Raw genomic sequence first — 72089 nt, forward strand, 5'->3', positions numbered from 1 at the left:
TTTTCTGAGAAATAGCTTGCTAGTTACCCCTCCATACTGTAATACATGCTGATAACATATCAAACACATGACTATATATTTTTCTAATAAAAATGGGTGAGATCATTGTCACATAGCCAAAATGAATAGTTTTTAAATGTTAAATGTGTTTATGTCAGGAAGTAAGCTGACAGTTGCCACTGTTGTTTGAGCCTCTCATTCGGGATATTAAGTAAGAACCGCAGGTGCGTTGTTGAGCCAAGGTTATTGAAAGATTGCCTCCGCCAAATTGACGGAGCTTGGGGCTGTTCTGAGTTGTGTAGATGTAGGTATAAAAAGGGTACAATTCAGACAGTCGGGGGATGGATGGCACGAGGAAAGGAAGGCTCACCTAGCTGGTTTTACTGGGGGAATTATTTTTGTTTCGTTTGATTATTTTTCATTGTCTTTTTTGGTTGTTTTTGGTTTCAGTTTGTTTCATGGTTTTGGCTGGGTTTCTTTTTCCTTTGCAAGTATTTTTGTTAATGATGTTTTGTTTCGTTTCCTTTTTGTTTCCTTTTGGTTTAATTTGGGGGAAATCCCGGGAGGGGCGGTGTCTCCACGCAGTAAGGGACGTGACTGACGGCGATATTGTGGTATGTGTGCGTACCCTTTTTAAGGCTGTGAGGGTGATGTGTCCGTATGTGTCTTCCCCCCCCCGGTGCGGTCGAAGTTCCTGCTCCAGGGCTACACAAGGAGGATGAGCAGCAAACACCAGCGTCTGGAGGCAGCAGTCAGGACCAAGAACACCAGCGGCACCCTGTCCCTTGTTTTGTTTGGATTTTGTTTTATTTTGGGGTGCAAGCGAGGCCCAGCGTACAGGCACGGGGCCGAGTTGCGTCCCACCCTTTTTTTTCTTTTTGCGTGTGTGTGTGTGCATGAGTGGACCTCCTCCTCCCTGGTGTGGGTACCCCCCCTTGGGCGGCTGAGAGGGGTCTCGCCTCTGTCGCTGGCGCAGGAGACGAGTCGGAGAGTGGTCACCGTGTGGTGTGTGTGAGGGCGTTTTCATATTAGGTACTTGGGATATTAGGATTGCTTCGTACCCTGCCTGAGTACGATTGCCCCCTCTCTCCACTCCCCCGCTGGTCAGTTTTCACATTAGTAATGTTGTTCTGTACCCGAGTACACTTACGTATCTACACACTCCGAAACAGCACCTAGTTGGTTTGCGATCCACCAATAAACACAAAGAAGAAAAAGAGTACACTTCACATTTACATTCTAAATAGCAGTCCACTTCCGTGTTTTTTTACAGTTGGTTTTCATACTTGATGCGAACTGTACCCGAGTACACATGAACCGTACTCGAGACCACCTTTTCAAGTGGACCCGGGAAAGGTTCGTTGATCCATGCCTGGGTACGGTACACAGTGTTCACACTATTCAAACTATTCAAACAAACTGTACTTTGGGGTGAGGTGTACTCGGATCTGGGCCCAGGTCCCTGATGTGAAAGCCCGTGAGTGTGCACGGGGATACTTAATCTTAATTGCAGTGTGCCTAGGCTTGTGGTGCTGTGTGTGTGTGTGTGTGTGTGTGTGTGTGTGTGTGTGTGTGTGCGTGCGTGCGTGTGTGTGTGTGTGTGTGTGGGTGGGGGGGTAGGGGGGGTAGTGGGTGGGTGATAGTCTCACTTCTGGTAACTGGGCTCTCGTGGTGGGAGGACGAGACGAGGGAAGGGCCACTGTAGTGAAGGGGTAGAGGAAGGTTAGGAGGGGAAGTCTGCAGAGCATGAGCCATCCATTTATGAAATTGTGGCACTTTTAAAAAATAAAGTTTTTGTACCTGTACTCCCGGTGTCCTGGTTGTCTGTGGCAGGCGGATCCATTGGGGGAGGCTGTGCTGGCGTAGTAGAGGCCAACGTTTGCGGCTCCCACCATTTAAAGCCCCTTTCAGACATGCACTGAAAGCCAGAACTTAACTAGCTATTACCCGGAGGAGCTGTATGTGAGAACGCAAATGTCCGAATCAGTCGGACTGAACATGAGACGGACTTCACTCTGCCAGCCCTAGTAAAAACTCTGTCTAATGTCGGATTGAGTCCATGTGTGAATAGAACAGATCATGTACTGGAGAATCCACGGGGAGAGAGTGGGCATGTTGATGACGTTTTTATCTTTCTATCATGTGACTGGCGCGAAACCGGAAGAATACAAACATCTGCTTCGTACTCTTTCCTGCGTACCTGTATATTGCTTTCCACTCTTTCGTTGACATTGTGGATACGTCCAAATACATGCTATATTGAGTCCAATGATCGTTAAAGAGATAGGTAGCTATAGCTATACTGCCAAAACTTGTCTCTTACGATGATTAATAATGTTGATTAGTAGTTTATTATCTGGTTAGCAGCTAGTTAAGCTGTAGCTAAGTAATAGTGATAGGTATAGTGAGATAGGTGAACTGGTGACCTAACATTACATAGCGAACAACAAAAACTTACCTTCCTGTTATAATAAATGTATAATTAATAATAAATTATGTGTACCGGTAGCACCATTTGGATGGGTATGTGTGATTTTTTTTTTATAGGCTACCCAAAAGTACAATGGCTATGTTCGCCTTCTCCTCCTCCGTGCCACATTACGTGCCTGTACCACCGAAAGGTAAGATATTGAAAAGAAAAAACCTGAAAATACTGCAACTTGCAAATACTTTTCATGAACTCGTCAATACTTTTCATTCGTGAGAATGCAAGTGGCATCTAACTGGAAAATATCACGTAGAAATCTTGACATTTCTACACTTGCAATGATTTCACGAGACAATATAACATATTACAAATGTAATCATTAATGGTCGCATACTGGGTACTACACTGAAAAATAGCATGCAGTATACAGTATATACTTGTGTAGTACGCATTACACAGTATGCAGTAGGCAGTTTTCAATACAGCCACTGCGATTTCTGCAGTGTACTTTTTTGCATCATGTCCTGCCTCCTGCACACTCTCCCCAAGCGCTGCCCCTCACCTAAACCAAACGGAGTATTTCCAGTAGGTGAGAACGCGTCTGACACAGACAATCTCCTGTTCAAATGTATTTGTAATAAAATCTTGGGTTGAACAATACATTAATATATGCATATAACAGTATACTTCATTTTCATATGGAAGATGAGCTAGTAGAAACAAATGAAAGTTGAACTAGTTCAAGTGGATCTGACTAATTTTAACTGGATAATTTCCAAGTAATGCACTATATTTAATACCATTTTTGTTGTTTATTATGTTTATTTCCACTCAATATTATGGTTTAGAATGATACTTTATATATAAATTGATGTAGTATCGCAGAGGAGAGTGAGGTTGTAAAGTCATATGGCCTTTCACAGCAGTTTTTAGAAAATACCATGTATCACCAACAGTTAAAAGAACGATAATGATCACTGTATTTGAATGCCAGAGAAAATAATATTTTCATGACTATGAAAAACAGAGATCCTGTGGGATACAGAATTTCATTTTTAATCCTTGATGTGCATAGCAATATTAATGAAGTGCCTTGGCAATTCTGACACTAGTAAATGCAACTACTGTTACACAAGAAAATGGAACTCAGGTAGCATCAAGTTCCTTTAAGGGCACAAGGAAATTGGAGAACCGTGTTATATGTCACAAACTAGGCACTTCCTTTCCTGGCTTTTGTAATTTACATTTAAAACACAGAGGACAGAGTGCATATGGTGATCAGTAATTGAATTAAAAAAACATGTTGAACATGTTGGTGCCCCCCCTCCCCTCCCATACCCCTGGACGACAAATCCCCATAATTAGTGGTGGAAAAAGATGCAGGGCTGAGTCAGAAACATGCCTTTGGTTTTCTTGCTGATTTTGAGAAATGTTCCCCTGTTTTCCCATCCAGCACCAATGTTCACAGTGTTTCATCTCTCAGTGAGTCTGAACCACTGTGAAGCTTCCGGATGATTCAGACTTCTTTCATACACAGCAGGTGTTTGAACTGTTGGGAGTGAGCCACCCTCTCAAACCCAATAAAAGATCTGGCTGAGTCATTTGAATGGCTGCACTGAAGAGGCTGAGTCTAGAACAGCCTTATGTCTTTCTCTTTGCATTGCACACATGCAGACACACATACACAACCACACACACACACACACACACACACACACAAAATCTCACATCAAACATGTACACTGTCCAGTTCTCACACAATTCATGCATTCTTCCTCCTCTAGTATGTGGAACTATGGTTGGACTGTACGTGCTCTGTGACATGCAGGCACAACCTGCTGGTAAAAGCTGAAGTCTATAATTTTACGTAACTGCTATTGGCCCCCTGAGATCGGGGTGGTATTTACTAAGGAAACGATTGAAGGTTGACCCTTCATCCCTATATCCTTTTTCCTTGACAACAGTTCCCCCTTGGAAACTAGAAACAGAGCTTCAAAAATAACTTGCTTGTGGCTTGTGTGGGGCCTGACTGTACCCTTCTGAAAAAATAGAGATCCTTCTTTTTTTGCAGAAACTGACTTGACAAGTGGAACACTTTGACTTACAACTTAAGAGTGCAAAAGAGATGAAAACCAACCGTCTGCTAAGTCAATACTCACTCGGTCTGGAAATAAAGTGAGGTGCATGAGTAGTACCTGACAGAGCAGCGGGGAGACTGCTGTCCACATTTCCCTTTTAAACAGGGGGGCCAAAAGGGCTCTAAATCCTTGTATAAACCCAGTGTTAAAAGAGAACTGGACTTGACTTTATCCCCCCACCGTGTCTCTTTTATTTTCTTCCAACAGATGAAATTAATGGCATTGAATGCACATTTTGCAGAAGTGCTTTGTGAATGTTTAATATGATTAAAAATGAGGCAGCTCTATTAACAAGGGGCTCACAAAAGAGCACTGTTCGGAGGCCATGTGTAACCTTTTGCCTTGTGTCTCCTCTGTGCTCCTCGCTGCCCTGGGGCTGGCCTCCCTTTCCCCCTGTGCACACTGGAATCTGGCCCCCAGACAAATCCACTGACTTGCAGAGTGCACAACGCAGTGCTCTCTCACCGCACAGAAAAGAAAGTGACCTGACCTATGCAGAGCAACACATTGAGCAGTCCTGCGTCTTTATTGCAGCACCCTGTCAATGGTGACCTTTATGTGCTTGAAGGAATAATAAAAAAAAAAGAAAACAAACTTTTGAACTCAGGAACACGTTTGTAAAAATGTGTTTGATTTATGTGAACACGTAATTCAGTGTTTGGTTAACAAATAAACCCGATAGCATGGCAGGCTATTCATGGCTAGACACTTGTCTGCTTGATCACTGTGGTTCCTATGGAGTGAGGTGCACCTGCAATGAAAGACTGAAAACATGGAACTTTCGATTCTGACTGCGATAGCCATTCGAATCTTTTGGTTTTTTGGTTTCCTAGATTCCAAAATGGTGACCGTCATGGCATAGGAAGCCTTAATGGAAAAAAAAGGATTTATTCTGTGCTGGAATGTTAGGGGAACTTATCAAGGTTTTGTTGGTACTGAGTTGCATTTAATCACAGATACTGTCCAGGGTTACACTAATCTTTGAAAGAACATGAGGTATGTTTTACAAGCATTTGGAGGTGAAGGACGATAGATAATAAATGTTGAGTCTCTGCACTTCACACTATCTGGCAGGAATATTACAAAAAAGGGATTAGACTCAACTCTTGTGAGTGTCATTGATATAATAGCAATTGTGGGAATATGCAGAATATGCAAGGCCATTTAACCTAGATATAGATTAGTAAAGGGAAATTGTGTGTGTGTGTGTGTGTGTGTGTGAGAGAGAGAGAGAGAGAGAGAGAGTATCTAACATTTGAGAAATGTTTTTTGAAAGATGATGTTAGTTTTTCCTACATTTGTCTTGAACTATATGTAATATTGTAAGAGAAGAAAGGAGATAAATATACTTGCTTGCATATTAACATGAACTGTGTTGCAAATAATGGTATTTCACTCCTAATGCCTCAAAGCACATCCCCAGAAAATTCTGTCAGTAAAAAGCTGCCCTTGTGAATGCTCCTGCAACTCATGAGGGCTTTAAATAGTTGGCATACACAGCTATTTATGCTGTTAATGTTCTTTGCAGTACATGTTCCATGAGTTAAATCACTGCCAGTACTCCATTGAGCTCTGCCATGTTCCTGCAATGAGAAAAGTACAAATGATACACTTTGAGAAGATACTCAGAACTGGGACTTCACTGTTCCTGGAAATCCCTCCTTGTGGTCTTGGATTTATCCCACTAAAGTGAAAATGACAGATGTTTAAGAAAGTATTTTCCATCAACTGAAACACTTTGAAAGTTGAAACGTCATCAGTTTAGATTAGTTTATCCCAGAGAGGCTTCCAAATATACAACTCTAACTCTTGTTTTATTCTCGGCACTTGCTTGGACAAGCATCTGGCTGCACACTGTCTGAGGATGTATGAGGCTGTTGATTGGTGAAGTATTACTACACATTTCTGAAACACCAGTTTACAGTCTAAAGAATGCAGCACAGTGTTTAATTATGAAGAAATGCCAAACCTTGCTTATGCAAACCCATAAAGAATGAACATGCTATTTTATTCATATCCCCACATTCTACCTGCCTCATGAACTGCATTTTACTGTCTTGAGAAATTGATTTACTTCTCATCTTTTTTCTCAGGAAGGCACCCACAGTTGCATTAGATCTGGCTGCCATAGGTACTCTTGCACAAAATCTTCACTTTTTAGTTTTGTAAACAGACAATATTCATTGGCTTTTAAAATCAAGGGCACATGTACTTTTAGAATTGCTTACCTTGCATTCTGCAGATTTTTTAACATTTACACATATGTCATACCCTATGTACTGTTATAAAGGAATTTCACTCTCAGAGACTTTGTCAAAAAGGAACACCTGCACTCTGTGATGCACAGTGCAAACACGCTTTAATGCTTGCACCTAAAGCTGGTTCCTTTAAAATTAAAATTGCTTTTTAACTGATGGGCAGCCCTGGCCTGTTTTATCACTTGCTTATTGAGAAAAGCCTGATAACACACTTCTTTTTTCTCTTTCTAACCTATCCAGTGTTAGTAGTTTTAGAAACAAATTTTGACAATGAACCAATCCAAACCTATTGAAACTCTCAGCACCTTTCACCTCCAAAAACTTTTTGCATGAATCGATTGCAAATACTTTGCACATAAGGTGTGTCATACATTCTAAACTTGTTTACATAGTTTAGAATCAATTTGGTTTCACTGACCACTGATCTTAGAAATCTATCCCACCAGCACTCTGTAATAAGCTAGTGTTAATTGCTTAGTGATTTATTTTTTGAAGGTTACAGAGGTGCATGTGTATGTGTTTCTGCACAGGAGAGAGAGGCAAAATGATGGAGAGTCTGTGAGAGTGAGAAATGCTTAGGTTTATTACTGTGCTTTTAAGCTATTTGACCTCTAAGATCTTCACTGGGGTGGTCTTTGATCTCAGCACTGCATTTGTTTGTTTACTTAACATACAATTGCTCTTTGTTAGATGGAGAATTCTGTTGCCCTATGCCCTGGAAAAGGGTTTCTATTTTTTACACTTTGGTTTTGGCAAGCAGGAGATAAACATACTCCTCAGCTGAATTGTCATCAATTCAGACTCCTTCTCAGAACTGGCTGTGCAGCGCACACTGTGTTCTGTACTGTGCTCAAAAACATTTCTACATCCTAGCACTGGGGTCTGAGGCCCAGCTAAACAAGCTTGTCTCTGCTTCACACTGACCGTACGATAACTAATTGTTCAGGGGCCCGATTATGGGAGCAGGAAAAAAAAAAAAACATTAGCTGTTGCCAACTGAACCATGCAAACATTGGCGAGGTTCAGATGAGTGCCATGCTGTTGGATTTTCTGACCCATCTATAGAGGGGAAAGCAAGGGAGCCCAGGCGCTGTGTGTGTGGCAAAGTGCTGCCTTCTAAACAGCCAGGTCCCTTTGTGACAGAACTGTCACGGTTTTGCACGTGCAACTCGTTGCTGTAGTTTTCAGGGCATCAGTTCTCTGCAGATACGTGCTTCATTTCTGTTTTCACTTCTCTCTGGGCTGTGGGTTGAATAAAACACTTTGAAGCAGTTGTTAAAAGTGACAAACAAATTTGAGACAACTGAGGTTTGAGATTTATTAAGGTAAAAGGTACTGCAGAATCCTCTGGTCTGTTGGACATCATTCAAAGTTTCGTTGGAAAGGAAAACAGGGGCATACTTTATTATCAGTTTTACTGGTAAAAAAAAGATAACTGTTGAGAATCAACATAATTGTCATGCTTCAGCTCTTTTAACACAAAATATGTTCCAATATGTGGTCTTGATGAGTTTAATCTGATAATTGTCTGCACAGATCCACAAATCTAACTAGTCTTATTACAGATGTATGATTTTCAAATATATCCATTGTAGTCATGATTTTTAAATCTAGATCTTTTAAATCCCTTCCTTGTATTTGTAATGATATAGCATATAAATAAGAAATGTTTTTAAAAGTGAGTGTTTGAAACAAAATGGAAAATGGACATGATAAAAATAGTAATAACATTATTATCAAAATATACACAATGGAATGTAAGACACAAATATCTTAAATGCAGTATGTTAATACAGGATACAATTAAGAAGGAATGCACTGTATAAGAAAAATATAATCAAAATAAAAAAAAAGTTTAAATTGATGTAATAAAACAATTCATTTAAACTTGAACTTCATTGTGCCTAGAATGCATATGTTTCTGGACATAACTCTTAGTTGTAAGTCAGCAGGTCAAGCAGAGTCATAGTTTGGTAGTCAAGAGGTTTTGCTCAAAGTGCATGGAGATTACATTTTTGTTATCTGACATGAAGTTTGTTTTTAATAAAAAAAAGTGGCAGGACTTCCAAAAACAATAAATGGAATTAGAGAAGAAAACAGTCCTGATAATGAAACACCTGGCAGCACCACTCTGCTTTAGTGGCCAACGTTTCTGTTCACCAGCGTTGGGAAACCTTAGTCCCCACGGCTCACAGCGCTTCCGTCTGTGTCTCGCTTCTATGAACCAAGAGCCAGTTCCAGGAACTAAATTCTGGCCAAATCTGAGGTGATGGTCATTATCAGGGCAGGATGAAATTACATCTGCAGAGGTTTGAATGGCTGACCACCACAAAAATCCTTACACAGCTTTTATCCTTTTGTTTAACAATTTTTTTAAAAATTGGCATGATGTCTTCTTGGCTTAATTAATCCAACACAAATAAGGAATTATTGTAGCATATCTTGAGCCAAATACTAATTGAGATATTTTACGTGGGCAGTTGAGGTTGAGTACAGAGAACAGAAGAGTTCATATGGGTTGTAAACAAGTCTAATACATAATAGAAACATTCTTGATTTTTTTTTTTTTTTTACTTGTAAATATAAGAGACAGGAGCAGGGCAGAATATTTAAAAACTTGGCTTTAATACTATCAAACAATGAACTGGGTGAACAATTTACATTATTTTTTTTATATTTATTTTTATACAAAATTCACAGTTTTAGTAATTTAGGAGGAAAACTGACAAACACTCAGATTTAAAGAATAACAGTGGGGAAAAACAAATAGACATAAACAAATAATGCACTAAGAATTATATATGAATGTACTGTATGTACAAAGTTGAGAAATGAGGTCGTCTCTGAAAGAGGGTGTTGTGGTCAGGTTGTGGCACAGTATAAGTACAGTGCATTGACTGACACACAGGTATAGAATTTCTAGATTGGCCCTGCCTATTTAGAGAAGCAGACAAGTGGAAGAGAGCTGTAGGTGACCATTTTATACACAAACCATCACTTGAAATGACTCTAAAATATCAGATAGCTAATTTCTACAGTATGTGTGCATCCATGCAGGAAGCCATGGTGGACACTAATTTCAAAGCATACCAGTTACAATGCTGCAACCAATCTAGTAATTCTACTTCTACAGTTAGAGCCCATTGAGAGTAAAAAAGGGGACAAAGGGTTACAGGTCACCAAATGTGAACCTTCTTGACATGACTGTGCTGCTAAACAAACAGTAACTGTGTTTAATCATAATGATCTCAGTAGAACAGTAGGGTTTGCCACCATGTCACTTAATCTGCCATGTTCTATGAGGTGAGGCATATACCTTTTGGTGCAATTTGATGATCCCTTAAAAAACACAAAACACAAACAAAAGTATAGAGCAATGGAAAACATCACTAAGGGTATGTAAAGTAAGTGGTCCTATTAACATCTCTTTACATAGAGTTATTTTGACTGGTCTATTTTGTTAATGTTGTTGTTATTGTTGTTGTTGTTGTTGTTGAGGAGGAGGTTCTGTTTCCTTAATGCTCTCGGTATGACCTTTTTCTTCACAAAGAGTCTCTGCAGGAATTTGTCACTGATGAACATGGGAAAGTAGCTGCAGATAAAGTACATAAGCCCCACCCCTGGCCCGGCATAGTAACGGATTTTGGGCTGGTGGGACACCAGTGCATCTGTGATGGTGTTGATTACTGGACTCAGGTCTTCATTAGCTGTCTTGGCATGACCCTGGAATAGTTCCTTGGTCTCCAGCATGTACTCCTCTCCATACTCCTCCAACAGCCCCGGGGACAAATTTTGAATGAAATGTTTATACTGTTTTTCCCAGTATTCGGAATTGCTGGAGTGACCTGGGAAGATAAAAAGGGTAGCAGGCATCAACATGCTGTTGTTGGTATTCTTTTAATGCAAAAATACTTTGGAAATAAGGTGCAACTGACAAGGGAACTTCACAATCATGGGAGGAAGAGGAAGAATGCAAAGTATAACAAGTAGGGACAACCATAAATACATACATTTCTTGTGTCTACTTTTCTTGCATGCTCTTTGACCAACAGTAAATGTAACCTGTCAGATACCCATTAGATTACTAATGCCTGAATGTAGGGCAATATTGCTTTGAAGCCTTATGGACCAACAATGGCGACAGCAACAAAATGATCCAATGAAGTGATAAATTAGCTGTAGTAATATGACACCCCTCTGTTGAGCATTTAGTAATGAAAACTGAAGTTTCATAATATTTTCCTTCTATGAGTTATCTAAACACCTATGTGCTGGATCAATGTGACACCAGTAGTCAAAACACTCATCTAAATCTGCGCTGCAGCGCATCTTGGAAGCATTAACATATGGCAAAAACCCAGCGCTCAGACTCCCCTCACCTGTCTTGAATGAAGAAGGGAGGATAATGGAAACTTTAACTCCCCAGGGCTCTAGCTCATGGCGCAAGGTGTTGATGAACAGATTGAGAGCTGCCTTAGAGGCCCCATACGCTGCCAGGCAAGGAAACGGCTGCTCCCCTGCAAACACATAGCATCCAGCATCATCACAATGTGACACATCTGTTTACAAAACAAGAGCTGCTGTTTGGTGCACTTTGTGCAAGATATTCTCATTTTAACAAAGGTCTTTGATACAAGGATTTTTGTACTCTCCCTGGAATCCTGAGAACTATTCACATGTACAAGTCAGTCTGCACACACTCATAGAGGTTTTACAGATGTGTGCTTTTCTAAGAACATTTCAGGTCATTGGCACACAAAGTTTGTTGTGTTACAACTTGTATGCATGTGACTGTTTTAACTCTCATAAACACTTCTCAGATTACAGCATAAACTTTGATGTATGCATTATAAACACCTCAGGTTTCCTCCTCTCCCTCCACAAGGGTGTATTTTTCATTTTCACGCCTCAATTTTTGAGACGTTAGAAATAATCACCATCCCACATTTTATGATGACAATGATTATGGTTATTGCATATCACCTATGTTACCTACACAAGGGTTTCTTTGTTTTCCCGTATCTTTTATGTATCTATTGTGGTGGTAAAGCTGTCAGTAGACATTGGAGAACTGCAGTGTAAAGACATTTATGATTATTATTCTTTGTAGATGGTTGCGGAAATTCTAAATCTGACCACATCGCATGGTTCATCTCTTCAGAGAAACAAATCTGTTATCTACTTTTCATAAGACTGCTTGTGTTTTGTATTTACACAACATGGGCACATTTTGGAACAATATAATAACACATAAAACAGTATTATTATATCATTAAGGGTTTTACTGTACTACCACCAAGTGCTGCCAATGTTTGATGTCAGTTAAACACAATGATCTGTTGATACAGAGAAGAAAGAAGGCAGAGAGTATAATAGTCCTCTTGTTACTGAGTGGGGGTGCACACTTTCAAGTCATAAAGACAGTTGCAGTACATGATGGAGTGAAACAGAAAACCTGAATCAAGTTAAGCCTCTTCTTTTGAAAAAAAAAAAAAACACTGTATAAACTCAAGTTTTCATTGAGAGTAATCTAGCATAAACTATTGTATATTTCTTCCAAGCTAACCACAAACAGAATTTCAGAAGAGCCTTGTTATCACCCCACCTGGAAACTGCTTTTAACGAGATGACTTTCAGCTACGCTTTGACTGAGGCATCTGCCATGCAGGAACACACACTGCTTCAATAACAGTTTGGATGCCCATCAATGCTGCACTAAATTAAAGAGACCCACATAGGAGCAGGTCAAAATCAGCACATAGCGGAAACCCAACATCAAATGTGGTGAACTCTACGTACTGAGTGTCCAGGCTCTTCAAAGAAGGATTGCAACACAACAGCATAATAATTTCAAGCCCATTTGTTTCAAATCAAGATGGTGTAATTGAGACAGTATTACAATTCTGCTGGAAGCAGGCCCCTTGGATGTTGTAGTTGCTCTAACAGAATGCATTGCCAATGTCTTGTGCTTGGCCCCTGCTTGTAATACTGTGCTGATCTGGCACAGCCACAAGAAAAGTGTTAAAACAATAATCCCCCCCCCCCCCCCCCCAAAAAAAAACAAAAATAAAAAAAAAAAACAGTTGTTCTAAGCGCTAAAGAAACACTGGTCACATGTCATATCTGTCAGATCTCTATCTGGCTGCAATATCTGTTATCCCTAAGTAAGAGTACTATACAGATGTTCTCAGCAGGGAAGTAATTACAGTGTAATTGTCAGAAAACAGAAACAATAGAATTTGATTGCATTTTACTCGAGCATGTGATAGCATGGGCTAAAGCCAAACAGAGTGAAAGAAATGTGTGTAAAAACACACATTCACTAAAAAGCATTTTATCTTTATTTAAATAGAAATATGTACCTAATTTGACTTATTTCTTATTTATGTCTGTTATATTCAGGCACTTATGACACATCCATTTTTAAACCTATATTGAGACGAAATGAAATGTAAACCCTTTCATAATGATCGCTATCTTCTGTGTCCTCCATTTGCTGCTATAAATGCTTGCACTTAACAGGGTATCAGCATTAAAGGAACATCCTTATCCTCAGAAACTCTGTGCACACTTCCTCACATGTACATTGTCACCATATGGTCATGACAAAGCATATGCCAGTCTAGACCATCTCAGAGGTGTCCTTTTGGAGTCATGTTTAGTGTATAGATGGCCAGTCTGTCACACTTTCTGTGCCAGAAATGTCTGACTAATGCAGGTCACACATGTAGCTGTGCATTGGCAAATTATTTGCGTTAGCAATTGCCAATTTGTATGTTTCTGGGGAATTTTGGAGCTAAAATTGTCAGCTTCTTCAGCGTTACCAGGATACTTTGAAAGAAAAGGAAATTATATTTGTAACACAAAACCATAAAAGGAGGTACAATATAAAGAAAATTGCATTTTAGTCCCACCACACCATTACAGGATATTAACAGTACTAAGGAATACTTTCAATGACTGATTCACACTTGCATTTCAGTACCTGATGGACTTGAGACAGTCACTATTCTCCCTTGCGCTTGCCGTAAAAGGGGCAGGAACGTCTTGGTAACATTCAGTGTCCCAAAGAAATTGACCTCCATGCAGCCTCGGTAGTTGGACATGAGCGAGAGTTCAGCATCTCCAAAGTTGACACACACCCCTGCATTGTTGACAAGTCCCCACAGACCTACAAAATAATGAGAAAGAAAGACGCTAGTTATAAAGAAATGCCCTCAAAACCATCCACACCAATATGTTGAATCACTTCCAACCAAATTCACTGATGTGGCTCAGCTCGGGATTAATCTACAACTGGTGCATTTGCAAACACCCGCCACCATGTGGCACCTTTCTGCACAAATGACAACCTACTGTGGTTATGCTGCAACCCCCGTTGTGACCTCCTTCAACCGTCAAGCGAAATCATCACAGCCACCCCAGAATTCACAAGCATAAGACGTATTGCTCAACACCACAAAAGTGCATGTTTCACCACGAGCAAGTCAAGCATGTTATTAATTTCAGAGGGACGTGACTTTTTTCTTTTTTTTTTCATAATTCATTCACTATGTGTCTGCAGTGAAGAATCATTTATAGACATCTAGACAACCAGAGATATGCATTTTGGTAAAATTAAAGGATGAAGAATTCAAGGAAAAATGTAAGCTCTACATTTTATCTTTCTGTGAATAATTAGCTACTCCACACAAGGGAATACTGTGCTGTGTCTGAAGGCAGAAAGATCAGATTGTTAGGAAAGTACACGGAGACGTTTGTGTTGTGATAACGTTCTCTGCCCTCTTTTCAGGTTGTTTGTTCAGTGCCTGTTTTCCCACTGTGAATAAGCTTAATTGTTGCTTTTTATTGCAAGAATGCAGGACAGTTACATAATCTATGCTGATTTCTTAACCCCCTGCTTGGGAGGCGATTCCATCGTACTCCAGAGGAAATTCATAGAACAGAGGCAGGCAAGCCGGCCATAAATAGGAAACCAGATCAGAAACTAAGGAAAGTTTCTATACTAACATAAGCGAGAGATGAGGTGACTTGCAACTAAGACTGTGCTCACTGTTCGATGCAGTCAGAATACTGAAATGGCTTCTAGTAATGCCAAGGCAACTGGAATTTGAGAATAAGCCAAAAGAACCAAAGGAACACAGTGTGGTTACAATGATGCTCCAATGGCCTGATATGAATCAATGCATGTCATTACAACAGAAATTGTAGCAATAGCTTTCAGTGGCTGCGTGACATTACCAATACAATAAAAAGGCAGTCATACCAGAAGAGGATTAACAAAGTGAGGTACTAGCCATCAGAGGATGTATTAGATTTTTTTCCAGAAATTGTGCAGACTTGTAATGTCTGGGGCAGATAAAATGGTTCAAGATGACAGATCCATGTAATGTTACACATTCCAAGAATACTCTTCTTAATTTACTTGGACTAAAGTTAATTACCTCATGAAGGCAGATATGAAGCTACCATACAAATGTTCATCTGCAGCAGTAGTTTTAAGTCAGTGGCATGCATTGTCCTATATCTTAGCTTTGATGTATTTCATCAGATTCTGTTTTACCTTACATTAATTTATTTTATTAGTGTCTTTTGTGAGTCAAAACTGTTTATACAGCGATATGCCTTTTTGTAAAATGGCTAATTCGCCACTATTTCTTGCACTTTACCTACAAACAAACCACACCAACCACAGCCCATAAAACTGCCAGTCTGGGACCTCAAGCATTTTATTTGAACAGCTAATGAAAGGACTTCCTGTTATTCCACCCACTAACCTAAAGCAGGTGCTGCAAACAGAAAAGCCCTTATCACAGCCATTAAAAATGCAATTAAAATCTGTATAAATGTCACAATGTCTACTACAGGCCACGGAAGTTGCGGTTACAATATTTCAAATGAAAGTATATTTCATTCTGGATAATAACAGACTGACATACTAGGCATGAGATCATATATTTCACAACGTATCAATAGACAAAGGACATCTTAAACTACAATCTGGCAGCCCATAATGGGGAAATCTCAAATTATTTGGAGCTCACTCACACACTGGCCCAAAAGCAGACCAAAAATACTGCATTGATTGGCTGGTTCTGTGTGTCTGTGGCCTTCAGTACTCTTTGCCATGGCAAGCATGTTGCCCAACATGTAGAAACCTATCCTAATTTTTGGTTTACATTTTGTTGATTATTTTCAGTTTAGTGTTAAATCATTCTAATAAATTATACACAAAAGTGTGGCAGCCTATTGGTGCAATGATAATAAAAAATAATTTAGAGAAAACTGCTGAAATATTTTTTATGAATATAGTTTCTAAATACAAGCTCTCATTTCTCATAAGTCTAGAAATGCTGAAACACTCATCTTTTTCATTTTTCAAAACATGTAATTTCTTTTTGGACTGGGGAACACTGTACAGAAGACAGATGGAGGCTGGAGGTAAACCATGTTCACCAAAATTCAAAGGGTGTGCTCTGAAAACATTCCTGTTACCTCACTTGAATCCTGCAGACAAAAAAAAAATCCTCTGCTAAGGTACAGTCTGCTACCGTACAGACTTCAAATGCCTGCACCTGGCTCTGGCACTTGCAACTGTGTTTGCAGTAAGATGTGAATAACTGGTTCCCTGAATTGCAGCCAAACAGCTTCTAGCCTCAAGGGTATGATTGAGTGTGTGAGTAAGTCAGTGAGAGAGCCAGTCATGCCCCTAGTAGGCTGGGATCCATTGTACTCTGTAGACTTGCTTCAGCTTCTCAGATGGAACGCTGACCACATCATTTGTTGCCCTTACATGACTTTCATAAAGTAAATACAACCCAAGGAAATATATATACATATACAGTTCATGAGAATACAGGAAGAGGTAAGTATTAAAAGGTACCATAATAACATAGCATAAATTCATATTTGAATAATACACAAAATATGATCTTTGATCTTACTGACATATGTACTGTACATATGTGGTAAATTTTGCAATGATCTCAGAGCCTTAAAAATCATTGGATCCTCAGCATCTCCCCAGTGTCTACAAGAAAGCCCCATTAGAGCATGGATCAAATCCACAGTATAGGTCAGTGCAAACAATGCATATATAGAGTTATAGCATATTATTCAGGTTGTATGCATATATAGCCAACAGCAAGGTGCAATATCATTTGTCTTTTAGTACGCGATCATGATCTCCTTTACAATGTCTTCGAGGAAAGAAGGTCCTGGCCAGAGAGTAAATTACTGTAATGGTGTAAATTACTCCACGCAGAGTCTCACCTCTAAGGCCTAGTTTGGCCTTGGTGCTGATGAGGGCCTGCTGGACATCCTGGGGCTGTGTGATATCCATCTGGAGGAGAGTGAGCCGGGAGGAGCACACACGCTTCAGCTCAACAGCACCTGGCCCACTCAGGTCCAGCACGCTGGCGAACACCTCAAATCCCAGCGCATCCAATCGCTGGGCAGTCGCCTTTCCAAAGCCAGAGTCACACCCTGCAAGACACAGACCTCCAGCTAAATTACACATCCAAAAATTTCTGGATCATTGCTTACATTCTGTTTAAATAGCTATTCTGTTGTGCTCCCTTTCTAAGAATGTTCCATTGATTCACTGAGATTTGAAGCTGAGAAAAAATCTCCAATGCTTGGTGAAGTTGTCTTTACCCATTTAGCGTTAGTATTCTGAGGAACTTCTTACTGTCTGAAAATAACTTTCCTTTCAACACAGCTGTGTATTGTTATAAAAATGTTGCAACTTATGTACCCACATGAGGTGAGGTGAGGCACAAGGTTGTGTAATAAAATGATGGACCGAACATGATGAAATAGGACCGTAGGACTTTTATTGCTACAGGTGCGCACTGCCCACAACAACTGCACAAAACAACAAAAAGAAGAAAGTAAAAAAAGAAATCCTAACTCTGTTAGGAGCCTACCTGCACCAAGTAAGCTGGTTCCCAGTGCAGCAAACAAATCAAAATAGCAGGGAAGTGCACAGTCAAACACCAATGCAAGTTATTCGGTACATAGATTTGTTAGCTCAGTACTTCTACTAATAAGCCAGGTGAGAGTTCATTGGCAACAGGTGTATGGCTGTGGGTTGGCTGGAAGATGTGGTCTGGCTCATTCCACCAGGGAATGGAGCCACTCTGTAGGCACTTAACATGCTATCACCACCACTCCCCTGTTCCTGTCACACACTGCCATCCTCAGCTCTGACCCAGAGGGAGGAGCAGCTGATGCCCACAGGGAGTCTGTCATCTGTATTTCCATGCTCCTTGGCGAAGATAGCAATGAACCTGTGGTAGTAGCTTGAGGGCAGGGCCAAACTTTTATGGCTCTGGTCCTCTTCTCCTGTGGCTTGACATTTCCTCCCCCAATAGTGCAACTAAGATACTCTACTTCTTTGAACCATAAGTGACATTTCTTTGGATTACCCTTTAATCCTTCCTCCTGCAATGCCCCTAACACAGACCTAAGTCTTGACAGGTGAGCTGCCCAGTGGCAGAACTGTGGATTATGATATCATCAAGGCAAACAACTGGTGTGGATGAGGGACCTTGTCCACGAGGAACTAGAAGTGAGGTGGAGCTCCATGAAGTCCAAAGGAAGACCCTGATAGTGGTATAGTGTATTGCCTTCTCTGGAGGCTGGGAACAGTGGAACTTGCCAATGACCCTTGGTTAGGTCTAAGGTAGAGATATATCTGGCCTTTCCTAATCACTTGATGAGCATGTCAACTTGGGGCATAGAGTAGGCATCAAATTTGGAAATTTCCTTCAATTTTCTGATGGCATTACATAATCATTACAGACCTGTCCAATCAGGTTTTGGAATCAGAACAATTTAGGGCTTGACCATTCGCTTTGGGACTCCTCAATGATTCCCAGACGTAGCATCATCTGAACTTCATTACAGGTGTTGAGCCTCTGGAATGCAATAAGGTTTCTCCTTGACTTTTTAACTGGGTTAAATCAGGATATGATATTGGATCGCTGTTGTCCAGCTCAGCAGCCTGGAGAAAACATCCCTATTTTGTTCCTCCAGTACTCAACTCAGGAAACATGATGACCTCAACTGGGGGTTCTTGCTGTAGAGATGGAGGAGACATAGCACAACACAACACTTCTTGGGCATGTCCTTTCTTCAGAAGATTAAATCTGATAGATTAAATCTGATGCTTGCATAACTTTGTAGTTTACATCCCCCACCTTTTCCAGCACCTTAACCTCTGGTTTGAACTCATGAGACTGGGCTCCCTGATTATATACCTTCTGCTGGGGTAGCTAATCTTGTTGAATGGGTTCAGAAACCATGGGCCAGATAGCCACCAGCAATTGTCTCCTCCCTTTCCTCCCAGGCTTCTTTGGCGATGTCCAAGAGGCCCCTAGGTTGTCTCCCACAGAGCAACTCAAAGGCAAAAAACCAAGTAGAAGCCTGTGGAACTTGTCTGATGGAAAACATAACATACGGTGACAGCTGATGCCAACTTTTTCCTATCCTGCTCAATTACCTGCTGCAGCATTTGCTTTAAGGTTTTGTTGAAATGTTCCTCTAGTCTAACCCATCTGTTTGATGTTGATAAACCAAGGTTCAAAGTTGACAGATTCTCAAAGGTTTACACAGATCTTTTATGATTCTTGACATAATTGACTTGACAAAACCTTGATTGGTGAGGATCTACTTTGGGATTGCTGCTTGATTGAAAAACATAAGCATCTCTCGTGGGACACCTTTAGAGGTCATGTTGCATAGGGGAATGGCTTCTGGATACCACGTGGCATAGTCCATTATAACCAGAATGTACAGGTGCCCTCATCCCATCTTCACTAGGGGCCCAACCAGGTCCAAACCTATCTGTTTGAATGGTGCACTGGGGAGCACAGGTGACAGGCAATGTCATGTCAGTTCTCTCACTTGGTCTCTTACCTAGTCCTCTGGGCTTCAGTGACTCATTGAAGTTTGTGGTCATGACCCAGAGACTCTGGACTCAGACTCAGTCTCTCCCCAACAACAATGGCATTATGGGGTATGATTCCCACCACCATGTCACAGCTCCTCCTCCTGGTGGTGGCGATTTGACTTTCAGTGGTGGCATACTCCCTGGTATCATCATTTACACAAGAGATTGACATGGGCATCCCATTAGATATCTTCTGGTCGTTAACCCATCTTGGTTGGAGCAGAGTAATCATACTGCCAGAGCGTATTAGGGCTGCCATGTCCTTGTCATTCCCCTTGACAGATGGCAGAGGGGTAGACTGTCCTTCATGGACCTCCTTGGTGGCCATCTGTTCAAAGACCCAGAGTTGAGCTTCAATACCATCCTGTTCCATAAGTTTAGGTAGGAACTTACTCAGATGAGGCTTAGCTACCAGCTCTGCCTGGTGAGCTTTCAGGTACTGAAGTTCTGCATGGATGAGCGCAGTCTGTTTGTTCTGTTCCTCCAGCATCTCTCTGTGCATTTCTTGTTGCAAAATGCTGGTCTGCACCAGCTGTAGCAATGGTGCTTCCATATTTTTTGTGTTCTGGACGTATTTTACTGCACCAGTGCCCGAAAACCCTCTATTGCACACTATGCCTGCATTCTCCATCAACTGTAATAGGACCAGAGGAGAAGGATGGGGTTGTACAATAAAACCACAAATCAACAGCTTCAAAAATGACTGGAGAAGTGAATCTACATTTCCGTGAGTCAATCTCAACAAAAACTGTACATTGTGAGCTTCAAAAACCTAATATTTATGGTAGGACTGCCTTTGGGAAACCACTTGTAAGCAAGGCCAGTGTGCAACAATGCATAACCTGGAGTAATGAGAACAAAACCTGGATTTCTGAGCAGCAGAAATATGGTCTGATGAAGCCTTCATTTACTCCTTTTCCTACATCTGGTCAGGTTTATGTTTGGAGAAAGCCAAAGGAATTCCTTAAACCACATTGTCTGTTCTCAATTGTTAAACAGGGTCGTGGATCTGTTATGGTATGGGCAGCCATCGCTTAGGAGTCACTGGGTCTGATTATTACTTGGTATGGTAGAATTATGGCCAAGGAACATGAAGAAATTTTTACTGACCAGGTGCACCCTATGATGCAAACATTCCTCAACATGCTCCCATATTCCAAAATGGAAATGGATTCAAGAGTGGTGTCATGAACATCAGGATGAAGTGAAAAACACTCCATGGCCAGCCAAATTACCACATCTATCCACATCTATACAACCCTGAACCTTTATGGAAATTCTGGAATGCAGACTGTAGAGCAGATTTCTACCTCCATCATCTCTCAAAGAACAACAAGCTCTCCATATTGGAGAAAGTTTAAATAACAGAAATAATATATATATATGCTGTTGGTCCTCCATGTGCTGCCAAAACAGTGCCGACCCACCGAGGCATGGACTCTACAAGACCCATGAAGGTGTCCTGTGGTATCTGGCACCAAAATATTAGCAGCAGATCCTTAAAGTCCTGTAAGTTGCAAGGTGGATTGAGATCTGGAGGATTTGGGGGCCAGGGCAACACATTGAACATTTCATCATGTTCCTCAAACCATTCCCGAACAATGTGTGCAGTGTGACAGGGTGCATCATCCTGCTGAAAGAAGCCACTGCCATCAGGGAATACCATTGCCATGAAGGGGTGTACCTGGTCGGCAACGATGTTTAGGTAAGTGGCACGTGTCAAATTGACGTCCACATGAATGGCTGGACCCAGGGTTTCCCAGCAGAACATTGCCTAGAACATCACACTCCCTCCACCGGCTTGTCGTCTTCCCACAGTGCATCCTGGTGCCATCAGTTCCCCAGGTAAACAGCACACACGTACATGGCCATCCATGTGATCTACAAGAAAACGGGACTCATCGGACCAGGTAACCTTCTTCCACTGCTCCAAGGTCAAGTTCCGACGCTCACGTGCCCATTGTAGGCACTTTCAACGTTGGACAGGGGTCATCATGGGTACTCTGACCGGTCTGCGGCTACGCAGCCCCATACACAGCAGGGTGCGATGTACTGTGTGTTGTGACACATTCCTCCTGTAACCATCATTAAAATTTTCTGTGACTTGTGCCACAGTAGTCCTTCTATCGGTTCAGACCAGATAGGATAGCCTTCGTTGCCCTTGCACATCGATGAGCCTTGGGTGCCCAACACCCTGTGGCCAGTTTTTGGTTTGTCCCTCCTTGGACCACTGTCAGTAGGTACTCACCACTGCTGACCGGGAGCACCCCACAAGCCTTGCCGTTTCAGAGATGCTCTGACCCAGTCGTCTGGCCATAACAATTTGGGCCTTGACAAAGTCACTCAGGTCTTTACTCCTGCCCATTTCTCTTGCATCCAACACGTTACGACTATGAGAACTGATTGTTCGCTTACCATCTAATCTACCCAGAACTTGAACATGCGCCCTTGTTTGGAGATGATCAATGTTATTCGTTTCACCTGTGAGTGGTCATAATGTTTTGGCTCATCAGTGTGTGTATGTGTATATGTCTATATACACTATATGGACACCTGTTTTTCAGGGTTTGGGCTAGGCCCCTTATCTCCAGTGAAGGGAAATCTTAACGCTTCAGCATACCAAGACATTTTGGACAATGCTATGCTTCCAACTTTGTGGCAACAGTTTGGGGAAGGCCCTTTTCTATTCCAATATGACTGTGCCCCAGTGCACAAAGCAAGGACTATAAAGACATGGTTTGATGAGTTTGGTGTGGAAAAACTTGACTGGCCCGCACAGAGCCCTGACCTCAACCCCATCGAGCACCTTTGGGATGAACTGGAACGGAGATTGTGATCAGTGCCTGACCTCATAAATGCTCTACAGAATGAATGGGCACCAATTCCCACAGAAACACTCCAAAATCTTGTGGAAAGCCTTCCAAGAAGAGCGGAAGCTGTTATAGCTGCAAAAGGGGGACCAACTCCATATTAAAGTATATGTATTTGAATACAATGTCATTACAGTCCCTGTTGGTGTAACGGTCAGGCATCTGAATACTTTTGTCCATATAGTGTATATACACACACACACACACACACACACACACACGAGGTGGGTAATTACAAGACAGCAGACCGAAGTAAGAGGCAGTAACTTTGTGATTTTACAGGCTGTTATTGTAAGACAGAACAATGCATAAACCAATGATTTTTTTCCCAGCTGTCCAAAAATATAACACATGGCCAGTGATTCTGTTTGCTCAATTTACAGGATTTCCAAACAACTAGAACTGAGGCACAGACTTGAATAACAAAAATCAGATGTGCTAGTATTTTCAGAGCATTTTCCTTTTCATACCCCTTATATTAGTATAGTTTACAGTCCCTATTAACATACATGTTTTCACATTTTTTATCATTCAAGAAGTCTAAATATGATTATTGCATTGAAAAAAAAAACTACAATTACACAATGCAGATATACAGGTTTACAGTTTTTCACTGTATAATACAAAGTGTCACTTTAAAAATGAACACTTGGTACACATTATATCATAAACATAGCTTTCACTTTGATTAAATCCTTCACCTCTCCCCTCGCTAGCATGTGCGCCGTACACTGAGTAACTTTCTTATCATAAGTACTCCTCTATCATTCTCTCCTCTAGGCTTTATCTCAAGGTGAGGTATTCTGAGGACACACGGCAAGTTCACAAATCAGGCTGAAAACTCCGCCTGCGTCCTGTAACAGGACACATACCCGGTGCATTCCGTACTCTCCAAGTTGCTCTTCCCTGCCAAGAACTCCTGTGGGATGTCCCAAACAGAAATAACAAACAAGAGTAGACTAGACACATTCAAATGCAAGGCCGACTGCAAAAGAAACATTAATTAATGTGATTTAATGTTTGATGAAAATTAAGTCAACCATTTGTGTCAAAATCCATTTAGAACCATTGAAGCTGACAAAAAATAGAATTATTTATCTCTCTCCTACTCTCCCACTGGCACACACAAGGGATGTTCTTACATTGTAATGTCTCACATTCTCTTTGTGAAGTCTTTCAGAAAAGGCTTTAAAAATATCTCAGAGGATGGTGCAAAATGTTTTGTTTTGTTCTGTTGTGCTGTGCTGTATATTTGCTATATTTATACAGTCTTGCAGGGAAAATTATTAAAATGTGAACAAAAGAAGACATATTTTATTCATGTTTACTTCTGCATTTTTCAATTAAATGACGAAATTGAATGGGTTTTACTTTTTGAATTTAATATTACAATATTACTTTTTTATATAATTTATTTCTTGAATCCTGTCTCATCAATAATCCCATATTGCACTTCAAGACAATGTGTTCATTAATCATTAATGTACAGGATAGTACAGCATGTCGATGCTCTAAAGTTATATGAACATTTTTCAGTCTAGCAAACGGTTCAATGAAATAAATGTTAAATGTAAATAAACTGTTTCAGCTATATAAAACGATGGCAAGTAACCATTTTTCCCTTTTGTAGCTGGTTAAAGCATTTAAGCATTTAAGGACAATCAAAATAAATGGCTAGGCACACAAATGTGCATTGAAAACACTTAACTGTTTACTTCTCTTCGGGAGTGGAATTTTTAAACTTGAAGCTCTTGGAGTTAAATATGTAGTACATCTGTTTTTGTTGAGCCTGCAACATTTTTTCCACATTCACTCTCTAGGCTTGACTCTGAGACCACTGTTAGAAACATAGCCAGTGATGCAGGAAGTAGAACAACAGTAGCTTGAGCAAACTATCTAGAAAAATTAACAACAACATATCACTAGCTGGAGGCAGTTTAGACAGCTGAGCCTTCCCCAGATGTCATGACAAGATTCAAAACCAAACAAGAAAATTATTGGTTTGAACTGAGCTGTTGTGCATACATTTTCAACAGAATTAAGACAGGCTAGCTAACTGTGTAATTTTAGCTGAAGATATATGTTTGCAACACCATCCCTCCATATTTATTGGCTGTTCACAATGTTTCTATAGATAAGTATAGCATTATTGCTTAATTTCCCAATTGTATAATATATAAATGAATAACATACAACAAATGCAAGCTGAATAAGACATTTGAAAATGTAATGTACAGCCTTATGTAAGAGTACAGGTATATATATATATATATATATACACACACTGATGAGTCAAAACATGGAATGTGTCACAACACACAGTGCATTGCGCCATGCTGTGTATGGGGCTGCGTAGCCGCAGACCGGTCAGAGTGCCTGTGATGACCCCTGTCCACTGTCGAGAGCATCCACAATGGGCACGCGAGCATTGGAACTGGACCTGAACTGACCTTGGAGGAATGGAAGAAGGTCACCTGGTCCAATGAGTCCCGTTTTCTTTTAGATCACGTGGATGGCCATGTACGTGTGCGCTGTTTACCTGGGGAACTGATGGCACCCGGATGCACTGTGGGAAGACGACAAGCCGGTGGAGGGAGCGTGATGTTCTGGGCAATGTTCTGCTGGGAAACCCTGGGTCCGGCCATTCATGTGGACGTCAATTTGACACGTGCCACCATGGCAATGGTATTCCCTGATGGCAGTGGCCTCTTTCAGCAGGATGATGCGCCCTGTCACACTGCATACATTGTTCGGGAATGGTTTGAGGAACATGATGAAGTGTTCAAGGTGTTGCCCTGGCCTCCAAATCCTCCAGATCTCAATCCGATTGAGCATCTGTGGGATGTGCGGTACCGACAAGTCTAATCCCAGGCGGCTCCACCTTGCAACTTACAGGACTTGATGGATCAGCTAATATTTTGGTGCCAGATACCACAGGACACCTTCATGGGTCTTGAAGAGTCCATGCCTCGGCGGGTTGGTGCTGTTTTAGCGGCACACGGAGGACCCACAGCATATTAGGCGGGTGGTCATAATGTTTTGGCTCATCAGTGTAAATATACAGTATATATATATATATATATATATATATATATATATAATGTGTGTGTATATTTATATATATATATATCTATATATATACATTTATACTGTAATTCATGTAGTCTAGTACTGACCTATGTGAGTAATAGGATTGCTTTACACTGATTGCTTTACATGGAAAGCGATTTTGGGTTCTGGTGAAATCAGGTGCTTAGCAAGGATACAATTACTTGTTTGATCTGGCTTAAATCCCTATTGAAATGCACAGCATTTTTGTAACAGTCAATCATTCTGAATAATAATATGTTTCAGGCTTGCCTGTACATGAATATTCATAGAGAGTAATCCTGGAACTCTTTAGCCAGCAGCTGGAACTCTTTAGCTGGGATAGGTGGGAGGGCAGTGTATGGGTTCTTGTTGGTGTTTAACAGTCTTTCACTACGTTTTATTGTTGTTGTATAAAAGATCACATTCAAAGATTACTCATTTACCACATTTAAAGTTCCTGCTGAGTTAACTTTATTGATTCCTGTAAGCATAAGTACACAGAAGAGTGTAAAACAGATTTTGAGGACTTTTTTGAGGTAGCCCTAAATCAATGTAGAATTGCATCTCTGCCACTATCAAACAAGAATAACCACAATAAAGTGAAACTGAAAAGCATCCATTACATAAGATTATGCAGTGAGTGAAGATATTTTTAGAGTCAAGTTTACAGTATCTTTTTCCACTGATTTGTACTGGACAACTTCCAAGAACACTGAGTAAAACTACATGCCAGAGTCCTGTCAAGTCATTCAGACACATTGAGTTTGTCTCACTGAGTAAACAGTACACAGAGTTCTATGAGGGCATGAGGGTTTAGTGTTGCATTTATGGGCCAGAAGAATGGGGAAGCTCAGCAAAAGCTTGGACAGTGATATGATCTACCATGCTCAATTCACCCAAGCAGTAGTGTGCTGATATGCTTACTCGCAACGTATTGTTGGCATGAATGCTCAACAGATAAGGAAAGGCAGCGACTAGCACTGAACCATGTTTGCCCCTGGTCATTGTTGACATGCTACAGCTTAAAATGTCCCAAAACTATTTTCTTGCCCTTTGACTTCAAGATAATTGCAAATTATAGTTAAATGTTTTTTGCTTTGACTTAAATAATGCATTCAGCTGTCGCTGAATTTTTGGTTGCTTGCTTAGATGAAATAAAGTTAACTTTGTACCTGTTCTTCATTACTGCACTCCACTTTGTATTTCCGCAGTCATAAACAGGGCATTTTAAGTGAAACATTTTCCAAGTTCCGAGATTGAGGTCGGCCAAATTACAGTTGGCAGTGTTGCATGGTAGCGAGGGAAATGGACATCTTATCAGAGGGCTGCAGGTTTGACTTCTGGCTGGTTTGGACACTGTTCTTTAAACTTGAGCAAAATAATTAACCTGAACTGTTTAACCACTATCCATCTGTATAAATGCAGAATAGGTACTGGAATTGTATGAATTAAACAAAATAAAACATAATCCATGCAAATTGCCATAGATAAGAATAGTTGCTAACAAATTACTAGTATTAATTCAACATTATATTCACTATAATGGAAGATGTTTCATGGATCAAGTCTGTCCTCAGTACCCCACACCTCATCATAGGTCCTTTTCCAGAGGGGTCACTCTCTCTACTTATAGACCTCTGCCTCTCTCCCACTCACTGTGAACTGAAGGAGAATGTAAATTTCACAATTTGGAAGCAGAAACTTGCATTTTACCAGAGAGCTGAACTGCTATTACACCCCCATTTCTGGTGCACATGCAGAGACAATAATATGAAGCACTTCATTTAATAGTGTACTATTTACCAGGTATTTATCAGGAAAGTACTGTGATGATTTTATCGTACAATTACTCATTAGTTCTATAGGAATTGCTTGAAGTAATGGCCACTTGCTACCAGGTTGTTAGCTAGTGAATATATTAGTAACTTAGTAATTACTTGGTAATTACTTGTTAGTTTAATCAGAGTTTAAAGTACTTTCCTGGAAAATAGCACACAGTCAGCTAGTAGAGTAGACTATTGGGGTCATGGAAATGTGAAGGGGCACACAGACTGATTTCACTGACATGTTTGAGAAAACATTTTACCTCTGCAAAGCATATCAAGTTTCCAGGACCTTGTGGGATGTTATCATTGTAGACTTTCAAGGGAAATTTGTGTTTCTGCGTACCTCTGTCTGACTTACGCAACAACTGTTCAAAAGATCTGTATGGAAACTGCAGAGCTTGTCATGACAAAACAGTTCATAAATATTTAAGGAACACAGAATCAACACACAACGGCCCCTGGGTCATTAAAGGCGGCACACATAAATTTCGGTGTGGAGACGGGGTTAAATTCTGGACGCACTCTCTGAGGTCTGAGGTTCAAACGTGCAATGTTCCCCACTTTAATATGGAACACACATTAAATGACAACATCTCAGACAGCTCAGGTTTCCCTGAATGTACGGGAGGCACCTGGATTTGCTTCATATACATTGACATCTGCAAATGATAGAATTTCCCCCAGGAACTAATATCATGACTAAATAGCTCATTCGGTTGATTAAAATGCATTAGTCATATGGAAAACACATTTAAAAATTGTGAATACCGGTAATTTGGAAATTCATCCTTGATTGTATTACCATGACCTCAAGTACCCACTAGGCAGTAATTGCATCAAAGACAAAGACACACATACACACACACACACACACACACACGCACACGCACACGCACACGCACACAAACATTGTCTGCAATAAACATGATTGTAATGTTATTGACCTATTGTCAACAACAACTGTAATCCTATTCCCTTTTAATTGGCCAACTTTGTATAACGGTAATAAAATTAGAAAGAACAGAAATGGCTTGAGGTTTCATGAAGACTGAATTCATTTTTGGCAGACTAAACAAAACTTCAGTGAATGGTGAGCATGTATTGTGTCTGCAAGGCATATAGTTGATGTTGATCTTGAGAACTTTGTGTGCCTATCTAAAGATCAAAAGACACTGCAATATGCTGTTGTCAGAATGTGGGTACACACAGCTAATCCATTTAGAATGTAATTCTCTCAACAGTTTTTCTTTTCTCTGGTGTAACATGAATCCAACTGTGAATATTAGGTCATTAAAACTAAGTGTAATATATATTGTATTGCAAAAGGACCTAATGTGCTTTCGAACAGGTTGAAATAAATTATAAATCTCTATCAGACTTCAGTCACATTCCACTTTGACATGACTGTGTCTTTATGGTTGAAATGAACAATACTATCTAGCTTTGACCTGTTCTGTTGTGACTTGAAGATATTGCACTAAAATATTCCATTAACACATCAGGGTGACAGGAACATTTTGATCAATAATTGTAGTGTTTGGAAAGGTTCCAAACCCTCTAGGTGTTTTATACACCACATTTACAAATGGGAAGTATTCAGATTGTGGTGTGAAAATTACACAATATAGGTTGCAGTGCAGTGGAGGTACACCAGCATCTCCACAGAAATTAAATCAGAATGCAAGCATATCATTGAGACATTTAACTCAAACAACACTTGTTGCTTTCTGTTTTCAGCAATATGAACCACCTGGGAATGCGATTCTTGTTTGGGAGAGGAGAAAGCGGGCCTGCCTGACTGTGCAAGCTCATGCCAGTTTCCGCAGGTGGCAACGGACATGTGTGGAAACCAAATCCATGTGATAAGTCCTCTGAACACCAGGAAACTGAAGTCTGTTTACTCTCCCCTGTCAAGGCATTATTAAAATACTCATTTTCCTGCCACAGTTAAAAAAAGTCAAAGTCAATGTGTTTGCATCCAGGCCTGCCCACTTTGCCAGTAACTATGCACTGTAATAAGAATCAGCTGTGTGCTGCCTACATTATGGGAAATAAGCTAGGGGGTTTCATTTGACTCTTTAATCACTGATAGTATTATGAATCATTAAAACTAAAGTCATATTTACTGTTTGAGTGCATTTTTTTCACTTACAAATGAAATACAGGTTTTAAACCTTTTTAGTATTCAAAGCTACTTTGGAACATAAGAAAAATGTTGCATTCTCATTATCAGTGCTTCATCATATTAAAACCTTTCAGGTGTGTCTGTGTGGAGTCCAGCTGTTAACATATTTCACAGTACAGTGGTCACACAAGGTGGAGAAGTGGGCCAAGGTTATAGAAAACCAGGAATTTTGGTTTGAATTACTTGGCTAAGGAATGTGTTTCCAAATATAAGCAAACAGAAGACCAGGACGTCCATCCAAAATACACTGTTCTTTATGGACGATGCCTACGTGACACAAATGAAGTCATGCAGTTCATGCCTGAGGGCAGCCTACTCGAATGTCAGTGAGAAAGTCCCAGAAGGTTTCACAGCTCCTCTTAGGCTCCCTGAAACTGACCACCACATTTTTTGGATGGGTTCCCGTTCAATATGGAAATTTACTGAGATTCTGACTCATATAACAGCACTTGCTCTAATTTCTTTGACCCATACTAGTCCAAGTCTCACCACAGTGGCACTGTATCATATTTTAGGTACAAGTATCACTTTGACACAGAAAATGGTTATACAAGAAATTTACACAGAAATGGTTCATACAAGGAAGGAGAGGTCATTGGTTTTAACTTCCATTATTTCCTAGAAGCTCCTGCGCCAGCTTTCTAACAAAGGTTAACATAAGGGGAGAAAAAAATAATAAAATCCAACTTATGCATGTACAAATGTAAGGAAAAATTAATCTTGCTGAATAAAGTTATCTGCAAAGCTGTACTTTTACGTCAGCAAAATGAAAATCATAAATTTACCTTCTGCATTGGTGCAATACAGGTAGCTGAAGTTCATCTTTATTCCCTATCTGGTTACACATTGTTGCTTGTCAAATACAGTTATGAGCAAGAATGTTTGTCCATTCTACCTGAAATTATGTAGTTAAATATCTGTTGGGTAGTTTAATAGAAATTCATTGGTTATTTCAGAAAAACCACAAAAGGCGAGATGCCATATAAGCATTCCAGAAACAACAAGTTAGTGCCATGATACCATTATGACAGTCCTGACTGTCCTATACTTTTTAAATATGATTCCAGTGATTAAAATCAATTTTTGCCTGGCCCAGACATACTGACTAAGCACGGGACCACTCAACATGATTCTGCCTGACTTGTTGCAAGTTGCAAATTCAGCCAGTCCTGTGACTTTAACCTTCATCCTCCAAGGAATTCCAGCTATTCCATTGTCTTTTAAATGGCTTCATAAGAGGTTTAATTTTTTTCCACCTTCTTTTTTAATTTCCCGGATTGAGTTATGGAGTGATTTTATACAGCTTTGAAGAAAGCCAACTTGCAGAACTCAGTCTAGAAAAGCCCATCAGAACTTACAAGTTTTTTGTCAGCTTTCTCTCATTCTTGAAGGAAAAACTTTTCTAAACCTTCTTTGAAATCTCAGATGAGAGTCACGTGTCTTGTAGTTCACAGTGAATAAAGTAATAGCAGGGCAACTCAGAGCAGCCACTTTCAAAAACATTTTTTAGCTTTGGCCAGCAATGCGCCAAGCACTAGCAGCTTATTTTTGTCTGTAGTGTGTTTGCACATGGTGGTCTGTGCCATATTTCATTTTCTGCATGAAGTGTATGTGAAAATATAGATTCAAGCCTGGTTTCCATGCCACTAGACAGCCCCTTGGGCACTCAGCCCCAGCTCGGCCAGGTCTGAGAACATTTGTTTTTTTTTTTTAACCTTAAATTTAATCTGTCATTGAATCTCCTTGCATGCTGTAGTACTGCTACCAGCAGAGGTGGGTGCCAGGAGATTAAACCAACTGCTGTCAAAAAGTGTAAAAGTGTTTTAATTATTTGATTTTGTGGTCATCTTAGTCATGAGTCTTATTGCCTTTCTGTCCCTTAAATTCATTCTTCAGTTTATGCGGTTAGTACAATGAAGTAATACAATTATAGAATGTATTCTTGGAAACTTTGCAATTGAATTTTAGGTGAAACTGATTTTATTTTAGGGAAAACTAGGAAAATAGGAAACACTGAAAAAATGAATAATTTTTAAGCAGCGTTTTCTGATTATATATTTATATGTTTGTGCTGTATGTGCATGTGTGCATGTATGTGTCTGTGTGTGTGTGTACATGTGTGCATATGAGTATATGAACTGAATTGGACTGCATCCTTTGCGGTTTGTGATTCTGCCTTGCCCCATGTGCATATCTCTTTCACTTTCATACTCATATTTCATTTACTGCAATGGTTATGCTTTCTGTGAGTCTGTTTACACACTTTAAAAACTCTCAATGGATCAATTGCATCTATTGATTAAGGAAAACATTTTTTGAAAGTAGTTAGCAAATAATTAGGTAGATTTTTAAAATCAATGTTACATTTTCATATTGTTATTTACTGGTGTGCCATCAACTAAAATGGAAAACTTATTATCTGTTTAGACTTATTGTCAATAACGTAAAAAATAACAACAAAAACAAAATGTAAAATGCAATATTACATTCATTAAATGCTTTCCAATACTATAAGTAGGCTCTTAAAGTGAGACTCTAGAAGTGGATAGATCTTTTTAATATTTGACCTCTTGTTTGGGGACTTTGCATATCTTCAAAACACTGGATGGAATGGACAGTCAGTGGTAAGACAGAAAAAATAGTGTGAAAATGTTAAAATTAATGTATATTTGAAAAGCATGCTTTTTAACAAAATCACCAGCATTACAAGTCTGTCAACTTTTCACAAATGTCATATCCAGGCTGAAATTAGGTCAAATGCAAGTGCCACTAAGATAATGAATAGCAAAGTCAATGTTACTCTTTGTTCTCATAGATAATGGGTTTCTCTGGCCATAACAGAACAAGTATTTCTTGGACAGCATGTCTCTGTAACCCATATATTTTATCTCTACTCCTGACGAATCAAAGGGCTTCTCTTCTCAGTGTGGGAAGTTGTTAATGTAGCGTGCACCTTTGGTCAAAGGGCAACAGAGGTGTTTGTACAGTAGTTTTCTCAACAATAATGCTTGGTAATGGGTTAGATAAACAGTGGTAGCTGCAAAAGGAAATTTGATCTTTGGTAACACTTCTCTTTTGATGTTTCTTCCAGTACATGGAAATCAACATTTGGATATGAAATAGGAAAAAATAAACACAGAATCTGCTGAGAAAAAGTAGGGCTTTCATTCCACATGACTGCCTGTTATTTAATTAATTAGTATTAGAGTGATTATTTGGAGTTTCTGGAGTTCTTTCTGGCCTTTAAGAATGAAAATGGATTCATGGTTAAATTCACAAATGTTTTGACTTACTCAATTTACTCTGATGTGGCCTCAATAGGAACAGATTACTATTGTATCTCTTACAATAATAATTAGTGTCAGACTTTCTTTTTTCATGCTCAACCTTGCAATTGCATCTCAATGGTTTACAGAGGCGCAGTATGAGTCAGAAAGCAAATTTACAAATGCCAAAGACTTCAAGCCAAATCTGTAGAAGCTAGAATCCTCACAACCTTTGGGTCCAATTTTCAATTCAGTTTCAGTTCAGTTTCCGATGTAATATCAGAGGTTCTAGTAAGAGGATTTCCACTGATAAAAAGTAAATATATTCACCGTAATGTAGGGTGTAAAAATTTTAAATCTAAATATTGTGTACTCACTTATTTTTGAGTTGATTTTACAAAGCACGTCTTGTGTTTGAACAATGCAGCACTTGTAATGGAACTATGATCGAAATGTTTTCTCAAAGGATTTCATTTAGCATAAACTATACATTGCACAAGCCATCATAAGAGCCAATTAGTTGGCTACAAGAAAGACACTAAGTGGGAGATGAATATTTTCAAGAACAAAATACAAGAGTGTTTTTCTTGTGGTCAACAGTTTAGCTTAACAAGCTCATTAGTTTGTTTACATACAACCAATTAGATGTAATAATGAATTATGTAATGCGGCTCAAAATTAAAGAGAATTGCCCACACATTACACAACCAACAACCAAAGCCATTGACTACTTATGCTGAACCATTATACCAACAACAAAAGGACTGGATAACACATATGTACTCTAGCAATTTCTCCATCAAATATTACATAGTACAATGTACATAGTACATACATATTTTCCTAATTATATCCAGAATCACAAATGCAAATAATGTGTGTATACATTACACATGCAGACATAACTATTTTCATTTTTTATCCGTAATATAACATTCTTACATGAGAATGAGGTCTCCTTTCCTTTCTCCTTTCAAAATGCAACTGCAACCACTTCATATATCTAGTGTGGATATTAACATTTAACTTCATGCCATTACATTTTCACACAAATCACTTCCACAGCCATAATTATTTACATATGAAAATCTGAAATTCAAATGTGTCCAACTGTGGGCCATCAGTCACACAATAAATCACTGCAAAAAAGTCCATGCTCCTCAACTCATTCACAATATTTTGTAGTGTATTGGTGTTTGTGTATTGCATTTGCAGTTTCAGTAGGCTAACATTTTGAATTTAGTTCCTGTTGTACTTGCAGACTTATGGGATGTTTTGGTTTCAATATTTTCTTATTGCTGGAAATTGAGATACCAGCCAGCATCAATCATTTCCACTGTGATCATGAGATATATGAAAACCTAAACAGTATCACTGGTGGTAACTAGGCAGCAGGTGTCAAGTCTGCCATTAGAATAAAAGGAAACTTACTTTAGGTGAACTTCCTATTTTTATTTATGGTAATACATTTGGAATAATGTGAACTTCACGGAACAGTAGATTTGTAAATCATTCTAGCCACTTGAAAACATTATTGCACTGTCCATATCTAATGTGTACAACTATGGCTTCAGAATGCCAAAGGGGGAATGGTGTGCATATTAAAGCATGACTGAGATTTGAATTAGATCTATTACATAAGCCTATTAAAAATCTGAGAAATATAAGAAGGTATATAAAAAGTAATTCTACAAGGTTCTTTAATAAATGCACTTTAAAAACCCTGAACTAGTGATCAACATTGCAAGTTGACAGATACAGTACAGGACACATAATTTTAGTATAGTAAAATATAATACCAGTGTTTATTCAGGAACACATTGTGCAGTTTGCCCATGGATATGTAGTGAAACTACTGATTTATATCACATATGGAATGTGTTTTATATGTATACACACACACACAAACCAGACACAACACACGTACATACAGTATATTGTGTCAGCTACACATGCACAATTCAGGCACTCACGTGTTTGCTAGAGCCAAGAAGTTAAAAAGAAGAGTTGTAAAAGTACAAGAGTCAGCTGTAATTCAGAGCAGTGTGCAGGCTCTCCTACCTGTGATGAAGACCGCCTTGCCCTCTGTGGGGAGGGTGTGTGCAGGGGCGTTCTTGCCTGAGAACAGACAGCACGCGGCACACAGGATGGCCAGCACCAGGATGGCAGGGGGCCACAGGGAGCACAGCCTCTCCACCAGCACCGTCACCCCCAGCCAGGCCACCAGCGTTGGGGCCGCACTAATGTGGGACGCTAGGATCTTCTTCATGGCCCCTCCAACAAATACAGACATCACACCCATATAAATCCAGAAGGACAGAGCATAATCTTCCATGGCATTTGGGATCAGAACTGCAGCTCTCTCACTCACACACACTCTCCCTCTCTCTCTCTCTCCCTCTCTCTCTCTCTCTCTCTCTCTCTCTCGCTCTCTCGCTCTCTGCTTCTAACTCACTCTTTCTCTCTTTGACGGGGGGAATCTGAATCACAGACAAACAAGCATGTGCCTCCTGCAACAGAATGCTCCAAACACACACACATACACATGCACATGCACAGAGTGTCAGCGGATGAATGGGCTCTGCTCGCGGTGTATATATAGAGCATGCTGCCAGAGAGGGGAGGGACTACTCTAAAGGAGATCTAATCTGTGCCCAATGGCCAAAGTTTTACTGCTGTTTAAGGCGTTTTCCTTCCTTCTCCTTTCTTCTCTCCTGGAGAGCATATAGCTTTTGTGTGTTTCCCTCTTTTTTTTTCTTGGAGACTTTCATCCCTGGAAACTGGATTGTTGGAAATTGCAGGAGGTAGGTTTCTTTTGCCAACTAGGCAGTGAGAAATACATTTATCATTGCATCAACCAGCTGGTAGTTATCAGACATCAATTATCAGAATGTCTTTTAGTTGTATAAAGAAATTCACTGTTCTGCCAAAGAGTTTGACAGTCACACAAGTGTTTTCATTCATTGTTCCTGATAAGTGCCCCAATAGCAGGTTTGAAGTATAATTTAGATAATTCTGGTAACTCCCACGTGCCCCTCCTACCCAATAAACACATGCTCACACACATACACACACACACACGTACCTCCCAGTTACTCACCTATTAAATTCCATTCACTCCATATCTTGCTTGTTTAGAGACAGATAGACACATATACATGTATACATATTTAAAAATCTGTCAAATCCTCAGGATTAACCTTGAGGATGCCCAGCTGTCTTACAGGGATACTTTATATGTGCATTCATACTTTATTTTAACTTATGAAGTTTAAAATATGTGTACTACAACTTCAGCTATACAAAGGGAGATGACCTATTTTAAACAGACTTCTCTGTTGTGTTTAGCTCTGCATGTGTACCCTGTAGTGTGCTGAAACAGGATGTTCCCTGTCCTTGCATTCAAGTTAATTGAGAGGTAACCTCTGTGCTCAGTTGGTCATGAAACCTTGGCTGACATCATAACAAGTCTTTGACCCTCACACTAATTGCAAATTACAAACTCTGGCACAGATGGCTTTTCACTTGACAGAGGGCACTTGGATTTGTAATTTGTGATTAGCAGGTGATTTCATAATATTTGTTTCATGCGGACAGAGGGAAAACATGCGAGCACAAATAATAACAAATAGTTACCCAGTGGATTTGTAGCAATGTGTAATTCAGCTTCTCTGTGTTTGATGGTATTTGGATTCCCTGACCATAAGGTGGATGAAAACATCTTTCTACATTGATAATGGCATCATTTCAGCACTTGTTCCATGTTGTGATCTGAAGGGGGCGATAAAGAAACACTGTGTTCTAAAGAGCGCACCAAAAAGTAGAACCGCTCTGCCCCCAAACAGGAATTGTCGGATAGAAAGAGCATGACACAGACAAGGAGACAATGCAGCAGTATTTCTTAGGACAGGGTGATCTGTCCAAGAGGACCAAATTAGATTGCCCATCTGAACATCTTTTTTTTTTTACCTTTAGATGCAGTGTTTTATGTAAAAGACATGCAATGATATTTACTGTATGAAGACAATTTTATAGTGTATATCACCCTGCAAGAAAATTTTCAGACAATGCAAGCAAGGTAAATAGCAAATTCAATTTTAGACAGACATACACAGAAAGACGGGGCAGTCTGTGTTATTAGTTTTAGATCATTTTTGGAAAAATTAAAAATGAGTAAATTAATCAAAATCACAGCAAAGTCACAGTGTCAGGGATTTAAATGTGAAATCTTGTGGTTACAAGTGAGGTTTACTCACCACTATGACACACTTCTGCCTGTTATCCTACCTAAGGTAAAGCACATACAGTGCAGTATCCAGCTAGAATAAGGAACTCTCATCTACATTGCATTTAGTTACAATTTAGTACAATTTACAGTTCTACATTTTGAAACAAATATGTACTAATATTCCATTTGCAGTGTATTTTTTCCCCAGATTGCTGTGGGAATATAATACCTTGGTCTTCAGTCCCTCCAGAGAGAGGACAACTGTTATATTCCTGTATCCTCATTGCACCAACCTAAGCCTGCCATAAAGAAAAAGTCATTTGAAAGCAGCCCACAACGAGTCATGAAACCCAGATTGTTCCAGGCAATTTTCCACCAGGTGAAAATATTCATTGGAACACCCCTCGTCTCTCCTGCCTCCAACTCCCCATGAATGAACTTACAGCAGCACAATAGTACCATTAAGACTATATCCTGTCATTGCACCTCCAGTCTGCTTTTTATTTCACCTAGAAGTATGAACAAAGATATTGCAACAGATGCAGAACAACATTCCAAGCAAGTGAATAAAGAAAAGAACAATGGATCTCACCCACAAAATGATTGTCAAATCAAAGCACATGTTGAAACATTAACCAGCTATACTGATGTCTGTTGTTTCAAGATATTTTGAAGACTAAACAACATAGAATACAAATAACATAATTATTTTAAGAGTGTACCCCCTGTGTTGTATCATTTTAACTCTTGGGTTGCTAAAATTTATGACTAAAGGTGTGAAACAATACAATTTGTTTGAAACAGAGATTACAATGCTGCCATCCCTGTGCTAAAATATATTTTGTACACTCTCTCAACTGGGCAAACAGCAGGGGAACTGGATACATGACCTTTTTTACTTTTTAGACATCACTACCCCAGCATTTTTTTCATGCTGTATACTTCCCCACTGATATCACAGATAAGCAAGATATCAACTAGCTGGCATAGCAACCACATTGGACAAGATTAGACATTTCCCTACCCTTGAAATACTCATGTTTCATGGTCATGATTAAACAGTTAACATCTGCAGCCAAAGTCCTGACATGACCTGCTAGCATGGATGAATGCCGCTGTGTGACTTTTTCAACAGAAAAATAAAGGATATTACAGTTGGGACAGCAGGATCGCTGTAAGAATGAGCCTGATTTTCAAGAGCCAACACTGATTACAGTGTGTCTAATGTGATATGATCAGATGTGGCAAAACTTCACACTCAGCCACTTCTTCACCCAAACAATACAATATCACACATTCTAGTAAAAGGGTGACATGTTACTTCAATATATCAGTTAGATTTAAAGACCTCATTGTACAAAAATGGGATCCCTTGTTAGACAGCATTTATTTTTAACTCAAACTAGTGGTAGAGAAAGCACATGGAAATCTTTAGGAGTTGCAAAGAATATATATTGATTTGTCTAGAATCAGAATTAAGGATTGTACAAGAGAGTTACAGAACTTACATTTTCAGTTTTGCCTTCCGATGGTACAATACAGATTTCTAAACTGTTCTTGGTCTCTTAAAGGAAGGGCTGCCTCCACAAATTGCCAATGAAGTTCCACTGATACTCTTTAAGTACTTTGAAAACTATGATGCAGTAAGATAAGGTTTGATATACTGAATAAAATGAACACTACAAATACATATTTGTTCTAAAAGCTGGATTTGTCCCAGTCCAACCAGGTTCAAGGCACTGTTAAGGGTTTAATGTATGTTTTTTTCCTCTTACATATCTACTATTCATACTTTCACTGCATAAAGTTTGACATTACCCATTACGGGTAAAAGGAAGTAAGCCCACATGGCATGACTTCTAGCAGCTTTGTGTTGGTAATGCATTCATTGACCGTAGGAAATGGGAATCCATTGGGAGCCTTCCAGGACTGGCACACCATCATATTGTCTCTTTGTTCCCTGAATGCATGCAAAGTAAACACTTTAATGGGTTGAACAGCAGTCAGTTTACTTGTCCCATGCCATAGAAGTGGAAAAAAAATCAAAGAATACAGTCACAGAAACAAAACCTCTGTAATGTCATTCACAGCCCTGTGGAATATGTGTCACTTTATGCAGAACAAATAATACATTACACACTAAAACAAAAAGTGTCAGATTACAAGGAGCTGGATAAACGTTTGTTCAGTTTTGCCTTTCCAATTAGGTGGAGTAGATTTATTTCTGTACATCACTTCGTAAACTCTTGCATTTCTAACTCAACCATGCCACCTGTTGTTAGCTTACAAATTGCTAAATCAGCTGACACTGAAACTGATATTAAATTATCAACAACTAGAGAGCATTGCTGTACTTTCCCTGAGTTTTTTTTTTTTTTTTCTGGCAATAAGGCCTCTCGCAACACTTTTGATTCCTGGAATTTTAATGGGTGCCAAGGTTTTCCCTGGAATAAGTGTTTGGATGGACCTATCAAGCATTTAGAAATATTTTTCCAAAACCTGTACATCCAAATAAACTTTTTCATGGGGTTTAACTTCAATTAAATAAAAAATTGTTCTTCATAACAACAAAAATCTTTATATCAATATTGATAATAGTAGCTGGAACTATCAATAATATCTTACTGAAATATCCTAAACTACCCTATATATATCCTATACTTCATTGGGAATGGAACTGACAATGGAAGGATATTTGTGTAGCAATTTGCTACTGGTTTGTTAAAGATTCCTCTGCTTCCTAACTGCCAAAAAGAGGATGAGATGAAAAGGGCAGCAGTGTGTTGTGGCGGTAAGGTTCAGGGCTCATAGCCCAAAAGTTGCTTGTTCAGTTTCACCAAAAGTGGTGTTCTGACTTCTGCCTATTCCAAACAAGTTCTATAGAAAAATCCTTCTGGGTTAATTTCCCAGTATTTCCCAACATGTTAATGTTGAAAATCTGTAAAAAAAAAAAAAAAAAAAATAGCAAGATTTGTAAAAAATAAATGTAAATCTAAGAATTGTTGTTAATATATGGTAGAAGTACATTTGTGATTGCATACCATTGAACTAGCCCACAGTTTCCAGTATTAAACTGCATAAAGCTGTGATGTGACAACTTCTCACTTTTGCTGGTAGTGCAAGATAGGTTGAAAAAATGGAGTGTAGCATTAAATGAATTTTAAACTTGAAATGTTTTGGAAATTTTTGTCAAAGTGTTATGAATTCAGAATGTAAAATGTGTTTTCTGTCTCATTGCCAATGAATCTGTGTTGAAGGTATGAACATTGCAATTGTTCAACGATTTTGTATTTGTTTCTACTTGTGCTGTATTTGTTTTTATATTCAATATAAGTAAACTCTTTTGGAGGTTTAGAGTGGTTACTGTTAACCTTGATACATATTTTCAAGGATCACTTCCCCAACTCCCAATTGCCCATTGATTCAAGCTGATTCCAAGCACGGATCTGTCAACACTGGCTAATTCAGCAGTGTAACCCCTGTGGTTGGCGAGGGACTGCTGTATACAGTTGGCCTGGTGTGAATGACTGGGTGATGTTGAAAAGGTACACTTGGAATTAGAATTTTAAAAGTATTTTGCCACTGCCTGCAGCAGTCACTGGAAGAAGTCCATACAGGCTTGGCTGACCTTGTGTGGTGGATATGGCGAAAAACCAAAGGCAGAACATACGCTCTCTTGTAGTCCTTCTTCCAAGTCAGCAGATGCATTGTTTCAGACCCACATTAATTAAGAGGTCATTCTGAATTTCCACCCATTTAATCTAGAGATTAAAGTCTAAGTATCTCAGGTTTAAGTAATCAGCCATAGCTTACTTACCCCTGCATGAGCTTTTGTTGAGAAGTAAAGCTTCTCCTCCATTTCCATGTTTGGTACTATTATATTCTGCAAGCTATTCTGCGAGTTTGGAGCTGTTGGAAATACATCCTGATGTATTTTGAGTAAACATGTGAATGATGGATGATTTAACAAATATGAGGAAAACATTGACAGTGCTTACCCAAGACTTCTGTTCCACCATAACTCAACTGCTGAGCCTTGCGGTATCTTTTAACAGTATCTTCACAGTTCACTGAAGTAACATGGCCCCTTGCTATTTGAGAACGGGCTGTGTGTAAGGCTTCTTGCATATGCAATAATAATAATAATAATAAAAATAAATAATAATAAAAATAAAAAATAATAATCTCTTTGTATTAATGCAAATTAATTGCTTAGCTTTTCAAGACCAGATATAACTTATGAGACAACTGTCCTGCAATAAAAAATATTTGAGTAAAAAAGCTTGCTGTTCACCTGAATATTGCTCAGAAATGATCATTCTTTAACAAGAAACGTCTATTCCTTGTAGCATTAAAACTCTCATAATTAAAAAAATACATAAATACAGTATCTGTGAATATATTGACACAAAATATGTAAATACATAAAGAGATGTAGACAAAAAGATTTTAAAAATAAACGTTTATTTGTCAACAAATTTATTTATGTACTTGTTAATGTATTTTGATTTTATAAAGTAATTGAAGTCCATGATTGAAAATCTAAGTCATAAAGCACAGTATGAATGGAAATAACAGTCAGGCTTATTCTGTGTTTATATGAAGAAAAATGAGGGTGAAAATGAGACATAAACAAACCAAGACTAGCTAACAATGTTAACTTCAAAGACAAGTATTAGTGGTGCAATTTTTGCTCAGGAATAGATGTGTGAATAGAATGACAGAATGACCTTGGATTATATGTGACTGATGTTATCCAAATGCTTAAAAACATTCAGGCCAAGAGAGCTACGTGAAATAAACGATGATTTCACATCTAGAGTCATCAGCCTGGGAGCTGATAAATTTCTCTACCAGAGGAATTAAGTCACATTAGTTCAAAATCATTCAAAAGCCTCCTCTCTTTTCATGTTTTCACATGCAGCTGTATTTTCCAGATTCTCACGTTTCTTTGAATACTTTGTTTCCTGTGTTAATACAGTATTTCCATTTCTGATGGTTGGATTTTATCCTTCTTTTGTGGTTTGTTAACTTCGTTAACTTTGGTTAGTTCACTAGCCACGTTTTTTGAGTTCAAAGGCACAGATTGCAAATTCTTGTGAGGGGTATGTAATTGAAGTTCAGTGAGGGGCGTTGTTGAGCCTACTGCCATTTACATATTCACTCTTTGTAAATAGCATGAAAATGTGAAATTATTATCACAAGAAATATCAGGAGCAGCATGCAGCAATTTTCAGCCCTGACATTTAATGATCCTCTTAGTCAACATAACATTTGATTGTCTGTTTAAAAAAAATCATTCTGCCATTATGCAAGGGTCTTTTTGCAGCTCCAAAAATGTTAGAAATACTTGCAATTATAATTTGATTGTTGATCCAAAAACTCTGGAAATATTCTGGAAAAGTAATATTGTAATTGACTGTTTGAGACTGATGCTGGTGTTTCTGTCTGCTTCTGGTTATGATCTCTTGATGGAGTAGATATTGTAGCTGGAAAGCTGTAGAGGCAAAATCCTGTGGCAGCCAAATGGCAGATACTCAGTAGACAAGGTTTTCTGTCCTCTTCATGCACAGTACACATTTGTCACATCACCACAAACTAAATATAAGAGGGAATGAATGTTGAAATTAATGAATAAATGCATCAAAATGACTTAGTACCTCTTATCCATACAGTTTTCAGGGAAATGTTCCACATCACCCAGACAATAAAAATAAGGGTTGTGCTGATCGGCCACATGGTCTGTTGACAAAATCTTGCATCCTTGTTTTAATTGCCCCCTTGTCTAATTTCACACTGCAATAATTGCAAAACAGTTTCAGGAAGCTGAAGGTGCCCTAAACAGATCTTCTTCATGTGTTTATCTGACAGGGCAGCCCTCACCACAGCCAACTGGGCCATGTGTGCCAACTCTAAGAAAATTTAAGGACTCAACAGAGAGCCAAAATCTAAGATTGGCTCAACTATTGTTATTTCATAACCTTTGTTCCATTTTTCCAACATCATTTTTACTATTACATTTTAAATGGATGTTTAGAGTAAAGCTTATATTGGAAACGATAACAGAAAGGCCTGAAAACGTGCAAACGTAATGAATACCGCATGGACATGCTAAGGTTTTTGTGTGGAAAAACAAGATGCTGAAGGCATTTTAGTCTGAATATTTTTCTGTCTTATTTTACTATCATTGCTCTAAATGTCCAACCGTACCCATGATGCTGAAATGTGGGGTTGAGATTTATGTGATTTACAGATATTTATGGTCTAAGTTCTGCTTTTGGGCACTGGTAAATCTCACAGAATCTTTTAAAGTAGACCAGCCTTTCTGGGAGAATAGTTGTTCCTATTTTGCCCTTTAAAATCTGTGTCATTGATATGACACCTTTGATAAATGGCTTAATCTGATGGTCTTTTTCCTAGCAGCATATCATCACATTGTGTGTAGTGTTTGTGTTAATCTATTTACATCACACATTGCATTTAGTAGTTTTGCAGATGCTCTTATACAGGCCGCCTGACAAAGCAAATGTACATGGGTGCATCTAATATGGCTACATGAACAGATTCAGTCATCACACCCAGTAAGCATTTGACTCAATAATCTACTTCTGACTGATGCTATTAATTAGTGTAGCACACATTGATCCAGAACATAGCTTAGAGCTTAGGCTAAAGCTCTGTTTATATCACTTGAATGGTTGTAATGCAGTACTTGTGTCCTGGACAACTTATCAGCCAAAAGGACAGACTGTGGTGTGTCACTTACAGTTCAAGGATGATCACACTCTAGTAATTGTGTGTAAGACCTCATGGAAATAGAAAAGAAGGACATGTTCAAGAGACAGACTAATATTTACACAGGATTTACAGGTCAGAAATAGGTCTTGAGTTCATAAACATCATTACATCTCCAACCTGGATACATTAACCTGTTTTATCCAGTTAGTGGGTCATGAGACAACACCGACGTGCAAGATGTGCTGAAGTCTTAACATAAGTAGGCCTTTGTGAACAGACATCTACAATGGCATTGTGCCATACACCAATTCCATCTACAGGATAACAAAGAGAGTGTGGAGAAATGTACTTGGTGGAAGAAAATACTCACCAAAAATGTTTTCAAGTTTCAGAGAGAATGTTTTGGTTTCATGTCTAAGTAAGCCCTGTCACCCTATCTGGAAGTTCATTACACAAACTACTGCACTGACTTTTTATGTATTCTCTGGAATAGAAAACAGAATACTGAAGACAATACTCAAACTTGAAAGACCTGTTGATCATTTGTTAAACTCTGCTTCAAGTGCAAATTGATGTAATTGTGACTGTGGAGTTGCTTATTGTTATATAGCATAAAGAATTGTGGGTGGGTTTCCTGTGTTGTGTTCATGTGGCTGGGAGTTGAATATATGCTTGGGCACCATGGTGGAAGTCAGTGAGAAAAGCCACCCCACCAAGGTCTCCAGGCTTCCCCCAGGCGCTAGTCTCTCTCATTTTCCCTGGGACAATCTTCTCTCTGCTGGGCTTGACCTAGGGAGGCAAAATATATTGACACACTATTGTGTTTACACATTTTCAGTCCTGCTGGTAAAGAAAAAAGATCACACCATGTGAGATATCACTCCTCCACCCCCCAGGATGTAAAAAATAATAATAAAATATGCATGTTATGGGTGAATCTGCCAAGTCTGGATATTGGCACAAGATGAATCACATCTCACAGCACGTTAAGTGAGTGTGTTTGTGTATGTGTATGCATGTGTGTTATTATTTGGGCAGGGGGGAGCTATTTTGTCAAATAAGATTAATATGTTCATTAATGTTATCAATCATATTTCCTTTCAAGATTGGAATAACTGTTGTTAGACTCTTTTATTGTTGGCCAGCTACAACAGAGAAAGTAGCAGTCTCTGATAAACTGCCACAAACCACAGTGTGAGGGCCACAGTTTCTGGGAAATGTTTCTGTATCTCCATTTAGATACATGGAAATCATAGGATTTTTTGTTATTATTTTTATTGGAGAATATAAAGACAATGCCACCACATTAAATGTACTGACTGGCTTGTAGAAAGTAAGGTTCCTTTACATTACATCAAAACATGCTTAAGGCATAATGTAAGTTCAAGTAAATATTGAATGTGTGTGTTAAAATGATGCTCTTTACAATTTAGTATTTTTTGCTATAATCACACTTCTACAATGCTGATCTCCAAGTTTAAACATTTCAATTATTTAAACTGTATTGCATGACAGCACTGCATGATGACACTGTAGTCAGTGTTTGGTCATTATTGCCATGGTTTGTGTCTACAGTAGTAAGAGGATGAAGTCACATCTTCCAGTCCAGTTTTGCATAATGAGTGTTCTGTCATAATTGCACCCTTTGTTACAAGGCGGTAGGGGGGTGGGGAATATCTTACAGGGGAGAGTTACTTTTTGTATAATTACTCACTTGTGACTGGACATTTTCTCTAAATTGCTCAAGCACTGAGTGAATGATTGTTTGCCTCATTAAAAGACAGCATGGCAATGGAACCTGAGGGAAACAATTAAGCAACAGAAAAAAAACAACAAATCTGCTGATGAGTAAACAGTACTGTATTCTTGTCACTTAATTAAATAAGCAGAGGCAGTGATGAAGCATGCAATGCTACCTTCTGATGTAAGACTATATTTGGGAAGAATGTGGATTTCTCCATCAGGTTAAAAAATTAAGCATGCTTTGATTTATCTGTTTGGAGTAAAGATTTTCTTTTGAATGAAGAGACATTTCATTACACAGGTGCTGATCTAAATCAAAGCTTCATAAGTAATTTCAGTTCCATACCACCACACTATAAAAAAGATGACAGCATCTGAATGTACCTGCCTATTGGTATACTTAAGAGATGTCTCTTCCTCTTATTTTTCAGCCTGTGAGAAAGCACTATATAACATAAGTAGCACTGTGTGCTCTTATATTTACCATATGCTGATATTTCTCATAAAATGTCTTACCTACATTTAGGTACTTCTTTAGTGTAACTATATTACCCACTAAGTCACATTATTTCAGATTAGCAGGTTTCGGAAGAATGAACTGATCCAATGGAAACTGCTAAAAATTCCAGGAACTTGAGTGTCGTATAATGTTTTGTTGGGGTGCTGCAAAGAATTTTTTGTTTGTTTCCTAGAAATACTGCTTTCATTTTGTTTACAGGCTTGTAAAAGATTAAGGTCCAGCACAAGATCAGCATTGCATTCCACGTCATGTGTTTCTCACGTTTCCATATTAGCATGCTTACAGATCTATAGAGCTGTGTTATCACTGCCACGCCAAAAATACAATGGTTCCAGACATGACTGCTTAGAGAAGACAATTTTTTTTTTTCAAACGGCCTTAAACTAAAAGACTTACATACTTGTTAATGTGATGGACTGATCATTCTTCTGAAATCTTGAATAAGAGAGTTAAATCAAGTACCAGATTTCACCTCCAAAAGTAACTCCTAAATTGTTGGCAAGCCAACAATTATCTGATTTGTCTACTAGCCTTTATCCAATATGCAATTGCAGAGCGCCTGTTTATCATTGGGGATTAAGGGCTGATTTGCTCTACGTCATACACAACCTTGTGCTGACATGTGGAATGAGGAGGATGTTGAACCCGGGATAATTTTGGAAACATCTACTAGTCCCAGCATGTGGATCTTCAGGTTAAGTGCAAAGGGTGAGATTTGTAACACAGTGTATGAGAGAGAGAGAGAGAGAGAGAGAGAGAGAGAGAGTGTGTGTGTGTGTGTGTGTGCGTGCACGCTGGGGGGTGTCATCTCAAAAATTCATTGGTTGGAGGCGGATACATTTCTTTATTGTTCCCACTGCCAGCTTTATATTGCATAAATGATTTTTTGGCATAGCAATAAACAAAAAATTATGAAAGAAAAGATCCATGTTCAAAAGCATGAGATTATCAGGTTTTAGTGCGAGAGCAGGAGGAATCATTCTAATGAGTATAAATCTCACTCAATGAATGAGACTTAAGGTGTCTGTAGTTTAGTAGAGTTCATATATGAACACTGGCTTTTGTATGCTGTGTCTCTGTAGATGTTCAGGTAAAACAATGATCTCATGAGCAAGAAAAAAATCCTTATTTAGTCAGCCATCTTAAAACTCTTTAACAGTGTCTGAGTGGGCTGCTTTAAGAGCTACTGCCAAGGAACACACAGTGGTTTCAATGTTGATTTAAAGCTGGGCATCATTTTTTGCAGTGAGAACCCACACTTTTGTACAACACAGGAACATACTGTGAAAGCTCCAGTTCCATAACACCTAATCCAAAGAGATACAATAACAGTTTCATTCCATTGACCTAATATATTTTCTACATTTATTTTATTCACATGTATGTATGACTTACATGACTTTATATTCTGCTTCACAAATGTCAGAGGGATCATTGTTAAACAACAAGCCTGATTGACAGGTGATGTCAGTACAGGTCATTATATTGCATTACATTACATTCATTTAGCAAATGCCCCTTATCCAGAGACACTTCCAGCACAAAAGAACATAAGTGTATCCATTCAAATTGAATGAGCAACAGTGTCAGACCAGTCTACACTATTCAAGCCCTACCCCAACCTGACTAGACAGCCTAGAAAGTATGGGAAGCCAAGCACCCTACCAAACAACACAGTCACTAGATCACAGAATCCAAAACACATCATGGTATTAAAAATAAAATAAACAGCAAGTAATACAAGTAGCAGGTGCTAGGAGGTTGGGACTGAGGTGTGACTGAAAGGAGCAACCCTGTTGGGATGGGGCAGTTTCTCCATGGTTTCAGAGCGTAGTGATCTGGGCAGCACGTACGGTTGTTAGTGTTGTTAAGACTGACTGTAGGGGTGAGGGGGCTGTCGCATTCACTGTCCTGCATGCCAGCACCAGGGTTTTGATGCGAGTGATAACAGGAAGCCAATGAAGTGAGGTGAGAAGGGGTGTGACTTGACTATGTTTAGAGAGATTGTAGACAAGTTGTGCAGCTGCATTCTGCATTAGTTGTAGGGGTTTGATGGCACAGGCAATAAGACAAGCAAAGAAGAGGTTACAGTAGTCCAGGCGTGAGAGGACCAGGGCCTGAACTGACCTGCGTAGAATGACATAAGTAGGGGTGGATCTTTTGGTAGTTGTACAGAAATAATCTGCACACCCAACTCACCGCTGCAACCTGAGAGGAGAAGGACAGTTGGCTATCAGGCATGATGCCAAGGCTTTTGAAAGTAGGAGTACTATGACACTATTGTGTTAAAAACAGTGAATGAAGAGGATGTCATACACAGAGTGTTGTTTATCTATTACTAGATATTAACCAGGTTTCTCCAGACAGTTGCCAGTCACAATCAGAAATGATGTAGGCAGGCACTAGTTTTCCGAACCGTCACTCAAATTAACCTAATGAAATGGAGTGTTCTACACGCACACTGTGAAGGAGAACCTTCACCTTTCCCTCAAACCCCACTTTTTTGAATGTTTAAAGATTGTGGTTTCTCAATTTTCAATGATTGTTGTTATGTGTGGTTTAATTGAACAAAGCCAGGCCATTGGTTAATGAGCCACACCTGCCTAATTAAAGGCATATTAAATACAGGTGTGCTGCTGGAGAGCAGGAGGCTCACTTTTTTCAGTTGACTGTGTGCTCAGGCTGGTTTTGTTTGTTTGTTGTTAATAAATTACTGTTTTTTTATTGTTTACTCTTTATGTTCATTTTTGTGAGATGTATCAGCCAGGTTGGAGCTAGAGTGGGATTCAAACTCCCTACAAGAAAGGAGTGACTAACTATTTTTGATATAAGCAAAAGAAGAGAACAGGAGAGCAACCCAGCTAAGGAAACCAAAGGCATGAAGACTAGGCAATCATTATGAACTAGAGAGGAGCATCTGATGGTGAACTGCTCCAAAGTTTGACTCTCCCTACAGAAGTCTGTTTTCCACTGGGGCTGCTAAGGTTATTCCTGAGCATTGTGGGCATGTCTATTTGGCAATGAGTCACATGTAAGTCTTCATTTGAATGTGCACAGAGCATACTCTTCCAGCTGCACCAGGCTGGACTTTGGTGGATCATCTAAGTTGCAATAAAGTGCAGCATAACTACTTATCAGTGACCTTGCTTGACCAACCTGGAGGTCAAGTATCATTTTACAAACTGGGTCCCAAAATGATTTGGCTATGTCTGTATCATTTCCATCCTAGAAATTTACTCAAGGTGTACACAGCCTGGTTAAGTGCCATCTCCACAAGGACTGACTACATCTGCAGAGACAATGTTCAAAGGCTTTGAATTCAGTACACCCTCAACCTCTACTAGAACAGGAGAAGGGCATTCTCTGTGACTTTTTAGTCTTTGAAGACAACCTGAAGTGTTGCATTGACCATCCTAGTCTCCCTCTTCCAAACCTGTCCATAAGATTAAGATTTAAGTGTGCAAATCAGATGGAGGGGAATTCATATGATTACTGACTATATTATTTTTGCTTTTTGATTTAAAGTTAAAAAGGAATGGATGTCAAACTGGTACTTGTCAGCAGTAATGCTTCTCATATGAAGTAATTTTGTTAACAACAGAGTTCACCAAAGTCACATAATTTGGTAGAAATCCTGGATTTTGTGAGGCACTTCAGTGAAAACTCCCTATAAAAGATTAATATACACTGAGCTTTCACATTTGTAATTTCAGTTCTGTGCTCTTCTGTCCAAAGAAAAGTGGTTGCATGAAACAATGTGACTGTCAGTATCTAATCAATTTGCATATTTTGCAAAATGGCCCAGATTTGAACCCTGCCATGTCATTTGTTGACAAGGACCACAATCTCACAGTAGCAGCAGCGTAATCCCTCACAGGACCCCTCCGTCCAGGAATGGTACCCAACGTTCCCCTAGGGTGATCAGGCCAGCAATGATGGAACTCCCGGTTTAGGTTGGGGTCCGGAATGTCCTGGGCAGGGACCCAAGAGTGTTCTTCTGGACTGTAGCCTTCCCAGTCCACCAAATATTGGAGACCCAAAAAACACAGTGTGAGTACAAGAGGCAGTGGACCGTGTAGGCAGGATGACCCATGATGATGAGGGGGGCCAGAGACAACCGGGTGGCTGGTGACAGGGAACTAAACACCATGGGTTTTAGGCAAGAGACGTGGAATGTGGGACGTGGAATGACGTGGAATGTGGATCTGCATGGATTGTGGAAGCTGGAGCCTGTAGGTGACTGGATTAGCTGCCAGAGGATCTTGAAGGGTCCAATGAAGTGTTGAGTCAGTTTACAGAACTCAACCTACAGAGGGACATCCTGGGTAGACAGCTAAACTCTGGCTGCAGGATGAACTTGTGCAGAAGGATGGTGTGGGCCTGAATCTTTTGGTGACAAGAGGCCCGCAGAAGAGCTACCCAGCCTCTCCTCCAGCCCTTTAACAGTGTCGAATGAATTGTTCTGCCGAAGGTACTCCCACCTACGATTCCTGTTCAGGAAACAAAGGAGGCCGGAAACCACACTGGCATTTGAAAGGAGATATACTCATGGAGGAAGACCGCAAGGGGTCAAATGAAATGTTTGCTCCAGGAGATGGGGTTGGATGAAGCCAAGCATCTAATGTCTTCAATTCCTGGGTGGCTCTCTCCATCTGTCCATTGAATTGGGGATGGAATCCACAGGAGAGACTAGCCAATATATCTAGGAGTTTTCAGAAGGCCTTCCAAAACTGTGACGTGAAGTGGGGTCCATGATCAGAAACCACATCCTGGGAAATGCTGTGAACACATGCTGAAACAGGAGCTCAGCCATTTCCATAGGCAGTGGTATACAGTGACATGCTTTTGAGAATCAATCGACTGACAGCGTAACCTTGGGAGACATGTGAGGCCAGTGATGAAATCCTCTGAGATGTTGGACCAGGGCTGAGAGGGAATAGGGAGTGGATGGAGCAGACCCTGAGGACGAGATCTGGGGCCCTTATTTTGGTCACAGATGGAACAGGCTGCTACAAAGGATCAGAAATCCTTCTCCATGACTGGCCACCAGAATACATTAGTGCCCCATAAGATATAAGGAATGTCCCCACTGCAACACCTTAGACCTGATAGACTTTGGAACAAAAGAGGCATCCTGGTGGGGTGTTACCTGGATCTGCTTCCCTCCATTGTGCCTCTGTCATGGTAGCCTCAAAACCCCAATGCACTGGGGCCACAATTCTGAAGCTCGGGGGGATGGGTTCCAGAGCCTTTTTCAGATATGAAGGGTCAAAATGTCTGGAGAGGGAATCAGGTTTGTGGTTTTTGGAACCTAGGCCACAGTGGCAGCGGGTGAGCCGGAAACAGGGGAAGCTCAAACATAGCCTTTAAATCTATCATTACTTTCAACCTGTTCCCTTTTATCCTCCTTGATTAACAATAAAACAAATAATTAACAGAATAATTGACACCAATCACGTAATTAGAATAAATCGTTATGCTCATGAAACACCACAGATTGTCTGAAATTTGTGTGCTATTGCAAAAGCTACAGCATGAGATTGTTTAATTAATAAGGATGGCAATTTGAATAATTAAGTGGCAAGTAATCCCAAAGCTTTCTCTTAAATGTTTCACATTATAGCTTTCTTGTGTTACAAAATTCAAATGAGAAAAACTGAGCTAAATTTAGTTAAATCCATTTAAATTACTGAGAATAAACTTTTATTAGGTTGAGTGCAATGAACAATAATGTTTAGAACACAGACCTCACAAAAGTTGTGATGTGTCATGAGCATTTAACGTAATTTAAATCAATAAATGCCATCCTTGTTAAACAATCTCATGTTGTAGCTTTTGCAAGCACACAAACTACAGACAATCTGTGCTGTTTCGCGAGCATAATCATTTACTCTATTCACGCGATTGGTGTCAATTATTCTGTGAATTATTTGTTTTATTGTTAATCAAGGAGGATAAAGGGGAACAGGTTGAAAGTAATAATAGATTTAAAGGTAATGTTCAGGCTTCCCCTGTTTCCAGCTCACCAGCCGCCACTGCTAGGCGATATGATAGTAAAAGTCAAAAGGGGTAAAGAAAAAAAGTCATTTTGCGCTAGAGGCAGCACTGAAAAGCTGTGACATCTAAACTCTGCCCACTTTATGGTCATGTGACTAAGTTCAACCTCTTGGTGTGAACTAGGATATCCATGTGTAACACTTCTCACTGAGTTTATCAACAAAGCAGCAGAGGTGCCGCCACTTGAGCTTAAATACGCTGTGTAATGCAATACACCCTTGGGCAGTTTCCATAGACTGTCTAGCTCCACATTCTCTCTTAACGCATAATGAGACTGCCTGCAGAGTCCATATTCCAAGTTCAGTACATGAACAAAATGTTTTCATTTTCATAAAGTGTGACAACTGACTATATGACTAAAGGATTAAGCAAATATTCTTACATAAAATGCACTCACATACCTGCCTAATATACTATAATAGACATCAGTTTACATAACATCTCCAGCTACACATTTTCTCAGAGCACATGACAGAACTGCCTACAGATGCTGGATTCTGGTTTAAGTACATAAACAAAATGTTGCGATTATATACTATTGATTCTATTCCATCATATCAATGCATATGAGTGCTATATTTTAATAGTGCAACTGTGTGAATAAGAAAATAATAAATGAAATACTTCTCTATGAAATAATTTGTTTATCTGGGTAGTATAATACAACACAATACATCGTCAGTGAGTTTACAAAGGACCTCCAGCTCCTCTAAATGTAGTATAATGCCAACTACACATAGATTAGACGACGCCACCCTCGCATTAACGGGGCGAGGGACCCTACTAGTCGTGACGGCTAGGCTCCCTGCAGTAGCTGTCTCCAATGACCCAGACAAGAGGCTGATGCTACAAAGATATAAGAATATATACTTTACTGTGTCATGATTCATAAAGGCTAGTTGGCTATGCCAAGGAATTGCACATTGCCCAGACCTTTAAACAGACCAAACACAAAACAAAGAAAACACAAAAAAAAAAAAATAAAAACACTAAGTTTACACCTGCGGTAGAGGCACACAATAATTGACAGTGGGGAAAAACGGCAATTACACTTGGGGGCACCTGAATCCTTCGTATAAAATTTCCCACTCTAATCCATGGTCATCTCTCCCGTTGTACCCCGGCTGCAAATGTAGCATGCTGACACTACTTCGCGTAGCAATAAATATTCTCAGCGTCTGCTTTAATTAAATCGTGTGCTTAACACGCAGCAAATAACTAGCAAACATCCACCTTTCACTTGTGGCTAGCGTACAACAATGACAAACCAACAATTCAACGCTGCTTCTCTTATGCTGCTTCCTCTTCCGCTCACTCAATATTACGTGGGTAGCAACAGGAAGGAAAAGGGGGAAGGCAGCAAAAGGCTCCTTCAGGGTCCTAAAACCCCAGTGCTGAATCAACAACTAAGCAGAACTTAAAAAGGGGAAGGGGAAAATAATACTAACACTACACCCCATCACATAAAAAAGAAATCTGCAAAACCAATCAGCTAACATTTCTAACTTTCCAAGCGCAGTGATTAATGTAGCAGCACATTAAGTAACTGTGATACAAACATGATTCATGTGACGTGTCTCCATCGCTTAATGTTCCATATGTTGTTTTAGATATGTTCGGTCACAATTATCAGGTAAATAGAACACTGTAACTTGTATTGGAGTGGAGCCAACTTTTCCATCCACCATGTTCTCTGAACACATAACAGGACTGCAAGAAAATGGCGAAGGTTATATCGCCATTGAAAGAAAACCCCTGACCATTTGGTGTCTTCATATACCAATAACTGTAAATTAAGTTGCATGTATAGTATAGAAAGCTTTGTCTGACGAGAACTGAGTCACTTTTGCCGCCATTCCTCCAAAGCCAGCTTGATGGTCAACAGCTCCCTGTTTCCAATGTCATGGTTGTGTTCAGCTGGCAAGAGTCGATGACAAAAAAGGCTCAAGTGTGTAACTTACTGTCCTTGCACAACCTTTGGGATAGTACCGCTCCCACCCCTACATCCAATGAGTCTACCTCCAGAATGAATGGGAGCTCAGGGCCTGGAAACACGAGGACAGTGGCTGAAGAGAATCCCTGCTTCAGGAGATGTTGAAAGATATCTCTGACTCAGATTTCAAGTGGAACCTTGTGGATGACCTGCTGGTCGGGGCAGTTAGAGAAGCAGCAATGGAACTAAAGTTCCGAATGAACTGTAATAACATGTTCTGTAAAAATTTGTCCCGTACTTGTTTTATGAATGTGGCAAGTAGCTAATCTCTCACTGCTCGGATCTTGTTGGGATCCATCTGGATGTCGTTCTTCAAGATAATGAAACCTAAGAAGAGAACTTGTGGAGAGGTTGTTTTTGAAGAGACACTGTAGGGACTGCCTTACATTATGGACATGATCAGAGAAGGACTTGGACATTATGAGGATGTTGTCAATGTAAATGAACAGAAATTGCTGCATCAGATCCGAAGAAGATCATTGATCAGGGCTTGAAAGACTGTTGAATCACTGACTAATTGCAGAGGTTCAATTTAGTAAAGATGATCTTTCCCTGAAACGGCTCAAAGGCAGTGGACATTAGTGGGTAACAATTATTGTCCATAATCTTGTTCAATCCACTATAATCTATGTGTAACAGTAGGGAATAGGGAATAATATCCAGGCCACACCACCCTGGGAATCTCACCCAAGGAAGTACATGCCCAATAAACCAAGAAACTTTTTCAAACACCTTTGTTACAAGCAAGGCCCTTTGGTTCTTTATATTGAAAAAGGGCAGACAAAAAGGGCAGAGATGTGTTTCCATGTATCAAAATACAATTTTATTAAAAATATTGAGTCCTGGAAGTGACTGTGGGGAGAATGAAATGCAAGACAGACAACTGCCTAATTAAGCTGATAACATAATATGAGGAATGAGACTACTTTATTTTACAGAGAATAAATCTCCATTTTTTATTACAAATACAAAAATGGAAATATTTAAAATAATGCAGTCCTTACAATACCCACCCACTTCCAGAATGCTTAGCTAAAAATGTCCTAATTTATTAAATCACTGTTCCAAGTAGTGGGCTATCGACTGGCTGGGAGGAGGTATACTTACTACGGGATCCACACAAGTGCTGAATTACTTACCACCTCAAGTGCACTGCCTCTCTGAGACACAAACAGTGGCAAACACGTGACCCAGTGCAATTAACTTTATCGCACATGCAGAGTGACGGGACAAACCACTGAAGGCTAACCCCCCCACCAGAACAATAATCAAACCCACTAGCGCAAGGAACCCGAAATACAAAATTATACTAAAATACAGCCTACAAACAAATTTTAAAAGAAACACCAGTTGGTTTATCACAATGTCAAAACAGATTTCTCTTCTTTTTTAGTTTGAGTAATCAGATTCGCTACAAGAGAAAAAACAAACACGATGTATAAGCTATATTTAGCTAGGCAAAACAGCAGGTAGCGTCAGGCAGCCCTAAGAAATACAAACAAAGAATCATTCAGTATTCCCATCTTAACATGGACGCCATAAGGCAATCCTACCACCACCTAACCTGGTTTACCTCTGCAACTGAAGAGAGTTATACCTCAGCCAGCGCCAAATCAAGGCAGAAAGTCATGTGCTGGCTACAGATACCTGTTAACAAACCAGATAACAAGATGGCATTTAACTGTAGTGGATGAGACAGAAACATTTGGTAAACACTGAATAATCACGCACCTGTAGATGCAACTCGGAATGAGTAATTGTTCCAATCTGAATGGTGCGTTCATGAAAATGGGACTGCCAGTAAAAATACGAGCAATTAAAAAAAAAACTCTTAAAACCACTGCTATACATAGGCACAACGAGTTTATAAACCTACCTTTAACAAACCAGGAAGGAAGCCTATGAAAGCTCAGAGTGGCCACAAAGTCAAAAATATACAGGTAGGACTACAAGTGTTCGCCTTATATAGAAACTAGGTCACTAGCTGAGCAATCACAGAGGCGAACACTGCTATGTCTCTGCACGTCGTCCTACAGATGCATAATGGTAACCTATGCTACCAGTCACAATCTACCCCCATTTTTTTAAATTATCATCCCGACAATGAACAGAATTAATCCCAAGGCCTGAAAATAACAGAAACCCCATTAGACACAGGTATTCGGGAAGTCACAGCCCTCTTACCCTACTCCCAGCCACCTTGGGCAAGTGATGTACATTTCGATGTCTTCCTGTGGTTACATGTGTATTTCTCCGCAAAGCTTGTTCACTGGTGCTGGGCTGATCAACAAGTTCACTTGGAGAACTTGACTGTGCTGGAACTTGATCTTCAGTAGTAGGGACAGGACTCACCTGTGCTGATGGATGTAAAGGGCTAGGAGGCGCTAGGTGTAAAGAAGATCATGGAGGCACAGGCTGCAGTGTCTCTGGCACCAAGACCCACATCTCTCCTTCCAGGGGATCTTCATCCTCAGCCATTAAGGCTGGTCCACCATCCTCCTTGGAGCAAAAACTAGGGGTACCTTCAGAAGACAGACTTCCAGGTTGGATTTTCAACAATGTTCTCCGTACTTGTTTTACCTTTTCGGGGTCATCTTGGGGAGCGATGGTATACACGGCGCCTCCATCTTTTGGTGCCTTAAGAACCTGATACACAACTGAACATAAATCCTGAATCTTATTACAGCCCCTAACACTGAGGTCCCTCAAACGGACCAGCTAACCTTCTTGCAATGGGATGTCCCAGACTGTCCGATCATGCCTTTCCTTATGACGGTCTGCTGCAACCTGTAAACGCTCTATGGCTCCCTCAAAAGCCATCTGAAGTCTCATCTGATGTTCCAGCACCCAGTCATGCACATTCCCATCCGTGAGCTCCTCAATTCTTCCTAATAAAAAATCAACTGGCAATTGAGGATCTTGACTAAACATCAGGTAGAAGGGAGACTCCCGGGTAGATTGATGAGCAGTAATGTTGTAAGAGAAAACTACTTGAGGCAAATGACTGGTCCAATCCCTCTTCCGGGTCAGGGGCAATGTGCGCAAGAGGTTATGCAATGTGCGATTAAATCGCTCACTCTGACCATTGCCACTAGAATAGTAGGGGGTGCTATGGGTCTTCTCAATGCCATACAAACTGCACAGTTTTTGGATGAGGGCATCTCGAAGTTCCTTCCTTGGCCAGAATGAATGTGGCCTGGGACTCCAAACTTGTAAAACCACTCGTAAACTAACACTTTTGCCATGGTGGAAGCCCGCTGGTCTCTGGTGGGAACTGCCTGAGTGTACTTTGAAAAGACATCGGTCATTACAAGTACATACTCCATTCCGTTCTGAGCAGGCCCTAGCAGGGTAAAATCAATAGCCAGTATTTGGTTTGGTCTAGAAGCCAACAAGTGGCCCATAAAGGTCCAGGCTAAGGGTTGAGTCTCTTTACCTACCCTACACCGTTGACAATCTTGGCACCACTTCTTGACGTCGTGAAGCACACCTGGCCAGTAACATCTTTGTCGCACTAACTCTGTCGTCCATTCGATGCCTTGATGCCATGTTCCTTATGTAACTGCTGTAACACCTCACTCTTCAAGGACTCTGGTAGGAGTAGCTGGAGAACCTCTTCCCCAACATCTGAACAGAGGACACGGCGATATAGCACTCCATCCTTTTCCACCAGCGGGTCCCATTGCTGCAACAGCCCCAGCACAGACTTAGGAAGCTGAAGCCACTCCTCCCCATCAGGACCTTTTCTTCTCTGCCAGTATTTCAGGAACTGCTGTATAGTACGATCAGCTCCCTGCAGAATACACAAGTCAGATGAAGAAGGACAAGGCAAGGCAGTAATGGAGGCTTGATGCTGGTTCGATATGAGCAGCCTATTGTAGAGACTCGGGCACAGTGGTTCCCAAGACTGCCCCACTTGACATAGATGTGGCAACCTCAAGTATGTACTGCCTTGAAAGTGCATCTGCATTTCCATTACTTTGGCCAGACCGGTACCTGATGGTATAATCAAAGGCAGGAAGTTGGGCAGCCCAGTGCTGCTCAGTGGCACCCAGCTTTGCGGTGTTGAGATGGCTAAGAGGATTGTTATCAGTATATACTATGAATTTCTGTCCAAGTAAGTACTCCCTAAATTTCTCTGTCATTCCCCATATCAGAGCAAGAAATTCCAATTTCATGGAGCTATAATTAGACATGTTGCATTCTGCTTGCTTAAGGCCTCGACTGGCATAAGCAATGGGTCTTACCTTACCCTCCTGCTCCTGGGAAAGGACAGCTCCTAACCTGCTGTGACTAGCGTCCACCTCCAGGATGAAGGGTAAGGAAAAATTAGCATAAACTGGGACTGGGGCTGTCAATAACCTGCTTTTCAGGCCTTCAAAGCTCTGCTTGCACTCATCTGTCCATGCCTCCAACAAGGGCTTCTCTAATCCCTGTCTGGTCTTTGTCCCAGCCAGCTTCGCTACCAACTGGTGCAGAGGTGCAGCCAGTTTTGCAAACCCCTCTACAAAGCGCCGATAATAGCTGGCAAAACCTAAGAATGATCGCAACTCTGACACATGTGTGGGACGCTGCCAACAGGCGACCACCTTGATTTTCCTAGGGTCAGTGGAAACGTGTTATTGGAAATCATATGGCCTAAATAGTTTACCTCTTTTTTGAAGAAGGAACATTTTTCCAGTTTCACTTTCAGGCCCTCCAGTTGCAGCTTCCCCACCACCAAGTCAAGGTGCTCCAAGTGCTCTGCTACAGTGGAAGAGAACACCACAACATCATCCAAGTACAGCAACAGAGAATTACAATGTTGAGCACTGAACATACACTCCATTAGTCGCTGGAATGTACTTGGCGTATTGCACAGTCCAAAAGGCATCCTATTCCACTCAAATAACCCAAAAGGGGTACAAAAGGCGGTTTTCATCTTATCCTTGTCAGACACTGGTATCTGATTGTATCCACTGGCTAAATCCATGGTTGAGAACCAGTGGGCTCCGGAAAGTACGTCCAAGGATTCCTCAATATGGGGGAGGGGAAACGCATCCTTTCAGGTCTTACTGTTCAGCTGCCTATAGTCTGCACACAGACGGAAGCTGCCATCTTTTTTCTTCACCAAGACGATGGGAGAGGCATAGGGGCTGCAACTCTCCCAAATAACCCGAGCCTCCAATAGCTGGTGTATGTGGGCCTTTACAGCCTCATATTCAGATGGGGGAATATGCCTATACCGCTGTCGTATGGGTGTTTCATCCAGCAATGGAATGTCATGAGAGAATAAATTGGTGCACCCTAGATCACCTTCATGTGCAGATAACACGGAAATGTACTTTTGCAATAGAGACCTCACTTCAGCCTGTTCTTGCCCTGATAATATGGACAAATCAACTGCATCAATCTTCTCATGCACTAAACTAGTCACAGCCTGGGAAGAGACTGTAGCTGAAGCAGTTACAGGAACCTCTGTAACACCTGCCGGTAAACTCACAATATTCACAGAACTCACAGTACCAATAATAGTGCGTGGATACAGTGAAACATCTGTAAACCCTACGTTGACAATGGGAATATAAGATCATCTGATATATCAGATTATATATCTGATCACTTTAATTAGAACAGGGGATGCTAACAGACTATTTACATTTACATTTACTCATTTGGCAGACGCTTTTATCCAAAGCAACTTACATAGGTTACAGTTCTTTACAATGATATCCATTTATACAGCTGAATATTTACTGAGGCAACTGTGGGTTAAGTACCTTGCCCAAGGGTACAGCAGCAGTGTCCCAGCGGGGATCAAACCAGCAACCACTCCTTAACCACTATGCTACACTGCCGCCCACTGCAGACCAGCTGGTAACCTAGAGCCTGGGGGCTCAAAAAACACAGTACTACTGGGCCCAAAGTGATGCTGGGAACATGTAGTAGCCACTAATTTCATAGTACCCCCTGGGATCCGAGACACTCTCCCACCCCGCACCCTTACACTACCACACCGATCGGGGGTAACTGGGCTTGGGCCTGGTGGCACTGCTGCAATGCCTGCTGCCATGGGCTGGAAGCTTGTTTTACTGGGGCCTGTTACATCCCAGATGGGTAATGGCGTCCAGGGGTACATATGTGGGACACAACACAAAAGGAAACAACCAGCCCCCGCTGGCTTGGACAGTGCAGGGGGGGGCAAAGAAAGCACAGACATGGGAGCAATGTAGGGGAGCACGATATATTACAATATTTACAAGACGATATACAATGACAAACATTCACAGGAAAAAGGGGGGGAGGGAGGACAACAGACGATGCCAAAGAAAAGAACAAAACAAAACAAAACCAACCCTGCATACCTATACAAATCTAACTGAATACAAAAACAAAAGGGGTGGCAGAGCCAAACAAGACCTACCTACTCTAACTAACTTAACCAAAAATACACAGGAGCAGCACCCGCCTCTAACCTAACCCTAACACGGCGAACCCTCACACGAGGATCCCCCAGCTTACCTGTCCTCCTCCCACGACAACCGAATGCAACCAAATCCGAGACAAGATCCACAATCGAAGTCAATAAACGATGCAATATCAAAAACACGGTACAGGCAAGTTTGTTAGCAGAAATGAACACGATGGATCAAAAAAACAGCGAGACGATCACCCCAAGCATCCAGCATCTTTAAATCGGGGCGCCCCGCTTTCTGGTTAGCCGAACCGGAACGAGGAGGCGGGGCGCAGCACCGCGGGATACCTGCGTCAGGAGAGAGAGCGGAAGAGGAGGGGGGGGCACCGAGACACAGGCGACCCAGACTCCACATGCCCAGTGCGCCGCACGTAACAGGGCCAAATTGAAAAGGGCAGGGCCATGTTGACCAAAGAGCTCATTATAACATTCTCAAATAACATTCGTTCCTAGCATACCGGGGACTTCAGGCTGTGGCAGGGTGCCAGGGGGGGTCATTAACTTTGCCTTACCAAACAGCTCAACATCGAGCTCCAGGTCGCCCACATATGGTATCTCCAGTCCATTGGCTGCCCGGAGCTGCAACCACTGACAAGAGTGGAGTCTCTTTCCGACCCGAGGTTCAAAGTGCTGAGAAAAGAAACTCTCGGTTATTGTGGACACCATTGATCCTGTGTCTAACAATCATGGAACCTCAACCCCCCCCCCCCTCCAGTAAGTACCATGACATTTGGACATATACTTAACAATTTAGAGGTGGAGTCTGGGCCCCTAATAGAAGTAACCGAGCCAAGAAGGCCCCCTTCTGAACTGTGGCTCGGCAGAACAGAGGGAGTTAGTTTCCCGCTGGCTGGTGGACGGTTTGGGTCTGCCTCCTCAAAGACTGGGATGACTGTGAAATTGATGACCGAACCTGTGAAGGAACTCGTTCACCATCACAGTCTCGAGCAAAATGACCTGGTTGTTGACATCTCCTGCAAATAACAGGACCATTACGAGTAAATTGAGCCCGCCTAGGGGGATTCTGAAGGGCCGGCTAACGTTTGGGTAAGCTGGTTAACATGTTCCTGTTGCTTTAACAGCATTTCCTATTGTTTTGTTACCCCGCATCACTTGAGAGTTCCCCTGGACTCCATACTGTATCCCAAAAGCTGATAGAACAGAATAGCTTCTATTCCTCCCCCTGACATACCTTCCTGCTCCCACCTAATAGCCTCTCCACGAACATCCAACAAGGTGGCAGTCGGGTAACGGCGAACAAACTGCTTCAGTTCTCTATGAAGAGCACAATCATTAACATAGTCCACAAACTGACCACGTAGCAGCACTTCGGAATTTGGCATACCATTAGGGGCACTTCTCACCAACTTATCCATTAAACACCACAGCATGTGGGAAAATTCCTGCACCCAGGATCCTGTGTGCACATTCAGGATCACAAGTTTCACCCTCTTGCTGTTTCCTTGAGAAAAAGCTCTCCTGTAAAGCAATATATGACTGTGAACACCCATATAAGTCTTGCAGTATAGCAAGGATTTTTGCTGGATCCTCCCTATCCTCTCTTGGTCTATATTTTATCTCTTCTCTTGCCTCCCCTTCCAAATGATCATAAATTAAAAAAAAAAGCTTGATCCGTAGTAGATAGAGAACATGCTCACACACTTGCCTGTACCTCCTCTACCCACTCTGTAATACCAGTCTTCCCTCTAAACATGGGGCACTTCCTTTCCCTAGGAACATAGACTAATTGACAACTAGCTGACAACATAATATGAGGAATGAAACTACTTTATTTTACAGTATTTTTATAGATCTTTTTTATTACAAATACAAAAATAGAAATGTTTAAAATAATGCAGTTCTTACAATACCCACCCACTTCCAGAATGCTTAGCTAAAAATGTCCAAAATCCTAATTTACTAAATCACTGTTCCAAGTAGTGGGCTATCGACTGGCTGGGGGGAGGTATACTTACTACGGGATCCACACAAGTGCTGAATTACTTACCACCTCAAGTGCACTGCCTCTCTGAAACAGAAACCAGTGGCAAACACGTGATCCAGTGCAATTAACTTTATCGTGCATGCAGAGTGACGGGACAAACCACTGTAGGCTAACCTCTCCACCAGAACAATAGTCTAACCCACTAGCGCAAAGAACCCAAAATACAAATTTATGCTAAAATACAGTCTACAAACAAATTTTACACACCAGTTAGTTTATCCACACAGACCCAACTACAATGTCAAAACAGATTTCTCTTCTTTTTTAGTTTGAGTAATCAGATTCGCTACAAGAGAAAAACAAACACGATGTATAACATAAGCTATATTTAGCTAGGAAAAACAGCAGGTAGCATCAGGCAAAATGGGACTGCCAGTAAAAATACGAGCAATTAAAAAAAAACTCTTAAAACCACTGCTATACGTAGGCACAACGAGTTTCTAAACCTACCTTTAACAAACCAGGAAGGGAGCCTATGAAAGCTCGGAGTGGCCACAAAGTCAAAAACATACAGGTAGGACTACAAGTGTTCGCCTTATATAGAAACTACGTCATTAGCTGAGCAATCACAGAGGCGAACATTGCTATGGTGAGAGTAGGAATGAAACGGTTACCGGTTTCACGGTACACCGTGGTAAAATTCCTGACAGTTAGTATTATCGTTTCAAAAATGATCAAATTATCATTAAAACCGCGGTTGATTACCACGCTTTGAAAAACTCACGTTAAATACTGTGACAGGATGAAACAGTTACCGGTTTCATGGAAAACCGAAATGGTTAGTATTACTGTTTCAAATTTTAATTATCTTTAAAACCGCAGTCGATTACCGCGCTTTGAATTACTCACATTAAATACTGTGACAGGATGAAACGGTTACCCGTTTCATGGTAAACTGCAACGGTTAGTAAGCTATTACCGTTTCAAATTTTAATTATCATTAAAACATTACTGCGCTTTGAAAAACTCTCGTTAAATACTGTTTTCTTATCTGCAATAAGCATACAGTGCAGTTACCTCTCATGGCCACATGGTGCCACCTTTAATGTTAATGCACATTTGATATGGTTTTCATATGTTTACATACACTAAATGTACAAAAGTATTTGGCCACACCTGTTTTTCAGGGTTTGGGCTAGGCCCCTTATCTCCAGTGAAGGGCAATCTTAGTGCTTCAGCATACCAAGACATTTTGGACAATGCTATGCTTCCAACTTTGTGGCAACAGTTTGGGGAAGGCCCTTTTCTATTCCAACATGACTGTGCCCCAGTGCACAAAGCAAGGACTATAAAGACATGGTTTGATGAGTTTGGTGTGGAAGAACTTGACTGGCCCGCACAGAGCCCTGACCTCAATCCCATTGAGCACCTTTGGGATGAACTGGAACGGAGATTGCGAGCCAGGCCTGACCTCATAAATGCTCTACAGAATGAATGGGCACAAGGGGGACCAATTCCATATTAAAGTATATGTACTGTATTTGAGTACAATGTCATTACAATGTAATGGTCAGGTGTCCATTGAATGGGCACAAGGGGGACCAATTCCATATTAAAGTATATGTACTGTATTTGAATACAATATCATTACAATGTAATGGTCAGGTGTCCAAATACTTTTGTCCATATAGTGTATGTTTGTATTGGCTATGTTATTATTTTAATGTTTATGCAAACAAAAAGTGCATAGTGCTGCTAATTTTATTTGTGGTTTTCAATATAAAACTTGGTGAAATGATTTCAGTTTGTGTATCAGTACTTTTTGAACATTTTCAGCACATTTTAACAATACCGTGATAATACTGATAACCGCGATAATTTTGGTCACTATAATCGTGATATTAAATTTTCATACCGTTTCATCTCTAGGTGAGAGCCTGCAAATTCCCAAGGCTATCTTGCAATAGTTGTCCATGTCTTTCCACCATGGCACCCTGATTATACAGTGCAAATTTAAACTGACTAATCTCGTCTGGATCCATGTTTGGCTCAGTCTTGTTGTTACAAGCAGCAAGTTTCCTTACATGTTTCCTTTACTGAGAAGTCAGATGGGAAAACAGGCTTTGTCCCTCTGCGAGCTTGGCTCCACCTACAGTGAGTAATCACAAATGCGGTTAATTGACCTCCTGGATTGTGAACCACTTCCTAATGCTTCTACTGGAGGTTGGTGTAGGAACTAGTTTCTTTGAACTGGACGTTAGTCTCTTTGAATTGGTATGGTGAATACTACAGTAGACTGAACATATTTCTAGGCCTATAGGAGGTTTTATTCTGGTATCTTCACTGTGTGCTGTAATCGCATAACATAGCATGCTGTTTTGCTGTGTTTTGATTATCAGTGATTCTTTCTGTACCAAGAAGTGTGCCCTGTCCTGTTTGAAGCCCCCATTTGCTTATCCCAGTGGTCTCCTATAGTCTAGTCCGGTGCAAACACTGCTATAGAAGATGCTCACTACCTGGCAGCATTATGTCCAACATGCCATTTTTTAACAGACATAGAAATAAAGAGTCTCAAACTGAATTGGTGTTCTTTGTTATTTCTTTAATTTTGTTGTCTGCTACACTGAGGTGGAGCTGCCTTTTGGTCCCAGATAAATCCAGGGGTGGAATAGTCAATTTTCTCCCTTTGGGAGGCACAACTTTGTGGCATAGTGTTACGGCTACAGTCATCACCCGGGATCCTGTGTGCACATTCAGGATCACATCTTTAAGTCTAGGATGAAATTTGTTTAAAATAAAATTAATAAAGATCCATAAATATTTATTTAGTGGTTAGCTGCAGAAAGAGATCCTCATAACAGTAATTATTAGGGCTGGGTATTGGCACGGATACCCCGATTTGATTCAATTCCGATTCACAAGCTAACGATTCGATTCAATCCGATTCGATTCGATTCAATTCTGATTCGATATCGATTCGATAAGAATGAGATATGACATACTATATAGCAGCTTTACATATTTGGAGAGATGTTTAAAAAGCTCTAAAGGGAACACAAATTTACAAATGCAGAGTCACTGGAAATCACTAAGGAAAAGGCCAAAGGCTTGTACAGTCATGCACCGCTTAACGTCCATTCGCATATATATCCGTAGTCCCATATGGTTATAATAAAGTTTAAAAATCCTGATCACAGAACGGGGCATAGCTCACGTAACTGGACATAGTGAAGGCAGTGCTTCCCGCACACAACTCGAGATTGCGCTGCCAGGCGTATAATGGTACAGTACATAGTATACCATATAATACATATGTCTTGATAGTCATAATAAATGCCTATGCTAATGTCTCATTATGTAGCCTATGTACTGTACTTTCTATTGTTGTTTTAATGTGAACTTTGCATACTTACAATTAAAAAGTTTGCCGTATAACAGTGTATGCTTCGACTCGTAAGCAGCAGCATCCAATCTCATGCCTATTCCATATAGGTTTGCTAAGCATATAGTATGGTGTTTGCACAACGTCCAAATCACGTAACGTCCACAGAATGTATCATGGACATTAAGCGACGCATGGCTGTATACCAGTCTTTTTATTTGAGGAACACATGGGTATAGTTCCTTAAAAACAAAACCAACCTGTATCATTGCCTACTTATTAATGACACGAAGCAGCAGTGTGTTTGCATCAGTTAGCTCAGGAAAAGCTGGTTTGTAAGGTAACTACAATGACTGACAAAATGTAGCTGACTGCCAGTAGCAACTTTGCAATTGTGAATGTTTTCTTGTTAGCCTAATATGAACAACTAGCTAGCTAGCTAATGTACATGAACAACTATGTTTCTCTTTAATTGCGCTAAATTACATTGCATTCATTAGCAACTGTTGCGGTTCAGTTTAGCTAGCTAGCTAGTTAGGTAGGTAGGTAGTGATTGGGCACTGTATTAAAGTTAAAGCTACAAAGCTGTGACTGCAGTGCACACTTTGGTGTGTTTAATGTAGGCGTTTGTGTGCCTGAGCCTCCATCACGGCCACCATGCAACCCATGAACCCAAGCAATGCAGTGGTGTCAGTCTCCATTCTCTGCAGTATGTCCTTACTGTGCTGCAAGAACCTCTCATCTGCCCTCTTCAGATATTGCAGCAGCTCCACATTGTTGTCTCGCTCTGCCCTCTTCAGATATTGCAGCAGCTCCATATTGTTGTCTCACTTACTTTTTCCTGTATACAAGAACAATAACAATTAAAACATCTTGTGTAGTCATGCCATTGCAAATAATTGTTTCTACTGTTCTCTCACACGTTTCTGCTATCAGGTACATTTGACTTTTTTCTTTTATATTTCATAAATATATCAAAATGTTTGCATAGCATCTGGTGTGAGAGACTCGTATAGGCCTACCCACCACAACAAATCTGACCCCGTCTGGCCTGTTCTGATGAAAACGCGGAGCTTTGAGCTCCAGACATAACATTGATGTGAGAAATTAGTAGCATGCTAAACAGCAAAGAAATACATAGCTGGCTGGAAACAAGGCGAAACATTTGAAAAATACAACTTACCAGGATCAGTGGAACTTTGCATATTATCCGCCATTGCCTCAAGCATTGCTGTTGCCAAGTTCAAGGCCCCGGTCAGCTGCCAAGCCAAGAAGGTCAAAATGCAGATTTCTCCATGGCCGACCACTGCTGCTTCGCCCGAGGTCTTCTTTTGATCCCTGTAGTCCTTTTTCAGTTTCTTAAGTTTGTTGACGATCTGATCGACGCTTCTGTCATACCCCACGGTAGCCATCTCGTGCTGTATTTGTTCAAACACCGGCTTCGTTCTTGAAGCTCCCTCTAGTTTATTCTGAACTTCTGTAGAGGACCAATGTGCAAGGAGACAATTTGTCTCCTCCACAGACCACTGCTGCTTTGGTTTCATGTTCATACTGAAGCTGATTTTTCTTCTTCTTCTATTCAGACAGAGTAGACGCTATACTAGCGCTGTTTTTTTAAAAAAAATGGCGGTCACAAAGTTTTGTTGGTCTTTATTGGTCATGATAATCCCGCCCCCAGCCCCAGCAAATTGTTGCTGCCGCTGACAAACTACTTTTCATGGCCGAGAGCCAGGGTTTTTGCTGGCGAAATGCAAAGAACTTGTTAGAGATTAGGCACTGGCTCCGAACCAGCCCTTGAAATGCATTGGTGGAAAAGGGGCAAAAATGATTCACCTGCAGCACTTCCTCTGTTAGTAGAGGCCTACCCTGTTATAGAGGTTACCATGGGAGGGGTCAAAGTCCCCTGTCTACTAGATACAGGGTCCATGGTTACCACTATTACATAGAGTTATTTTTTGAGCATATCTCTGATTTGATATTCAGGGACTGCAGGATTGTACCTGGTTGGGCTTTAAGGCAGCAAACAGGCTGAATATTCTGTACATTAGGTACATGGAATTACATGTACGTGTACTTGACAGATATATGCCTAAGAGGGGGTCTTGATTGTTAAAGACACACATAACTCTATGATTGACAGTCAGAAGAGGGCTACTCCTGGTATCTTGGGTATGAATGTTATTGGTGATTTCTATTGTGATCTGTTTGAGCTACATGGTCCCAGGCTCTTTCTGTCTCCCCTGGTGCAGTTGGCTGGTCTCATCTGGAAACATGCACTATGCTCCTGTTAGAAGATGAAAGCTGGGGTCAATGCCTCCACCCTTTTATGGTATGAGTATGGGACAAAGCTCCCCTATGTATTCCAGCAGGTACATTGACTATGGTTCCAGTCACTTGCCCTGTTGTCCTTGAGCCATCCGGGCTTTATGATGGTGCTTTACCTGATAGCTTGATAGTCTCACTGGCCTTAGTACTTGCAGAACAGGGCATGATATATTACCCAATCACCAACATTGGTATATCAGATTTGTTGCTGTTACAGGCTGAAAATGCAGCAGTGTTGCAATAACAAAGTGGATGAAAGTTTCTGTAACACTCATCCACCACAACCACAGCACAAAGACAGAGTTGAGTACTCCAGCTCTTATATAGTCCCACATTATTTTAAAAACCGCCGCTCTACAATGTTCCTTGGTGTCCCCAGCTACGACATTCTCTCATTCAGTTGCTATGCGACAATGGCGGTGTCCATTTCTCCATGCATCCTCCACATCGGTTCCTCCACCACAGTTGTTGATGTGTACTTCTTCCTCCACTACATGCATGTCCTTCCCTACTGCATCCTCTGGACAGGTTTCCCAGCAACGATGATGCATCCTCACCTCCACCTGTATAGGGGAACACAAACAAAACACAGCAGCCCAGGGCCAAAAACCCAAAAACAGTAAAACAGACAGGGATGTAACAGTTGCTAAAACACAGAGCAATTGTAGGTAAGGTACAGGTGGTGGAGGTAGTGAACAGTACCTCCCTGGAAAAGTGCTGTAAGATGTGTACTGCTTATGTTCATGCCTACTCTGTTGACAATGAGTCATGGGGTATCAGAGCAACTATAACTACCTGATTTTGAGAGTTTAACTGTGGAGAAAGTGGTTGCTGTCCAGGCATTACTTCTTAGGTACCAAGTATTTTTTTTAGAGGTAAGGGAAATGTAGGGTGTAAAAATCTACTAAATCTAATCTAATCTCAGACGAGGCACCTGTACACCAACCATATTAGCACATCCCTCCATCCCAGTATGAAGCTGTTAAAGCCCACATTAAACAGATGCTAGACAGGCAGGTAATAAGGAAAAGTTGCAGTCCCTACTCATCTCCAATTGTGTTGGTGATGAAGGATGGAACTATTAGGATGTGTGTCAACTATGGGCAGCCTAACATTAAAACACGGAGGGATGCTTACCTACTCCCAAGAATAGAGGATTCAATTGGACACCTCTGTGGTTCTCTACTCTGGACTTGGTTAGTGGATACAACCAGATACCAGTTGCAGAGAAACATCAAGCCAAAACTGAATTCTGCACCTCTTTTGAGTTGTTTGAGTTCAATAGGATGCCGTTTAGGTTGTGTAATGCCCCTGGCACATTCCAACAACTCATGGAATGCATGTTCAGGAATCAACAGTACCAGTCTGTGCTGCTTTAACTTGATTTCAATGCCAAAAGCTACATGAGGATGGCAGCACGCTCAGATAAGGGAAAAAAGCTGTTATGACGGTAATGTCGGTGATGGGTTCAACACTGTGGAACACCTGCTAATACCATAGTATGGCGGTGATGCAGTTATTGTTGCAGCCCTACAGATGAGGGAATGGGTTCCAGGGCACAGGTGGTAGGTCAGTGTGATTTCAAGAGTTGAGCAACATCAACATCTGATAGTGGACAGAATTTAGAGAGTGGAGGGGAGGAGAATAAGAGGGAGGAAAAAGAGGAAGAGGAGAGAGATGAGGGTTGTGGTGATTGGACGATGTTTTGAATGTTTGTAATCTTCTAGTTGAAATAATCTGCAAAGCCATCAACAGAACGATCAGAGGGAAGTGGGGGAGAAGGAGAATTGAGGAGGGAAGAGATGGTAGAAAACAGTCTATGTGAGTTAGATAGCGAGTTTTGCATCTTGGATTCATAAAAGAAAGCCTTAACAGAGGTCACAGTTGAGGAGAAGGCAGAAAGGAGTGCCTGATAGATCAGCATATTAGCAGAGGAGCTGAATTTTCTCCACTTCCATTCTGTGGCATGAAACATGACCCTGTACTTGTGGAGTGAATTGTGCAGGCCTGGAAGGAAGAGGATAGAGAGAATCAAGGGAAGATGGGAGAGAGGAGAAAAAGGTGGATGCAGGTGAATCTGTGGAAAGCTTGCTGAAGGAATCAAGGGGTCGGAGAGAAGCAAGAACTGAGAAGTTATGGTGAGAAGTAACAGAAGTAAACACAGGGGAGGGCCTTGGAGGAGGAAGTAGAGAAAAGGAGACAATGTAGGTGTAAGGGGGTAACTTTCAGATCTGAGGTGGTGCAGTCCCTCTGGAAGACCAGATCCAGCTGGATGCCTAAGGGGACTGCATTAGGGTGAAGTCAAAGGAGTGGAGCAGTGGGAGAAATCCAGAACCTTGAGGGGTCTCTAGGTGAATGTTGCAGTCCCCCAGCAGGATCAGGGGGTTCCATCCTCTGGGCAGGAGCTGAGGAGAACATCCAGTTCCTCAAAGAAGTCTCCCAGGGGGCCAGGTGGTCTGTAAATAACAACAATGCACATTCTAGAAAGGATAGTGACAGCATGAAATTTAAAAGAGGGGATAGGGAGCTGAGAAAGAGAGAGTACAGAGAACCTCCAGGACTGATATTTGAGTAGCTCAGTCCCACACCACAGCCAGAGGGTTTTGTCTGAGGTGATCCATAACACAGAAAGAAACTGATGATGATATGATGACCTTGCAGGAACAGGTCCCAGTTCTTGATCCGGTGTGTAAATACTAGTGTAAAGGGACGACCACTACACCAGAAGAAAGGGAGCTGCTGTCTCATGAGAGCAGACACGTAATGCAATAATGGGAATGCCTGGTGGAACGTGAGGGAGTGTTGTACCATTTGACCTACAGCCCAAGTGAAGTATTCCAACATCTGCTGCCTCAGAGTTTCCAAAAAAAGCTCCTGGCCAGTGTCCATGATGATCATGGGTACCAGGAGGTTGATCAGACATTACAATTTGTACACAGCTGCTGTTAATGGCCAGGTATGTTAAAAGCTGTTGAAGTTCTGCCATAACTGTGAGAGATGTGACCTAGCTAAGGCAGTCCAGCCCAAAGTCCAATCCTATATGGGCAGTTTGCACACTTCCAGGCCACAGGAAATCCAAGCCCTTGATTTCACTGTAATAGAAAAGGTGCGATAGCAATGGCAGGAAGAACACACTCATACTTACAGATGTATACACTAGAGATGCCAAGTATACACTACAGATGCCAGTGTCCTTGTAAGTAACTGGTTTCACCCACTGGGCATACCTCAACTCATGACAACCCATCAAGCTACAACCTGCCCTCTCGACCCCATTCCTTCCAACCTTCTCCAGTCTGTATCTGGTGAGTTTGGCCCATATCTCTCCTCCATCATCAACTCATCTCTAACTACTGGCCTTGTTCCCACAGAGCTTAAAAATGTTCTGGTTACCCCCCTGCTAAAAAAACCTACCTCTGACCCATCTGACATGAACAATTACCGTCCAGTATCCCTCCTGTCATTTGTGTCCAAATCCCTTGAACGTACTGTACTTAACCAACTGTCTCCCTTTCTCCACAGGCACAACTGAAACAGCACTCCTGCCAGTGACAGAGGCTCTCCACACAGCTAGAGCCTCTGACCTGTCCTCGGTCCTAATCCTCCTCAACCTCTCCGTTGTGTTTGATACCGTCAATTGCCAGCTGCTCATCCAAAGATCTCGGAGATTGGCATTTCTGGGACCGCC

General features: G+C 40.6%; 1 protein-coding gene across 2 annotated transcripts; it reads right to left on the minus strand.

Moving 5' to 3' along the window:
* Positions 1–9302: 9302 nt before the first annotated feature.
* LOC118782369 (corticosteroid 11-beta-dehydrogenase isozyme 2-like) lies at positions 9303–35574 on the minus strand. Of its 2 annotated transcripts, XM_036535691.1 has the most exons (6): positions 35472–35574; positions 35078–35290; positions 17097–17309; positions 13810–13995; positions 11204–11341; positions 9303–10669 (listed from the first exon to the last, which is right to left on the minus strand). In XM_036535691.1, the coding sequence occupies exons 2-6, from the start codon at positions 35283–35285 to the stop codon at positions 10263–10265; spliced, it is 1152 nt and encodes a 383-aa protein (XP_036391584.1). In that variant the 5' UTR covers positions 35286–35290; positions 35472–35574; the 3' UTR covers positions 9303–10262. The 2 variants fall into 2 exon arrangements, with proteins under 2 accessions (XP_036391584.1, XP_036391585.1); XM_036535692.1 differs by lacking the exon at positions 35472–35574 and having other exon boundaries at positions 35078–35437.
* Between the last annotated feature and the right edge of the window lie 36515 nt (positions 35575–72089).

This window comes from Megalops cyprinoides, chromosome 8 (genome assembly GCF_013368585.1).
Source record: "Megalops cyprinoides isolate fMegCyp1 chromosome 8, fMegCyp1.pri, whole genome shotgun sequence".
Lineage (NCBI taxonomy): Eukaryota > Metazoa > Chordata > Actinopteri > Elopiformes > Megalopidae > Megalops > Megalops cyprinoides.

Excerpts from the sequence above, each read along its gene's own strand:
- LOC118782369 (XM_036535692.1), bottom strand. The coding sequence starts at position 35,351 with ATGGAAGATTATGCTCTGTCCTTCTGGATTTATATGGGTGTGATGTCT. Across the intron at positions 13,996-17,096 it reads GGCCAAACTAGGCCTTAGAG|GTCTGTGGGGACTTGTCAAC; the intron begins GTGAGACTCTGC and ends ATTATTTTGTAG. Across the intron at positions 11,342-13,809 it reads GACTGTCTCAAGTCCATCAG|GGGAGCAGCCGTTTCCTTGC; the intron begins GTACTGAAATGC and ends ATGTGTTTGCAG.